Source organism: Physeter macrocephalus, chromosome 5, assembly GCF_002837175.3.
Source record: "Physeter macrocephalus isolate SW-GA chromosome 5, ASM283717v5, whole genome shotgun sequence".
NCBI lineage: Eukaryota > Metazoa > Chordata > Mammalia > Artiodactyla > Physeteridae > Physeter > Physeter macrocephalus.
The window spans coordinates 11,305,394-11,370,946 of NC_041218.1; the positions used below are offsets into that span (position 1 = coordinate 11,305,394).

At 46.6% G+C, this 65,553-nt stretch overlaps 2 protein-coding genes across 7 annotated transcripts; one reads left to right on the forward strand and one right to left on the reverse strand.

Moving 5' to 3' along the window:
* Nucleotides 1–9,957: 9,957 nt before the first annotated feature.
* NOBOX (NOBOX oogenesis homeobox) lies at nt 9,958–14,542 on the forward strand. The gene is made up of 6 exons (XM_024128657.1): nt 9,958–10,015; nt 10,572–11,123; nt 11,546–11,652; nt 11,977–12,089; nt 13,230–13,534; nt 14,232–14,542. The coding sequence occupies exons 1-6, from the start codon at nt 9,958–9,960 to the stop codon at nt 14,540–14,542; spliced, it is 1,446 nt and encodes a 481-aa protein (XP_023984425.1).
* Nucleotides 14,543–25,763: 11,221 nt separating this feature from the next.
* ARHGEF5 (Rho guanine nucleotide exchange factor 5) lies at nt 25,764–53,642 on the reverse strand. Of its 6 annotated transcripts, none has more exons than XM_055084783.1 (16): nt 53,193–53,636; nt 45,709–46,540; nt 43,417–45,273; nt 42,765–42,816; nt 42,281–42,345; nt 41,832–42,085; nt 36,863–37,023; nt 36,184–36,336; nt 35,591–35,720; nt 35,271–35,345; nt 34,750–34,839; nt 33,447–33,604; nt 32,667–32,828; nt 31,181–31,251; nt 29,501–29,605; nt 25,764–28,788 (listed from the first exon to the last, which is right to left on the reverse strand). In XM_055084783.1, the coding sequence occupies exons 1-16, from the start codon at nt 53,376–53,378 to the stop codon at nt 28,631–28,633; spliced, it is 4,509 nt and encodes a 1,502-aa protein (XP_054940758.1). In that variant the 5' UTR covers nt 53,379–53,636; the 3' UTR covers nt 25,764–28,630. The 6 variants fall into 6 exon arrangements, with proteins under 6 accessions (XP_054940758.1, XP_023982770.2, XP_054940755.1 ...); XM_055084780.1 differs by adding an exon at nt 28,942–29,069 and having other exon boundaries at nt 28,627–28,788; nt 43,417–46,540; nt 53,193–53,642; XM_055084779.1 differs by adding an exon at nt 28,942–29,072 and having other exon boundaries at nt 28,627–28,788; nt 43,417–46,540; nt 53,193–53,642.
* Nucleotides 53,643–65,553: the final 11,911 nt, after the last annotated feature.

The following is a 65,553-nucleotide window of genomic DNA, read 5'->3' on the forward strand; positions in this document are numbered from 1 at the left end:
CCGCAACGGGACAGGCCACAACAGTGAGAGGCCCGCGTACCGCAAAAATTAAAACAAAACAAAAAAACCAAGATCCACCTATATGCTGTCTACAAGAAACCCACTCTAAATATAAGGTTGTTTGTGCTCATCTCTGAAGACTGCACCAGCCCTAACAAGCTACAGCTCTGAAAAGTCATTCTTTTCCTCTGAAAAGTCATGGCCTCTGGTGAATATGGACTTTACCAAAGAGGCATGCCAAGTTTCACTGTGTTCTTTACAGCAAGCACCAAAATGCCACATTTTATCCCTGGCTTCTGGCTTCCTCAGTTCTCAAAACGGTCAACACTTTCAGGAAGCATTCCAACTTACAGCCTTATCAAATCCTGTTAGACATCAGGTTATGAATTACCAGAAACTGTAATTTGTGCCATGAATCTGATAATCCTTTTCTTCCCCCTTCCAACTAAAAAATCCATATTTTTATTCATTCATTCATCAGCCAAATAGTTAACATGTATAAAGGCAGCCACTTTGCCAGATCTGTATACACAGGTATATATTGGTGAAACAAACCACTGTAGTTTCAGTACCCATGGAGCTTAAAATAGAGTAGAGGAGACAGTCTGGAAATGAAAATATAAGTACATGTTGTGTTAAGAGTAGTAATAAAAACAAAGAGAAAATATTAGGAGGCGGGTGTTAAGTCGAAAATGTGGCCAGAGGACTCCTCCTTGAGAAATAACACTTAAACCAAGAGCTGGGTAGGAGCTAGCCATAAAAACCACCAAGAGAGAGGTTCCGGGCACAGCAGTAGCATATGTAAAGACCCTGAGGCAGAAGAACGGAATATGTTTAAGATGCTTGAAGGACAAGAACAGTCACCTGAGATGACGCAGAAATGGTAAACTGGAACCAGATCATGCAGGGCTACGGTAAGAGGTTTTCATTTTCCTCTAAGTACAATGGACAGTCATTAAAGCATATAAATAGCAGAGTGATACACATGACAATTTCCATTTTAAGACTCTCTCCCTAGCCAGCCTGTGGAGAATGAATTATAATGGGACAGGAGTGGAAACAGGGAGATAAGTTTAGGAAGCCGTCACTAAAGAACAGGCAGGAGAGGAGAGGGGCTTGGGCCAGAGTGGTGATGACCGAGAGAAGTTAAAGGATTTGAGATGTATTTCGGAGGTTGAACTGGCTGGAATATTCTGGCACCTTATATGTAAGCTGTGAGGGAGAGTGCAGAATCAAGGATGATTCCAACTGGGTGGCTGAAACAGAAAGAGGGAGGCCTGGGGGTGTTACAAGTTTTGGGGTGGGAATCAGAAGTTCAGTTTGAGAATGAGGTTAAGTTTTAAAAACTTTGAAAGCCATCAGTGCTTGTCCTTGCTCATGAGCCCAAACCAACTGGGCCCTGGAGCAGCACCTCTGAGAGTTCAGATCAGAAATTATATCTCCCAACTAAAGAAGATGGATCTAATATTGCCTGGTGCATCTCTAATTCCAAATATGGCTTTCCCCACCTCTGTTGCTGTTTCCTCCCTCTCCTTGGGACTGCTCTGAATGACAGCCTGACTGAATTCAGGTGGCCCAGGCAAGGCCCACACTTCCTTGGGTCAATTTAATAACACACACAGCACCCCAGTTATAAGACAGAGACAATCAAAAGCCTTTTGCAAGCTGAAGACTGGGTCTAGCAGCCCCTACGGTTGCTCCTTTGTCTTTCCAGCAAGCTGCATGACAGGTTTTGCCAGCCTAATTATTTCTCGGTTAATCAATCTAGTCTTCTATCATTTCATCTCTCTGCCCCATTTAAATGCATGCCTGATATTTCACCATCCCCTCCTGCGTGCGAAGGAAGTCGCTGCTAGCTTCTAACCTGCACTACTGATCTTGCCCTTGATTGACATCAGGACAAAGGAGACATTTCAAGACACGGGCAGCTCATCTTCAATTCCAAAGAGCTGGAACTGTCACTCTAATGTGGGTGGACTTTGAAGTTGGATGCCCCAAAGCACAGAGGAGCCTGCTGACCACGACACAGCCCCGCCTTTCACACTGTTCACTGGACCTGGAGGGGATGGTACCTGGGTCACAGGGTACCAGATGCACAGGCTCAAAGGCTTCAAAGCCCACGAGGACAGGAGTCCATGTCCTAAAAGCACCAATAGAACGGTGAGGTCCACACTCTGGCCAGAAGGCAGAGCTCTCTTCCTGCACGATGAGGGCTCCTGGCAGAGCACTTTCTCCTGGGAGCCACGACCCTACACCAGCAAAGTCAGTCAAGCCACTGGCAGAGGTGTAGCCCCAGGCCAGCAAAGGAGGAAAAACACCTTGTTCTGGGGATCTTCTAACTCTCACTAGACCTGCCCGGTTGGCCAGTCAAGCTTAGGACCTCAGAATTTCAGGCCCCCCCTTGATGAAGCACTTTAATTGTACACTTGCCAGCCTGGCTGCCTATTTCTGTACAATGAACAACTTTGTGGCTCCTCATGGGTTTGGGACTATCAAAAACCATAGGTCAGATCAATCACCAACTGGAAGAGATTTTTTTTTTTAAGTCTGTAAGAGGAAAAAAAAAGAATTAGAAGCTTTATTTCCAATTTGCTTTTTAATTAAAAAAAATGTAGACCTTCAAATTAAAAGTTTTTGCCAACAGGTGGAGAATAGTTAAATTACAGTATGGTCACGCAATAAGTTCCTAAGATGGAAAATAAAATAAAGGATTCTGCTTTTCACAGTACGTTTTGCAGGGAGGAATGCTCAAAATTATATATGGAGTATAATTACAATCATGTAGAACATATACGAAACACAGTAATAGCAGAAATACTGTAAGGAAGGGTACCAAACTGTCTACAACTGATACTGTTTGATGGAAAACTGTACTGTTTTCTAATCATTCTGTATTTACCAATATTTTCCTGATAAATTTGCATTCCTATTAAGAGAGACAGAGTTATTTTATTTTTAAAACAAATTAGACGTAAATTCTTCTGCTTGCCTGTCTACAGCCCGCTTAAAGAAATAGATATAATTTAAATCTAAATGTCTTAAAATCACGGTCAAAACAAAAGGTTAAGAGTGCTACGCTACATGAAATCTTATTTCTGTCAATTACACTTAACTGAATCCAGGAAAACTAAACTGTGGTCAAAACACTGGGATTAATATATATATATATATATATATATAATATATTATATCATATACATATTATATATGATATAATATATATAATTGTATATATATAATTATATATAAACATATATAATATGTATATATATGTATATAATATGTATATATAATTATATTATATATTATATAATATATATAATTATATATATAATATATATACATGTCTATATATATATGTACGTGTATGTATGTACAAATTTATATGTTTTTTACTTTTAATTTTGAGATAATTGTAGTTTCACGTGAAGTGTTAAGAAATCATACAGAGAGATCTCATATATACTTCCCCCAGTGGAAACATCTTGTATCACACCAGGAAACTGATATTGGCACAATCCACAGACCTTATTCAGATTTCACCAGTTTTACACACACTCATTTGTGTGTGTATACGTATATACCCTTGACCCTTGAACAACGCAGAGGTCAGGGGCACCAGCCCTCTGCACAGTCGAAAATCCATGCATAACTTACAGTTGGCCTCTGTATCTGTGGCTCTTCCCTATCTGAGGTTTCACCTCTGCGGATTCAACCAACTACGGATCATGTGGTTCTATGGTATTTACTATTTTAAAAAATCCGCACACATGTGGACCTGTGCAGTTCAAACCCGTGTTGTTCAAGGGTCAACTCTGTTTAGTCCTATGCAATTTTATCTTACGTGTAGACTCACGCGATCACCCCCACGGTCAAGGCTCAGAACGGCTCCATCACTGTTGCTCCCTTGTACAGCCATAGCCATAGCCACCTACCTCCGCACGCTGCCCTCTAACTCCTGGCAATGGTGATCAACTTCTGGTCAACGAACAATTGTTGATCCCCAAGTGCAAACCACCATGCCAAGCCCTGGAGGATCTTTTTTTTTTTTTTTTTTTTTTTTTACCTTTTAAAACTACTTTGTTGAGTTATGACTGACATTTGAAACACCATACGTATGGAATGTATACAACTCTATGAGTTTGGGGATAAATATATGACCATGAAACCATCACTATCATCAAGGCCATTAACATTTCCATCACCTCCCAAAGTTCCCTCGCACCCCTTTATCATTATTATTGTGTGTGGGATAAGAACACTTAATATAAGATCTACCCTGTAGCCAATTTTATATATACAATACATACTGTTAGCTCCAGGCACCATGCTGTACATTAGATCTCCAGAACTTATCCTGTATAACTGAAACTTTGTAGCTTTTGTTTTTTTTTTTCACGCGCACACACACACACACACACACACACACACACACACCGTATTTTATTCTTACAAGAGATAAATAGACTGATACCAAGCATTGTAAATGGATGACCACAACAAAAGCAACAATGATTGCAATTACCAAACACGAAACACACTCGTACTATGTCATAATATTGACATTCAGTTCCCTGGAGGATCTTGACCCAAATATAAATGACATAAACAGGAAAGCCTAGTGGTTAGGAGTATGGCCGGGAACCAGACCAACCGGGTTCAGATCTTGGGTGTGCCACCTACCAGCTGTGTGATCTTTGGCAAAGCACTTAAGCTCTCTGTGTCACAGCTTCTTCTTTGATAAAATGGGGCTAACAATAGAACCTTATAGGGTTGTCATGAGAATTCAATGAGTTGATATTTGTAGAGCAAGTAGAAAGTGCCTGGCGTGAACAGATGTATGTTATCACGTGTAAGAGCTCACCATCCGGCGGAGAACATACAGAGCTCTCATCAGGTCAGCCTGTGTTAGGTGATGTAATATCAAGGTAAACACGGCACAGTGGGAGGATACAGGAAGGAGCAGTTCCTCCTGGCAGTGGAAAGCTAAGATAGGTCTCACAGGAAAGAGGTTATTTGGGTTGGGCTTTCAAGTATGAGTAAGACTTTAGCAGAAATAAAGGGAAGGGACGATGTCCCAGGCCTATAAAACGATGTGCTCTGTGGTCCCGAGGCATGAGAAGGCGGGGGCCATTCTGAGAGAGGACCACAAGATTAGAACGAGAGGAGACTAGACGAGGGTGTGTGAGTGGGGTGAGAGGAGGAGGAAAAACAGCAGCCACAGGTGAAGAATGAGGGAAGGCCGGGGCTGGGTTTGGAGGGGGTCTTGAATGCCAGGCTATAGTTAGCATTACAGCTTTGCAATCCTGGAGAAGACCAGACAGAGCAGAAAGAAGACAGTCTGTCTCCAAAACATAGGTACATCAGGAGGGGATTAGACTGGAAGGGAAAGTACTTTGTAAATTACAAAACACAAGCGATAGTGATTTATTAGGAGGACGGCCTGATTAAAAACCAGCAGCGGCAACCACGTTGCTTAGACACGGTCACTCTTCTTGTTAGACGCATAGAATCTTGGGAGTCTGGGGTACGGGGATTAGAAGTGATCAGGCTCACTCATGCCGGAACCTGTTTTCTCCCCGCCAGGGCAGTTTCTGCTCTAGCCAGGTGTTCTCAATGCCAGTCAGCTCCAACCAGCCTTCCCCGGGGTTTCCAAAGGAAGCAGCTCTGCAGAGACTTTGGCAACTGCCAGTGTCTCCCCCGTCACTGGCACCCTCAGCTCTGTCACGGTGAGCCCATGGCGTTTATCTGATCAAGCCTTCTTAGACCAAATTCACTTGCAGCCATTAAATCAAATTTTCAGGTAAAGAAAGAAAACTATATCATTTGTAAAAAAAAAAAAAAAAAAAACACACAAAACAACAAGGCAAGAATATCAAGACTGAGGAAGGGAGGAAAGAAAGAGAGAGAGAAAGAAAGAGAAAGAAAGCTTTGATTTCCCTAATGTCATAGCCCACCCCCAACAAATTCAATTATTTATGTGTTTAGAAAATGCCAACATCTTCAGTTCCTTAAGTCTCAGAGCAAACCCTTTTATACAGTTAGACTCCGTATCTTTCAAAGTTTTATGTGAGGGTGGTGTCCAGTCTATGGGTGATTTGAGTCTTTGCTTTTCTGACCTTCACCCAGGCAGAGGGCAAAGAGACGGCGAGAGGAAATACAACGTAAGTGATGGCAGGGAAAGATGATTTATTCTTAATTTAATGAGATAGGATAACCTATTAAGAAATTAATTGTGACCCGCTTTCACTGCAGCAGACACCTCAGTAAAGGACAACAGATCATCTCCTTCCCCCACCATCCACTTTCCCTATTTCCATCCCCGGGGATGGTTTTAGTTGACTTTGTTTCTGCAGATCTACGAGTGTCTCAAACTCTAACGTGAATAAAAATCACCTGAGGGGCTTGTTACAGTTTCGGGATGCCTCTCTGGGCCTACCAATTAAAATTTCTGGGGATGGGGCCTGGTAGCCACATTTTGAACAAATTCCCTAGGAAATTCTGATCCAGGGGGTCAACACTCCTTGAAAAACACTAGGTCAAAAGAGACATTAAAACTGGAATACGTGGGTGTGGGAAGCAGGCGAGCTGAGGCTTCAGAGGAAAGGACCAGACCTCAGAAGGCTCCTCTCCTGGTTAGGGAGCTTGGTTTTTATCACACAGGCAGGCAAGCGCCACTTCAGGGTTTAAGCAGGGCTGTGACATGGTAAGAATGCCTCTCCCTTAAACTTCAGCTCAAAGCTCATGTGTCACCCTCTCCAAGAAGCCCTTTCCTGCCCCACCCCCAATCCGAGTCCAGCAGAGCTTCCTGCTCCTCTGTGCAGCCTTCTAACTCACCACCGACCTCCTTGTATGGACACTGTCCATTTACTTGTGTCACTGCTCTAATCCCCTCTCTGCCAGTAAGTTGCTGCAGGCAGGAAGTGACTTGCACACAGTGCCTGGCACACGGTAGGTGTCCTATAAATGTTTAATCAAGCAGACTATTGCATTCCATTTACCACCATGTCCCCACCAAATGATGTTTCACAAAGAAAGCGACTTCACTGCCCCCCCATTCCTTGCTCACATGGCCTAGAATGCTTCCTTTCTAGCTGAAACTGGGCCCTATTTTTATTTTATTTAAATTTTTTTTTAGGGGGGCGGTGGTACGCGGGCCTCTCACTGCTGTGGCCTCTCCCGCTGCGGAGCACAGGCTCCGGACGCGCAGGCTCAGCGGCCGTGGCTCACGGGCCCAGCCGCTCCGCGGCACGTGGGATCCTCCCATACCGGGGCGCGAACCCGGTTCCCCTGCATCGGCAGGCGGACGCGCAACCACTGCGCCACCAGGGAAGCCCTGGGCCCTATTTTTAAACCCCTCATTTATTAAAGGATATTAGTCTTACAGGAGTCAGAATGAAACACCAGATGCCTGGAATTTTGGTCATGTTGTCAGGGAGTTAACTCGTTCATAATTTTTATATTTCAGAAAGAACTCGTAATTCTCCAAAGTTCACGTGTGTAGGCCAAACCCCCGAAGGGAATTTAAGGCACACGAAAACGTACCAACAGGTGATTATAGCACGAAAGCACGTGGTGTCCAGAGTCTTTAAAATCCTAAAAGCAAAACACCTGATTTCTATTCTGGACCACCATCCCCACCCCCACCCCCACCCCCAAACCTCCAGCACCAAGCACCTGTTTCAATCTGGCCAGCACCTCCCACTCAAGGGCAGATGGAAGGAAGAGGCCATGAGGATTTTAAATCCTGAAATTATGTTATAAAGCAGACAAGAAACATTCCAGGAACTGGGAGTCGTAAAGATCACACCTGTGAGATCTCCCTTATGAGACGCTCCTTCATTCTCAGCCAGAAAAACCGATATCAAGTGGGTGGAAACATGAGACAAAACTGACGAGCTAGTACTTTCTCCCGGCTTACCTGCGGCCTCCCATCGCGTGCAACTGTGTCCCATTCAAGAGGTGTCCACTTCACCCTGCAGCCTGGGTTCTTCCAGCTCGCTTTCATTCTCGAAGACAGCTCCGTGCTCTACGGACCTTCCAATCAGCATGGGGTCCTGGGGGCTCATTAACCCTGAGGCTTGGGGAAACCTCAATGATGCAGCTGGGAGATGGGCAACCCTTGTTAAGGGTTTGGGGCTCCCTTGATATGTGGCTCCCCAAGTCGCCTTCCACAGTTCGCAAGGAAGGACTCTGTCTCCAAGGCCAAAGGCGCCACCAAGCCCGTTGCCAAGTCCGGCCCAGGGAGCTGGCCCCCCTCCCCCAGCCGAACGCCCTGGCCCTCTAGGGCGAGCCTCCTGACCATGACCCCGTAGGCGGGCTCTCGCCCACGCCCCGCCGTGCAGCCCCCACCCACCGGGGAGGGGCCGCAGCGGAGCCCGCACCTGCCCCGGCTCCGGCCTAGGCGGGGGCGGGAAGCGGCGTGGCCCCGGGCCTCGGCAGCCCGCAGCTGCCGCACGCACCGCCCTCCCGAGTAGGCCTCGCCGGCGGCGGGGTGGGGACGCGGGCCTCCCCGGCTCGCAGCTCCGCACACCTGCCCGCGCGCGAGGCTTCATTAGGCGGCGCGCAAAAGCAGCCCGGCGGCCGCGTGCTGGAGTCCAGGCCATGGAGCTCAGCCCAGAGCGCAGCCCGGAGCCGCGGGGTGAGTGCGCGGGGGGCCTGAGGGGCTGGGGCCCAGCGGCAGGCCGAGGGTAGGGGTTGGAGGGGAGTTGAGAGGGGCTGGAGGGGGCAGGGGGCCAGGGAGCCCACCACGCCGCGCCCCCCATCCTTGGCGTTCGGATCTCCAAGGATGAAGAGAAGAAAAGCAGGGCCGTGATTCTTCTGCTCTAGGTTCCCACACCCATCACCTTTCTTACCGGGGCCTATCACCCGGATACGTCGCATTTACTGAGCACCTACTGTGTACCAGGTTTGCTAGGCTACAAGCGCTCCTAAAATGCTGTAAAACCGGTCTGTCCCTCCTTCCCCATTTCACCATCCAGCCTCGGTACTTCGTGCCGCCATAAAGGCCTGCAGACCCCCTTCACCAGCTTGTACCCTAGGAAACAATCTGACAAAGCAAGCGCCTTAGCCCGTGACCTACATCTTTCTTACACATTGTTAGAAAGTCGTTCCTTAAGACAGCCTGTCTCATGCGACTTTCATTAAAAAACAAAAACAAAAAAACCCCCTCGCTCTTAGTAGTGAGCGTCCACTTAAAAATGTTCCAGTTTAGTTGGAAATGATAAAGCAGCTCCTTGAGCTGAGACGGTTTGGGATCTGGAGGTTGTGAATAAGTTGGGAGGGGAATGGGGGCAGGGTTGGTGACCCCAGGAAGGACTCTGTCTAGTGATCAAGAGTACTGCGGGGCTTCCCTGGTGGCGCAGTGGTTGAGAGTCCGCCTGCCGATGCAGGGGACACGGGTTCGTGCCCCGTTCCGGGAGGATCCCACGTGCCGCGGAGGTGGTTGCGCGTCCGCCTGCCGATGCAGGGGACCCGGGTTCGTGCCCCGTTCCGGGAGGATCCCACGTGCCGCGGAGCGGCTGGGCCCGTGAGCCATGGCCGCTGAGCCTGCGCGTCCGGAGCCTGTGCTCCACAACGGGAGAGGCCACAACAGTGAGAAGGCGGCGTACCACAAAAAAAAAAAAAAAAAAAAAAAAGAGTACTGCGCTGTGTGAGCTTGGGCAAGTCACTCAGCTTTGTCATCCACATTTCTTCATATTAGAATGAGCTATAAATATGCCTTCCTCACAAGGATTGAATGCATGCTGGACTGATCTCTGAAAGGTGCCTAGCACAATGCCTGGGACATGGTAAACTCCTGATGAATCAGTCATAGCTCCGAGAAGGACAGAGAAGCTTGGAGGATGAGTGACCGGAGCTTCCAGTGCCAGCCGGGTCACTCTTCCTTACCTGTAAAAGGAGGGCGCTCACCTGGGCCCTAGGCCCCCGAGTGAGGTTCTGCTTTGCAGGGAGGGGATGGGGGTGTGTATGAGGGAGAGGAGGGTGGCCGAGGACAGAGTGAGTTCTGTGGGAGGTCAGGGTGGACATGCCTGTTAGCTCCTTTGATGTCCTTGCCTGGAGACCCCTCAGTCCCACCGTGTCCCTGCTCTGAGCACTGATGCCTGTGTCTGCCGCAGGGACGAGATCCAGTCTGAGAAACAGCACTGTCTCCATCGATTTTTCTCTCTCTCTTCCCAGTCCTCTCCAACATTTGTCCCCTAGAAACCCCTGAATAGATGCCTGTCCCTCAGACTCACATTCCAGGTCTCGGGGAGAAAACAGGGAACTCACAGAGAGTAAGTTCCCCCCAAAGTAGGATTGCACCCCTACTGTCTAGGTACACGAGCTCAGGCCCCTCGTGGCTGCATCTCTTTGCTTTTGCTTTTCCAAGCTGTGGGATAATCTAATTTGATTCTCACAGTAGCCGAGTTAGGAAGGTACGCCTGCAATGATTACCCCATTTGATAAGTGGACAAATTAAAGCTTCACATCAAACAGAACACCAGTTGCAGACCAGGAAGCAGCACGCCCTCCTGGTCCAGGCTCTTCCTCCTCCCGAGCTAAGGTCAGGGTGTGCTGGCTCTCCACAGGTCAGGAGGGCGGAGACAAGCCCCCGGCTGCCAGACTGGAGGAGGAGGAGGAACCCCTGCAGAGTTCAGCCCCCCACACTCAGGAAGCCCCAAGTGAGGACGTGCCCTTCTCCTGCGCTGCTCCCGGGGAGAAGGAGCCATCAGAGGCCCCTGGAGAAGTAGCTGGGGCTGGTGCTGGGAGAGCCTGCCAGCGCCAGGGCTCGGGGGCTCTCCGCAAAGATAGAACCCTGGGCCCGCCTAGATCCCAGCCTCAGGGGGAAGGGCATCCTCTCCCGGTGAGAGAGGGGAAGCTGGGGAAGAGGCCCTACTCTCCAGCCGCCGGTAAGCAGAAAAAGCCTAACGCTGTGGGTCTGGACTCCACGGCATCTCCCAGTGTCGCTAACCCAGCCCGGGCCACGTACAACCCAGTGCCTTGTGGGTCAGGCCGGGGCTCCTGCCATCTGGCCAACCTCCTCAGCACGTTGGCCCAGAACAGCCAAAACACAGACCAGAAGAAGTCCCCGGAAGTGACCTGCCAAGGCCGGAAAAAGACGCGGACTCTGTACCGCTCGGGTAAGTCCCTGAAGGCGAGTGGAAACCTAGGGGACCTGGCATCATCTCCGGGAAAGCTGGGCTCAACAGAGAATGCAGCAGCCCCAGGAGAGAGGAGTGGGGTTTGTTTGTACATCACCTTGGCTGGGTCCTCTCTTGACCTGTGCAGGCCATGACCTCTGACCTCAGAGGGAAAGGTTGGGTTTTCTCATCAGAATACGAAATTGGGCCCAGGGTAGAAGGGGCAGGAAAGTAAACACCACGCAGCTCCCTGCCACAAAGCCTGAGGGAGAGGAGGCCCCAGCCCAATGGGGAACTTAGTCGCAGGGCTCTGGGGAGGCCCTCGGGTTGGGGACAGCGGTCCCATCTGGAGGGCATCTGTTTTTCTCCTCTGCTCTCGCATCACTGGTGTTCATCCTCAAGCCAGTGTTTTCTTCTTCCAGACCAGCTGGAGGAGCTAGAAAGGCTCTTCCAAGAAGACCACTATCCGGACAGCGATAAGCGCCGGGAAATTGCCCAGACGGTGGGAGTCACCCCCCAGCGCATCATGGTAAAGGGCACTGGGCCTCGGCCTCGGGGTGCAGGAGAACCCGCGCACCGTCACTCTGGGAGAGCCAAACAAGTACTCAGCACCTCCCGGACAGGGGCTGGGGTGAGGCCTCGGATGGGGCTGTGTTCTTGCCTGTTTCCACACGGCCGCAGCCTTAGAATGTGAGAAGAGGAAAGTGCCTCAGAGGCCATCTCGATGAACCTTTCCCTGCCAGTCTGAGTGGTGCAGTGACCTCCTACACTCACGGAGACATCATGGGACAGCAGGACTGAGCCTCAGGCTCTACCCTGTTTCTCAGGCTCTTCGGGTGTCTCTCCCCTACAGGTGTGGTTCCAGAATCGCCGGGCAAAGTGGCGAAAAGTGGAGAAAATGACTGGGAAGGAGAGCAAGGACGCCACTGCTGGCCCTGCCCTCAGCCCCACCAGCAACCAGTGCAGGTAAGACTTTCTCCTGTTCCTGGCCCATCCCCGGGGGCAGGAACTGGGGGCTAAGCTGGGATCCTGGGCTCTAGGGGGAGAAGGGACTGGAAGGCTGGGCATACAGGGAGTTGTTGGCTATTAGTTAGAGGGATTTTGACTGCCTGGGGCTGGGAAGTTGCCCAGTGCCTTGCAGGAGGCACAGTTTGGAAATCTGGGTCCCTTTCCCTACACTGAAGCCCCAGTCTGAATCCAGGGACTGCCCGAGCTACAGCCTTCACTCGTCCCCCTCCAGCTCTGCAGCCGGACCGCCACCCGCTGCGCCCGCGGACCGGGAGCCTGGGACCTTCGCTCAGGAGCCCCCGCGGGATCCCCTTCCAGGTGAGCTGACCACCTAACGAGGGTTGTCTGGGGAATACAGCGGCGCGGAAGACGGCGGAGTCAAAGGGCTGTTTCTTGAAAGACCTGGGAGTGGCCGGAGCTCCCCACGGTTTCGTTCAGGGGGACCCGGGCTTTGTGCACTTGGACCACGCCCAGCGCTGCCAAGGCTGCCCCCCACTTTCGTACTCTTAACAACCCCCCTTTGACCTCTGTTCCTAGAGTCCCCCATGCTGCTGACCTCTGACCAGACTCTGGCCCCGACCCAACAGAGCGAGGGTGCCCAGAGGGTGGAAGTGACCCCACCACTCTTCAGCCCCCCACCTGTCCGAAGAGCCAACCTTCCTATCCCCCTCGGCCCCGTGCACACCTCCCAGCTGATGTCTTTGCTGCTGGATACCCCAGGCAACGAGAGCAGCCGCAAGGATGGCCCCTGTGGGTCGTGGGGGACAAGGTACGCAACCTAATGGCGGTGGTACTTGACTTATCCTGGGGGAGGCACGGGAGGAGGAAAGATAGACGGAGCTTGGGAGGGGGGAGGGTAACTGAGAGAAGCAAGGAGGAGTAAATGTGATGAGGATTAAAAGGGTAGGTGGATTGGGGTGCGAAGGACCTAGGACATCACAGCAGTAGCGCAGGAACGAGGATGGGAGGCTAGAGCAGGAGGAGAAAGAATAGGAGGCGGCAGGTCTGGGGTCGTGGAGACGGGGAGGGGAGCCTCGCTGCACGGTAGCAATGGGGCCGCCCCCTGAGCCGCACAGAATACTCCTCTGTCTCTCTCAGCGTCACGCCACCCCCCGCCTGCTCGTACTTGGAGGAGCTGGAACCCCAGGAATATCAACCCAGCAGCCAGCCGGGACCGTTCCCCTTCTCCCAGGCTCCACAGACCCAGCTTTTCCAACACCCCCAGCCCCAGTTTCCATACCTGCACCCCTTCCCCTTCCACATGCCCAGCTCCCTGACCCCTCCGCTGCTGGAAGACTCTCTGTCTACACTGTCCTATGGCCCCAGCGGGGGCACATCCCAGGGCTACTTCGCAGGCCCTCCGTCAGGGCAGATCCTGCTGCAGCCACCTGCTGGGAACGTGGGTGAGTCGGGGCTGGAAGAGAAAGGGGCCTTTGGTGACTGAGGACGGTGAGAAGGGAGAGAGCCTCATGAGCTGGAGGGAAGGCACGGGGGGGGGGTGAGTGAATCACTGTTATTTAGAGAAAGCCCGCTTGTCTTTATGAAGCTCTTCTTCCTCAAGTTTCTTGGAGGTTTCAGGGCAGGGTAGGAATCAGCAGGAGAGCTTCGGAGTGAGGAAAAGCAAAGTTTAAAGTCCAGCTCGGCTCTTGGCTCTCCGGAGGTTCCTGGGCTCTGAAACGGGGATGATATTGCCCATATCTTAGAGGGCTTGCCGAGGATTAGGAACAACATGCGTGGAATGCTTGGCACGGGATAGATGGTAGCTGATGTGAGTATCCGATGGGCCACCTGGACCCTGAAATCCTGGAAGTGACCCTCGTAGGACTCAGTTCCAGCAGGAGGGGAGGAAAGATGCTGGTTCCCAGTCTCCTGCCTGCCTGCGAGGGCACTCACTAGGCCTGACCCACGGTCCGCTTTGTGTCACCGTTACCCAACCGTAGGCCCTCGGGACGGGAGCCTGCCTGGTCCTGAGGGGAGACTCGCTCCAGGGTCCTAACCTGTGTTTCTGTGGAGCAGGGAGGGGACGCTGTCACAGGACACGTTGAACGTGGTTGGTGCCCGTCATCCTACTTACTCTTTGTGTGCTCTTTGATCCCACAGGTACAGTCCCCTGGAATGACCCCTGCTTGCCAGACCTGCCCTTCCCCAGCTCCTTGTGTCCGCAAGCTCTGGGGGGCCCCCCGGGAGGGGACGGCTACTTCCTGGATCTGTTTGCAGCCCCTTGTGCTCAGGCTTCGAGCAGGCAGCCTTCTCCAGGCCTCGCCCGGCTTCCTGAAGGGACCGGGCCCGGAGCGGAGCCCCTACTCAGCAAGGCCCAAGAGGAGCTGCCTGCCGCCGCTGTGGAGCTGCCCTCGGCCCCTGAGGAGGGCCGAGAGGAAGCCATGGCCCCTAGTGCTGGGGCCGAGGAGTGAAGAGAGGCCACCCTAGTGCTGGGGAGGGTTGGGACGCCCCAGAGTAGACGGCGGTTGAAGTGTTAGGAAAGACTGGACTCTATGGATGGGGGTGGAAGTGGGGCGTTTCCCCCCTTTGTGGACTACATCTTGCTGGACGCTGATTGGAGAAGGAAGAGGCCTGGCCCTACCCTTGTCCCCACACCTCTGGATGGTGGCCCTGAAGAAAGAGGGTGGCCTATATCACCGCCGAAGTCTGTATCAGTTTGCGTTGTTTCCTTTCCTTGCTACACGGATGAGCCCCAGTGTCCACTGTAAGCAGTAAACTAGTCTACTCTTGGGCTTCTCTCTGTAGTGATGTGTCTCCCCTCTCACGCCCGTGAAGAGCCCCACGCTCGTCACTGCCTTCCACTCGGCTGGCCAGCTGTGTCCTGGGCGGCCCAGGCGAGGTCCCCGTGAGGCGGGATCACGTGGAGCCTGGCATCCTCCTGTCTCCTGCTGGAGGAGGAATCGCGCCTCTTGGACTTGGTCTTTGCTCCTGCCGTTAAACCATGTTCTCGTCCCGAACCCAGAACTGAGCCTGAGCAAACCTGAGCCCCGGCCCTTCTCTGGAATTAGGGCCCTGCAGGGATAGGATTACCGAGAGAAGCTCAAGGCTGTTTAGGTTAAGCCTCTAGAATTGTGAACCATGTCTTACATTCCCAGTGGTCTTTCCTTCTGGAGTGGGGGGTGGGGGGGTGGGGGAGGGAATGAGGGGGTGGGAGGGCCAAGAAGAGGATGCTCATATATATATATATAAATATATATATTTATATTTGTATATATTTATATACACAAATTTAGCACCCACATCTGATGACTCTGCAGTGCCCAAATAACTAGAATTTGAGGGCGATTGATTCAAACCACCTCACTGCATTTGACGAGTGTATATCGGGTGCCATTCTGGACCGCCAATGCTACGATCATCGGAAAATACACATTGTTTTTAAACACGTATTACAAGCAATTATTAACATAAATCCATCATACTAGTTCTAGCGTCATGGCTCATGAGAACTGAAAAGGAAAAATACTTAGATATGGAGAAGAAGTGCCTTAGCTACACAAACGCATGTCCGGGTATCTGTGTAGGGTTTTAAAGACCAACAGTATTTAGTAGCTTTGCACTAGTATTCTACTGCCACACAAGGATCCTAATAGCTGGGCTTCAGTAGCCTTAGTTTAGGGATTGCAACATAGACACTGAAGGTAGTAAATGTCTTATACTGTGATGTAGCTACTAGGTCTTCTTTTAAAATATACATCTCTCTTTTGTTTTCACATTTTGTCTCACGATGGCCATGAAATGAGCAGCCTAAAAACAGACGTAAGGGGAAAAGATTCTTCTATGTAAGGGGTGAAAAACAACAACTGTTCAATTCCGTGCTGTTCTTCCTCTCTTGCCATCAGTCACCACAACATACTGCTGCTTTCAAAGCCCTACAAGGAGGCTGGATATTTTCTCCTCCAGATCTTAACTGATTTAGGTTCCTGCCACTCAGATAAGTAACGCCTTGTATGGATAGCAAAGCAGTAGATATCTAAAGCCAAGAATTTAAGGGTGAGGGGCTTTAAGATCTGTGCTTATATGCAACAATTAGATTTAAAGTGTTAGACAACCTAATAGTATACTGAAAACAAAATGAGTTAATTGAGAATTGAGAATGAATGATAGACCAAACAAAGAGAAAATGGTGAAAACTTCTAAGAAGCATAGAATCCTAAGCTGACAAGTCCAACCACCTGGCAAATGCAGGAATGATCTCTATATCACCACTGATCGAGGATCATTCAGTCTTGTTTTTCTAGGGGGGCTGCAAAGGAGGGGGCGGCTAGCTCCTTTACACAAGAGCCTACAGAATGTTTGAAAGCTTTCATTATTATGAAGTTCTTTTTTCTACTAGGAGGAAGTCAATATTGTTTAACTGATCGGAGTTTTGCTTTCCACGTGCTACAAAGAATAAACCTAATATCACAAAATCTGGGGACTGTATGTCATTCCTCAGAGCCCTGGACTCAAGTGGCCCCGTCTCACTCTTTACCACCTTAAATTCCTCTCTTCAAATGAACATGAGTTTGTGGATGTTCCTTTTAAGAGTGGTGCCAATGGGACAGGATCGAAAACTCAGAGATAATCATGCACCTATAGTCAATTAACCTACGACAAAGGAGGCAAGAATATACAATGGAGAAAAGATAGTCTCTTCAATAAGTGGTGCTGGGAAAACTGGACAGCTACATGTAAAAGAATGAAATTAGAACATTCCCTAACACCATACACACTAATCTATGACAAAGGAGGCAAGGATATACAATGGAGAAAAGATAGTCTCTTCAATAAGTGGTGCTGGGAAAACTGGACAGCTACATGTAAAAGAATGAAATTAGAACATTCCCTAACACCATACACAAAAATAAACTCAAAATGGGGACTTCTCTAGTGGTCCAGTGGTTAAGAATCTAACTTCCAATGCAGGGGACGTGGGTTTGATCCCTGGTCAGGGAACTAAGATCCCACATGCCATGGGGCAACTAAGCCCACGTGCTCTAGAGCCTGTGCACCACAACTAGAGAGCCCTAGTGCCACAACTACTGAGCCCCTGTGCTCTGGAGCCCGCGTGCCACAACTAGAGAGAAGCTCCTGCTGTGCAAAAAAGATCCTGCATGCCGCAGCAAAGACCCAATGCAGCCAAATAAATAAATTTAAAAAAATAAACTCAAAATGGATTTAAGACCTAAATGTAAGGCCGAATACTGTAAAACTCTTAGAGGAAAACAGGCAGAACACTGAAATAAAAAGCAATATCTTTCTGAATCCACCTCCTAGAGTGATGAAAATGAAAACAAAAATAAAACGGAACCTAATTAAACTCAAAAGCTTTTGCACAGCAAAGGAAACCATAAACAAAACGAAAAGACAACCCACAGAATGGGAGAGAATATTTGCAAACAAAGCAACTGACAAGGGGCTAATCTCTAAAACATACAAACAGCTCATGCAGCTCTATATCAAAAACACAAACAACCCAATCAGAAAATGGGTGGTGGGAGTGTAAATGGATACAGCCACTATGGAGAACAGCAGGGAGGTTCCAGCAATCCCACTCCTGGGCAGATATCTGGAGAAAACCATAATGCGAAAAGATACACGCGCCCCAGCGTTCACTGCAGCACTATTTACAATAGCCAAGACATGGAAGCAACCTAAATGTCCATCAACAGAGGAATGGATAAAGATGTGGTACCTATATACAATGGAATATTACTCAGCTGTAAAAAAGAATGAAATAATGCCATTTGCAGCAACATGGATGGACCCAGAGATTGTCATACTGAGTGAAGTAAGTCAGACAGAGAAAGACAAATATATGATATCACTTACAGGTGGAATCTAAAAAAATGATACAAATGAACTTATTTACAAAACAGACTCACAGACTTTAAAAACAAACATAGTTATGAAAGGGGAAAGATGGGGGGAGTGATAAAATAGGAGTTTGGGATTAACGTATGCACACTACTATATATAAAATAGGTAATCAACAAGGACCTACTGTATAGCACAGGGAACTCTACTCAGTATTCTGTAATAACCTATATGGGAAAAGAATATGAAAAATAATGGATATATGTATATGTATAACTGAATCACGTAGCTGTACACCTGAAACTAACACAACATTGTAAATCAACCATACTCCAACATGATTAAAAAAAGAAAAAGAATGGAGCCAGAATTGAACCTTACTTGGAGTTCTGGTCAATTGCATTGTGCAGTATGACTGTTTACCTCCATCAAATAGGACTTTCTTTTCAATTAATGTTGTCTGGAGAGAAATTGGCCTCTATTTTTTTAGCCTGTTCATATTCTTGATCCAAGACAAACTTTTTGTCAACTATGACCCCCTAGGTCATTTTAATAGAAGCTGTTTTAAAGCCGTTCTCTCTCATTTTGTATTTGTAGAATTGACATTTTGAATCTAAATATACAAACATTTATATTGCTTGTTTAGTTTCATTTGGTTAATTTTAACCCATTATTGACACTGTTAAGAGGGTTTGGAGTCCTTATATAGATTAGCCACATTTTTTGCAATTTTTTTCTCCCTGTAAGTTTGCTCAGTATGTTTTATGAATTTTATGCGCAAGTCATTCAAAATTAGTAAACAGGATACAAGCAAGTACAGAACATTTTGACGTAACTCCTTGAAAATATTAATGAGCGCTTTTTTGAGTAGAGAGTTAAACTAGCTAAAATCCTCCTTCATTATATTATCACCCAGGGCCATCCTTTGCCTTTTACAGGATTTTGGAAAAGGATTTTGAGAAAAAAAAAAATACTTTGCTGTATGACTCACTAAAATCAAAACATATTCTCTTTATAGCACTCTAATAATTTAATGTTCTTGGAAACCTAACAACATAATAAATAAGATTAGTTTGGCATGGCTCATCCATGAGGAACACCTATTGTCTTTTATGATTATTTTAATCTAAATGTTCACAAACCATCTTTCAATAATCTCTTCCAGTAATTTATGAGAATTTTACATTAAATTTATTCTCCTTTAGTTTCTACAAATCATCTCTTTGAAAATTAGGACAATTGCCTCTTTTAAATCTTAGAGATAATCTTTTAAATCTTAGAGATCCTCTCCTGTTCTGCTCTAGAAGAAATATAGAATTAAATATAATCTATAATTAAATATAAATCAGCTATAAGAATCCTGTTTGGGTTTTGAGACCATCCGGTGTTTTTTGCCCAACGCTTTTAACTTCTAGAATGTTGTCCTTTCTGGAGAAGACAGACTAAAAACAAGAGTCGTATATTCTCGGTATTCTATGTTGACGTTATAATGTGTTCCTTGAGAAGTACATTTATCTTTTCCCTGTTCTTCCTGTTCCAAGTTCGGTTTTATTATTATCATTGCTAGTCTTGCTGTTAGTATTGGTCTTCTGCAGCACTGCGTTTCTGGGCTCCACACTTTGAGATATTACCCTTGAAATTCCAGGATGTGCCTCCTTTCAACTTGTACATCTTTTCAGCCCTTTTAAAATCTGAGCTTGTGCGCTTGTAGCCACAGTGTTACCTTTTGGATGACTTCTTCCATCGCTCATAATAATTACCTGGGATTAGACCCGCAGAATGTCATAGCTCCCCATGCCTCTGAGCCAACCCCATTTGGAAGTATCTTGAGCTAGAATTAGCTATAGCTTTTGCTTTGGATTTGCTGGGAGTGAGGGAGCAGACACCGCATGCTGGAGGGCCATGGTCAGGCGACTTCTCTCCTTAAATCACAGGGCACGCACATTTCAGCACTCCTCCTACATCACCCTCCCCCCGTGCCCCCTCCCCCCAGTCCCCATCCTCTTGATGTGCTCACCCTCCAACAGTGCAACAGTGTGCAGGCGGCGGGAGCAGAATCCTTCCTTGCAGACTCCAGAAAAAAACCCCTTCTACGCCTCCAACTTAGGCCTGCACTCTCACAATTTTTCCACTAGATGGCGGTCCACCACCACTTTACTTGTGGCCTTAAAGTATTCTGGTTGTTTACAGTAAGAAAGCCCCTAATAATTCTTTCTCTCAAACGCCCTAGAGCCACTGAGATCAGGTCCAAAGATATTAAAGTCCCTTGGGTTGCAGCTTAGTTTGCCAGATAAAATATAGAGCGTTCAGTTAAATTTGAACGGCAGATAAACAACAAATAATAATGTTTTTAGTATAAGTATGCTTCCTGCAGTATGGGGGTGCCCTGTATCTTTATTTGCTAACTTTGGCAGCCCTAGTTGCAGCACGTTGCTAGCGACAGCTACATCCACCATAGCTTCGCACTTCAAACAGATTGTCCAGGAGCCGGGAATTGGGCTCTGCAGCTCTACTCAACTTTCTTGCATTTCAGGCTCTGAACAGTCCTGTTCATTTAGTATTTTCCTCCTCCTGCCATTATAACCCTCCATTCAGGCTCCATACTTGTCTATAATAATGCTCTAAAATCTGTTGGAATCCTATTATGTTTTCTGTTCCTGTTAGCCACATTATTAATTCGTTACTTATATATTTCTGAGATAGTCCATTAGAATGTATTTTGAAATGCATATTTTAACGTCATTTGCTCTGACAGAACACAGGAAAAACAGGCTGCAAAAGACAATTTGGCTTTTGTTGATTCCACTCCAAGTCTTAAATGGTCTTGATCGATTAAGAATAAGCCTGATTTCCTGGAAGTGAAGAATCTCCTTCATTCACCCAGAAGTGGTGTCATTTTAGGGCCCAGGGGAAGTCTGGGTTATTTAGGGTTCTTATATTTGTAGTTTAGTTTATAATGTTCTTTCAAAAATACCCTCTCATTTGAGTTTCATAACAAAGTCCTGAGAAATGGAGGCAGACACTCATTCCATCATTCAGTGGGGATTTACAGGCAGCAACAGCGCCGGGTAAACACAAAGATAGATAAAATGTCTTTCCAGGTTTCAGGGAACTCACAGGATTGCTGCGGAGTCAGAAAACACAAATGACCAGTTACACTGCAGGAGGGTGATGGCGTGCAGGACCAGCCATGAGAACAAGGTGTGACATACGTCTAAAAGTTGCAGCAGCCATGTCTGCTGGGGCCAAGAAAGCTTCAGAGTCCAGGGCGTTACTCTTAAAGGAGAGTAGAATTTGGATAAGCAGAGAAAGGGAGGAAAAGGTATTTCAGGCAAAAGGCATAGTGAGTGGAAGGCCACTGAGACTGGAAAGATGACCAGGGAGAAGGTCGGAGTGGTTGGATTTGTACGTCGAGAGGCCAATGGAGGGACTGTCGTCATGGAGGCTACTAAGGGACAGAGGGAAAGGCCCCATATTCCGTGCTAAGATGCTTGAGCTGTATTCTTTGGGTGATTAGAGAGGCACTGGCATTTTTAACTCAAGCATATGACTTGCCCAAATTCAGGTTTCAGAAAGACAAATGGAGCACAAGGTTGGAGTGCCTAGAGAGGAGACGCAGGGAGACCAGACAAGGCTATTGAGTTAGTCTAAGTGAGAGATGACGAGAGGCTAGAGAAAAGTAAAGAATGAAGAGGGCCAGATCTGAGAAATATTTAAGAGTCAGAATCATTATGAGAAAAAAACTCCCTGAAAGGAATCAAAGAGTAAGGGAAGAGGACAAAGACTTCGGTAATTAAAAAATGCTGCTAATTGAGAAAGGAAATAATGGGGATGGAGCAAATACGGGGAAAGGGAGGCCGTTTCGTTTGTGTGTGTTGAGGCTTTCGTTCCTGTGTTCGTCTGGGTGGACATGTCTAGGGAGACAACTATGGAGCTAGGGTCTGTGAGAGAGGTGAGGGCTACAGGTTACTACTGGGCTTCTTCGGCATAGAAAATGCTAGTTGAGGTCAAGAGACCATACAAAATGGCTCAGACAGAGAGCACGTAGAACGAAGGAAGTGGTCTTAGGATGGACTCAGGGAAACACCAACAAAGGAAAGAAGTGGGAGGCAAAAGAAAAGGCGGCATTGAGATTGATAAGGAATGGCTGAGTAGAGGTGGAAAGAGCTGGAAGAGGCGCTGGATGGGGAAAGATCAACAGTCCCGTTGGGTCAGTAGGGCCTGGAGAGGAGGTTGGACAAATCCCTGTGCACATTAGATCTCATTATCCGACTTTATGAGGTTTCAATGATTTCCTAAGAATGCCCTAACCGAGAGGTCTTTGGAGTTTAGTTTCCACTTCACCAAAGGCAGATAGAGGAGCCTTGCTTCCTGAATGTCAATATATCACGTAAAAAGCTGAAAGATCCTTAATAGGTAAGAGGCTATCAATGATAGCCAGTTCTGTGTATGTTTTATGAGACCACAGGAGGAACTGAAATAGCTTACTTACTTGACTCAGAAATTGGTCCTCAGACAAAATCTTAATGATGGTGATAACCATTTATTTAGCATTTATTGTGTATCTAGCTCTTTAATAGGGAATTTCATTTCACAACAACCCTATAAGGTATTATTCATTTGACAGGTGGAAATCTGAGACGCGAGAGAGGTTTACGAATTCGCCCGAAGTTGCAAAATAAATAAATTTTGGACAGGATGTCAACTATGTCAGGAGGTGCCAACTTCAAGAAGCAAAGTATTTTGCTTTAGAGGGAGATAAGAAAGAAGGTCAGAAGGAGGCGTAAGTGTGATAAAACAACGGGCGTGATCTAGATTAGATTTAGAATAAAATCCCTCCAGAGACCCTCAGTCTGTGTTTAAATAACTTCAACACTCAGTACTGTTTGATTCAAAAAGGAGGGACATCGTTGTGAGACGTAAGAGGGAGAAGAGAACACTGGTAAAAGGGAAGAGGAAGCTGCATATTCCAAAGATGGAAAGGGAATTGGAATGCATGAAAGGAACAGGCCTGGAGGGGAGTAAAGTGTCTACAAGGGGCCACGTGAGAAGAGGGAGGCTGGATGGCTAGGGTGGGTCCAGGCTTATTACCTGGTAGCTAATGAGAGGGGTAAAGAGAATACGGTCAAATCTGAGATCGTTATAATGCACTCTTCCAAAAAGATGCAGGTGAAAAGACTGGGAGTACAGAGACCAGTGGGGACATCATGCCAGTGTCCCCGAATGAGGTGTTGAGACTAAAATAGTGGTAGGGGAACAAGAGGGAAACCATCAATGAGAGTGATGCTAGGTGAAAAACAACAGAATGTGACTGTCTGGGTAGGAAGGAGAGAATGTCAAATTAACTTCAGGTTATAGAGCCCAGGCATCTAGGAGAATGATTTATAAAATATGGAGCTGGCTTCTGCCTCAGTCTTATAGCTTCTGCATCTTCATGTGTAGCTTTCACATTTTGTTTCTTAGTCTCATTACTCCGGTCAGGTTGCCTCAGATACATTCATCCATGCACAGTTTTATTGTCTGAGAATGGAATTTCCAACCACACAGATTCCATGGTCCTTTCTGGCGTACTTTCGCCCTGTTGCTGCTGTGTCATCCTTTCCGTCTAATTCTATCCAGGGCACCCTTCTCTCCAGCTTGGCACCCTTGTCCCAATCCATATTCCTGTAGCCACCAGGGGTGCAATCTGTTATTCAGAGCCCCCCTCCGAGCCACAACAAGGATTGAATCTTCCCAAGTGTCCCGATTTGCCCACTTCTTTATTTTACCTTCTTGCCCGTTATTCATTTCGGTTTGACTCTTCTGTCACTTACTATAACTCTTTGTTATTTGGATCAGTGAAATCAGGTACATTTTCATACCCAGTGAATTAAAATGTCTCCTCAGAATCAATTTAAAGGACTTACTGTCAAATGTTTGAAAAATATTTTATACATCATTTTCTTTGATTTCCAACTGGAAACTCCTTCATCTTTTTTTCCCCTTTTATTTGTTAATGCCAGTACCATTTGATTTCAAGGAGGAAGCCCAGTCTCTGCATAGATTCCATCTTCTATTAAAGATCCTCTTGTCCTTTCCTCCCCTAAAGCTGAACACACAGATACACACACACACACACACACACACACACACACACACACACACACACACACACACACACCACACACTCCTGAGACTCTCCGGTTCTTAGGGCCCTGCTGTGTAAGGATGATGAATGGCTGCAAAAACCACTCCTTATCTTTCCTTCCAGTCTGTTGCCTGGCCAAGCTCAATCCAATCACTAAAACCTGCTTCTTAATCATTCCACAAGTCTGACCACCAGCTCCTCTCACTTCTCAAAAATCATCTGCCTCCACATGTTCTGTTTACTCAATCTCTGCATTTTATGGCAAGTCACCCTCAGCCCTTTGTGAGCAGCAGAAACTCAGCAGATCATGTGCTTAAATCCTAGAGGTAAAGAGCAGGCAGTTCTGATTTGCAGTTTACAACTCACGGGCTGTGTGGCCTTCTGCAAATCACGTCCCCTCACCAGGCTCCACTGTGACAGTGAAGGGGTTAGACACAAAGATCTTTAGGGCTCTTTCCACTCCAACAGTGGATGACGGTCTCATCCCCACGGGTTGACCTCAATAAGGAAACGCTCTAGAACTGGCTGGATGAGGCTCACCCACGGATCCCTCTTTTCCTTCTGCATTTTCCTTTTCTCCCTGAGACTGCTTCTGTGATGGCTGAAGTCTCTTGCCGGATTCGTGACTCTTGTGTGGACTCTCCCATGGTCTCCTGGGGTCAGTCGCCCTCAGCCACTTTTCCCAGCAGAGTCAGAACTTTCTCCCTGGAGCCCAGTGGCCCGTGAGCAGGTTCAGAGCCTCCATCTCACTCAGTGCAAACTGACCCAGCTCCTGCTCTACTTCTGGCTCTCCATCTGCATTGTTCAGAGATAATTGCCTCTCTGAATCGCTCAGGTAAACTGCCAGGAAAATATCTGTCTGCCCATTGGTGCTCCTGGGGAACTCTGTGGGCCAGACTCAGGCCCCTCCCTGGAGCAGGCTCTAGCCCTCAGGGCCGTGACTCATGCACCAAGCAGCTGGGATCTGTAGTCACCCCCTCTGAGCTCCCTCACCAGCTTGGAAAAGGCTTACAGCTCACACCAACCCAGCTCCTTTCCTTCACAAGCTCCCACTCACCTGTACTCCCCGAGTCTTCTTTGTGCCGTAGCCTCGCTTTGGGGACCTTCCCTGAGAATTCTGCAGACTGAAGGCATGCTTTGCTTCTTCCTCTTCCAAAAAAGAGGATAGTGAAATTTCCACTCCGTAATTGTCATTGAAAATGGGTGGGTTGGAGGAAATGCGTCAAAAGCCATTAAGTATAGAGAATGTTCTCAGTCTATTTGAATCATGACTAACTCTGGCACCTGTTTCCCTTTAGCTCATTTGCTTGTAACCTTTGGCCCCCTGGCACACCTGATTTCAGAGTTAGAAGATTACACTAAACAACAGGCTTTGAGCTGCTGTAATCATGAGCTGCAGCTCCTGAGTCATGTTAATAGCAAACGCGGCTCTAAGGTAACTGAACTATGTGAGTGATAGGGCCAAGTCACCACCACGGAAAGGTATTTACACAGAGGTTTGGAAAACCATGTACAAACACGCACAAGTCTCAGTGATGTGTCTCGGGGTAGGTGGGTGAGGAACGATTGTGTCTATAAAGGGCTACCGTACCAAAATATTGCATTTCTAATTTGACCTCATTAACAAGAAGAGGACGTGATAAGGGCACTAAATACCTTAAAGCACGCAGACAATTATGGGTAGAGCAACATGGGGTCCAAAAGGATATTGGGTTTATTTCAGGGGGATAAATATGTATGTAAAAGAAGGAGAGCCAGTGAATGTAATTTCTTTACATTTTCAAAGACTTTTAAACAACTTCTATCCCAAAAGCTAATTAAAAAAAAAAAAAAAATCAGTCATCCTAGGACCAAAATCCATTTTACCTCATGTCGTGGATATAGAAGTTGTTTAAGAGAAAACAAAATTAGGGAGAATAAACACATCTCAAACTGTGAGCCTTCCGGACACTAACATGCAAGCTGATCTTATTAAAGTCATTATAAATGACTGACAGAGCAAGTACTGCACAATAAAAATCTTAAGATCACAGTTAACTCTAAGTGAAAAGTTGATGGTGAAAATAAACTTTACAAAGTAGTACTCTAAGTTGTGAGTAGGTAAAAGTAACAGATGGAAATTCAGTATGGTCAAGGGCCCAAAGGAAGTGATTCAGCATATATCTATAGGATTTTAAGCTCCAAGCTTGTTACAATTCAGCAAAGGAGCAATAAAAAGGACTGTGGTTTACGTCTCCTGAAGACATTATTCCTACCTGGTTTAGCTCAAAAAAACCAACAAAATACTGTATATTCATATATGCCTCAAATACAGTCTGTCCAAAAAGTGTTAGTTAATTGTTGTTCTCACAATTTCTCATAAGAAATTGCTCAGTTTCTAACACACTGATGCCAAGCAGGGTTAAAGAAAAAATTGAGGTAAATTCTGGAAATCTGAAGAAGGAAGGGACAATAAGTAGAACTGTGCCCAACTTTCTGAAACCTGAAGTATAAAAAAATTAGTAATTCAATTCAGGAAAGATTACTCATACCTAAGCTTTTGTTGTTGTTGTTTTTTGCTTTTAAAACCAAGGATCTAAAGACAAGTTGAAGCCAATTGTCTCTTAATTTGCCAGATTAGGTGAGAATAACCTGATTAAACAAACATATTAAATTCCTAACGACAGTTTCGGTCTCATAGAAGTCAGCTCTAAAGGTGCTCAGAAAGTCCTAGCAACTTCAAGCAAGGAAGCAGTCATTCAACTAAAAAATTTTTTTTACATGTGTATCATTCAGACGTTGATATTTTACCTCTCTGGGAAAATAAGGGAGAGTTTGCCTGGAAAATATAAGGTTGGATATGGCTCTGTTTGAGCCATATGGCCAGTGTTCAAATACTGGTGTGAACAAAAAATTTGGATTATAATGACTGTTATTGCTATTAAGAAGAATCAGTTGTTAGTTTACTTATAATACATACATATTAATATATCATATATTAATAATAAAAAGCTAGCTTTATGAAAAGAGTGAAAAATCTCAATCGAACTTCTCTAAAGTCATCCCTATTTTTGATTTTTTTAGCAGTGTCAGCCCGTTTAGGATAAATTAATATTAACCCAAACTTGATTACTATAGTGATAACTTTTCTAAGGATTAAACAAGCTAACTTACATTTGAGGATGGATTAAAAACAAAATGTCTTATCAGAAGTGATACTATTGTGTCATATCATCATTAATTGGGTATAGGACAAAGTTTACCGTATTATTCTTACCTTCGTACAAAGCTGCACTGCACTGCTACTTTCGAGGCCCCCTAAAGATAAACCAGAGTGGTGGAATGTCCAGGGAAGAAACACAATAAGCCCACTGAAAAGATGATGTACGAGGGCTCAATACGAGAAAGAAAGGTAAAGGGTGATGTTCTTCAACTGAGAAAGGCAACCTGAGGGGGAGACAGAGAATCGGATATCATAGAGTTGGATGGGAGTCTGGAGGCTACTTGGTTCGATCCTGCATTTTACATTTAAGGAAACTGAGACGTGGACAAGCTGCATCGTGGCCGGGCGGTGACTGGAGTTTGGGTCTCGTGACTTGGATTCTCAGACGCTTTCCTAGAATCTAGGATTCTAGGATTCTACCCCATGCTGCGTCTCACAAAGAGGATGAAACAGCGGTAATGATACCTTCACAATAACTCAAGTCAAAATATAAACTCATGAATGGCCAGAGTAGGATTTCCAAATCTACCTAAACTAGCTTAGACCTTAACTTGTGGGTTCAGTAAAAAAGAAGGTTTGAATAGGGTATTCATCACCCATCAATTCATTTTAATTCCTTATACAACCTCTGAGGCCATAACAAGCAGAAAAACTGCCCAAACTCTGAGGAGTCAAAGAAAGAGTCGATTGCTACCATAATCCAGGCACCATCGTGGTCTTTCATGACACCTAAATCAAATAGCCTGGAATCCTCATAGGATTCTGCGTTCTGAACCTTGTTCAGGGGTCTGGGGAGAAAACACTGGGAGAAGTGCCAATTTTATTAGAGTGAGAGAGTATCACCCTCACATAGCCACCGATGGATCCCAGAGACGCAGGCACTGACCTCGCCCTGATAATTATGGGATATCTCTAGGGTTGGAAGATACCTTAAAAGGTCACCAGGTTAACCCTCCCAACTGACGTGTTCATCCCCCTTAAACAGCTCCCTCCAGTGGGCTGAGGTCAGATTCTCTTTAACACACGGCCATGATGGAAACTCTGGTCACTGGAATTGGTACTCTGGAAGCAAAGAACGTTTAAGTACTGCAGGGTAGTAGAAGTAAAGTTCCTTGGCTTAGGCCCCATTGGTCCCTTTTCCTATGAGAAAAGGTTCCCAGAGTCCAGTGCAAAGTCCCTGAAAATCCCCCCACCAAGCACAAAGCACAGAAAAAGGAGGCCTGGGACTAGCGACTGGCAGCTCGGTGTTGTCCTTGGGTTTCAGAAGGTCTAGTTCCTGGTGCACAGAAGTCCTCTGTTGCCAGATTCTGGGGCCAGCCCTGTCCAGGAACATCTTGTCCTTAAGCTCAAGGGATTCCTCCCAGAAAACAGCTAGGTCTGCTGTTCCACCAGCTGTAGTTTGGCAGTCTTGACTCGGTGGGCTTCCTTCAGGTTCCGTGCACGGACCTCTGGGTTGGAAATGAACTCCACTTGCTGTACAGGGAACCAGCCTTGCTCCCCATCAGAGAGTCTCACGCCCTCCAGCCAGCCTATGGACACAGGGTGGGTGGGAAGAAGAATTACCTGGAAAAGACCCACAATAATTTCCCCCAGACCTCCTTCCCAGAAATTCTTCTGAACTGGAAGGCTGAAAGGACTGGAGAGGCCGCAGCATGGGAAATCCAGCCGCCCCGTGAACTCACCCTGGCTGCTGTAGGTCTGGCACAGTCTACAGCTGCCTGCTCCTGAACCTTCTCCACTCTTACCGGTTGCATTGTATTCTCCCCAAATATATGTTGACGTTCTAAGCCCAAGTAACTCAGAATGTGGTCTTCTTTGGGAATAAGGTTGTTGCAGATGTAATTGGTAAAGTTAAGATGAGGTCATACTTGAGTAAAGTGTGCCATTAATCCAATATAATGGGTATCTTTATGAAAAGAAGGAAATTTGGACACATACACACACACAGAAGGAAGAGATAGAGCTTGGAGTGATGCTGCCACAAGCCAAGGAAGCTGGGGCCACCAGAAGCTGGAGGAAGCAAGGAAGGACCTTCCCCTAGGGTCTTCAGAGGGAGCATGGCCCTGCCAACACTTTGATTTGGGACGTCTAGTCTCCAGAACTATGAGAGAATACATTTCTATTGTTTTAAGCCACCCAACTGGTGCTACTTTGTTAGAGCAGCCCTAGGAAATGAAGACATCCACCCTTAGTGTCCCACCTTCAATGCCCAGCCCGCTCCTCACGGATTCTTCCTCTTACCATCACTGCTTTGCTGAGTCACCATCACCACGTCTGCCTTCTCTAGTGCCAACTCATCATTCTCTCGGGGTTTGTAGGCTCGAAGGCACTGTACTTGTGGGGACTCTTTGGAAGAGAAGAGTGTGAAGAGGTTAGGAAAGGCAGACGACTAGAGCATGAGAAAGGACTTGCGGGGGCAGCTTGGGAGGACTTGGGAGAGAGAAAGTTTGGGCTGTTGAAAGTTACACACAAGAAAGACGATTGGAAAAGTCTTCGTCTTCTACCAGGGAACAAAATGGTTATAAGGAAATAGAAATGCCAGGCTTGAAATGAATCAAAAATTCTATTTCCCCAGCAAAGATGGACAAATAGGTTGTGACCACCTTTTAGTGACTCATTATTACAAATAATTGATATTCTGCTAAAGACCCATCTTCCCACTGAAACCTTCCCTGATTCTTTAGTCCTCAATGGATTCTAAACTCCTTTAAAACTGACTGTCTATGGCAAACCATTTATCTTTCACCTAGTCGTTTCATGTTTGTGTTCTGCCTCTCCAACTGATTTGCAAATGCTGAGTCTGTGACTCATTCTTCATTCTCTTCATGGTACAAGATGTGGGACTAGAAGAGGCTTATCCAGTGGGGTTCCAGGTATGATCTAAGCAAGGCACTGAACACCCTTCCTCATCTATAAATGACTGAGTTGATCAAGGAAATTCTAGATTTTTTGTATTTCTATAACTTCGTGAACGAGGAGAAATTTCCACAGTTTTGAAGCTCCAAATAAGATGCCCCAGAGTACGCCTGACCCACAGTCTTCTATCGTACATGGGTTTATGGCTCTTTCTCCTCTACCACGCTGCACTGGCTCTCTTAGAAAAAAAACAGAACACTGCATTGTTATCTGTACTTGTATTTCCAAAGCTCATGCATATCTGCCATTCACAAGATCACAGTAAAGGAGGAAGAATTATCTTGCCTTCCTTACCTACTGGGGAACTGAAGCCCAGCAGACGGATTGAACACTGAGCAGAACTCCGTTTACAGCCTGGTTCTCCTACTTCCCTTTACAAAGTTCCTTTTGTATTTGTTTGTTCTTCTGGGTCACTAAAGGCTCAGTGTTCCTTTGAATTCAGTTCCTCTCGGATATGAATTAGAGAATCCTTGCTGGAGGACAACTGTGGGGCTTACGTGAGACCGAGAAGTCCATTCTTAGCATGAATGCAGACACTTCCTAATGTGTGTGCCTGTGGTTGCCCATGAGTACCTGGAAGCCTGGGGTAAAGGCAGTGTCTCAGGTCATCCTGTACAGGAGGGGTTGTGGTCAGGACAAATCTACTGTGTTGCTATCCTCCCCAACCCCTACTCCAGATGGACTCTCTCCCCCTATTTCCCCAAGACCTTCAAGTCAGTCAAATCTAAATATCTATCTAATCTACAGATATTTTAAAAGAGCAAACTATTGCCCAAGGCAAGGAATGTATGGTGCTGGGGAGGAGGCACCGCCATGGTGATGGGCAACTTTAAGCAGATGCATCTCAGGTGTTTAAGTTCCAGTGACCAGCCCTCCACTCTGAAATTCTGGACAAAAGTAATAAATGAAAGCCTCCCTGAGTTACTACCCAGCGTCCTAAACTCCTGCATCTAAAGGAGACTTCTGACCCCACCATTTTTCTCTCCCTCTTAGACCTTCACTCACCATAACACTCCAGAAGGTCCAACTCCTCTCTTGGCATGGCCAAGGCTGAGATCCAGCGAAGCTTTTCACTTCTAGAAAACAAAGCAGGGTCATTGCTTCAGCTGCAGCTCTGGGGGGTATAGGACAGGGGCCAATGATAGGGAAGGGAAGGGAGCGTGGGAAAGGCTTGTCTAGTTCAAAAAGTTGTCTAGTTCAATGATATCCAGGACAAAAGTCAATGGGACTCCACTTGGATGGAAATTTGACAGGATCATGAACTATATGTTCATGTGTCTTGTCATCCTTTATCTTTGCCCCTCTCTTTCCAAGCTTATCTTCTTAACGGCATCTTGTATCTTTCAAGTAGGAGCATAAAGTCAACTGTCAATTATGTACATGTAGATTTTTCCATTTTGGGAAGTGTACTAAGCAAAATGTTCATCGCAGCTTAGATTCCCGCTATCACTTTGCATACTTGTTGACACTCTTCTGCCTACCTTCCTTCAATCAAATATCTCAGAGATGAAAATTATTCTGTAATCTTGATTAGATCAGGGAGATATATCTACTATTGTTTTGGTCATGTAATATAATCCAAGCCTAATTTTGTAATTATCTGTGGGTTTTTGTATTATCTTAGCCTCTGCTTCCAAACATCCTGGAGTAATTGAGAGCTGACACTATTACTGTTCCAGGAAGATGCTGCCCCAAGTGCTAGACAAAGAACATGAGTCTGTATCTGATTACTTGACTTAGGTGACGTTTTGCACCTGTACCAGCCCCTCTGTTCCATAAGTCAGGGCAGGTATTATTGATCCTACCCTGAAGTGTCTTCTAAGGGACAAAAATGCAAAGTGTCTACAACACGAGGATGTTCAGACCACTAAGTATCTTGTCAAATTTTTTAGAGAAGAGATTTCTTATATCTTCTATAACAGCAATAATAGCTACAATTGTTCATTAAGGTAGATACTGTGTACCAGATTTATAGGTATTATGTTTAATACTCTTCACAGTGTGTATATGTGTGAATGTATTTTATTATTATTAATATCAAAAAGATGAGCAAATCAAAATTCTCAACACTACGGATTTCTGGGTTGGAAAGTGGGAGCAAAGAAAGCTGAAGGCACCCCAGTGCTTATCTTTTTCATGTCTTATTCACATATATGCCCCACCAGCCTTGGTCACTGAGGAATTTCTGGCTTATGCACATTCAATTGTGGACGTCAGTAATCCAATTACACAGACTTTGTCCTTCTTAGCATAATAGACGCTAAGCCTTGGTAGTGACAGCGACTTTACACCCTCTCCCACCCAGTCTCCTGTAAGTCATGTATTAGCTCTAGGAGTCTGGGTTCAGGATGCGCTATAGATGCTCCCCAGTCCAGAATGGACTAAGCAGTACTGTGGCTGTTTTCTGGACACATTTTCTGCCTTGGTCCCACTTCCTTGCCAGGCTGTCCTCCCTCCCTTCCCCCAGCTCCCCTGCCCAGCCCCATCTCACTGAGTCTCGGTGCGGAAGAGGAACTCAGCCTGGGAGCCCTGTGCGTTGTCCCGCAGGAAGAGTCGGAAGAGGTTTTTGTGAGGTCCATGCAGCTTCATTTCACACTTTTCCCCTCGGACGGAGGAGAAGGGAGCGTGGTCAAATACCAGGAAGCGGCTACCCCTGCAAAATACGAGGCTTTTCAGCCTGACTCTAGGGTTATCATGCTTCCTCCACCCTCATATCTTGTCAATTCAAAATCCCTGGCCTTAGCATCTGCAGCCTGCAAACTCTCATAAAAACCATAAGATGGTGTCAACTTGCTCCTAGGAGAGATTTGTCAATGGCTTGGCAAAGCACCTATCCAGTGCAACAGACGCTTTACCACTTTAAAGAGTTGAAGAAACCGAGCCAATATAAAGTTTCTAAGGCCCTCAGGACAAAAGAATTAGGATCTGGAAGTGGCTAAGTATCGATGCTAGGCTAGTAGGCTGAGCCCAGCCCAAAGAAAGCACAAATAGACTAATGTGAAAATGTGCTAAGCGAATTTGCTGCATTTTGCTCTGTGTCTATAACATGGTCCAGGTGCTACCAGGTGATCTCGGGATATAATTGGGTGGGATCCCCTTTTTTGCTTTGGACCATTTTCCTCCTCTCTGGGTCATGACCTGGACTCCATGGGGTGAGCCACTGAGAAGCGCTCCTCTATAGGAACATGACCCTTCCCTGTCCCTTTGGTCCTTTCCTCCCGCCTCCTCCCATTTGCCCCTTGTGCTCTGGCCTCCCATTCCAGTCACTGACTCTCGGGGCCGAGACAGCAGCAGACAGTCATTGAAGAGGTGCAGGTGGACTGGGCGTGCGTTCAGCTTCTTCCGCAGCCCTGGGGAGATGCTGAACTCCAGGGCCGTCAGCTCCCCACTCTTCACCAGCCAGCGTGACTGTGAAATGAGCGGGAATATCTACAGAGCAGGGGAGAGAAAGAAGATGGTGTCACAGACGGCAAGCATGAGGCTTTCTCCCAGGCTGCCCTCCTCACCATGCCTCTTCCTCGTAAGTCTCACCCATGACAATCATCTCTTTCACAGCTTCCTTCTTGCTCATAACCCCTCCACTTAAACTCTGTTTCTCTTGGAACCGTCTAACTACCACTGTCTACTGCTGCGTGGCTCCCACGTCCCCAGCTCAGGCAAAGGGAAGGTGCCTATGGTCCATCCCAGGAGAGTGACTACATGAGAAAGCTCAGCCCTAGAAGCTGGAACTGAAGAAGAGATGGGAGAACCCAACTGGGGCATGTGAACAAACAAAGCAGAGAACAGTAAGATATGCCTCTTAGAAGTTAAAAGTTTAGGGTGGTTCTGACATCCGTTCTTCCTTCGATTATAACCAGAGACAGGAGAGGAGCATTCGGAATCAGATGTGGGGATGAGAATAAAGAGAACCAGGTGGGGTCTGCCTAGAGCTGGAGTTTGGGTAGTGATAAGGGTATTGAACAATGATTAATACGTAGATAAGGGATTTTCCCTCTCTTCTTGGGAGGTAAGGATGGTACCTGTTCTGAGTTGAAATTTGAACGTGGAATGTCTATTTTAAATTTGTATTTGGATGAGAGATTTTGGCCCTATATTTGGATTCAATTTTATCTTGCTTTGGTTAGACTAGACGGAGACATAATAAAATACTGAATAATTCAAGTACCAAAAATGTATCTTTATAAAGGCTTACATTGATAAGTTCTCTCTCATCTGCCCAGTTCCCAAAGGCACTCTCTCCCCCCTCAGGTAACCACTGTCCTTTATTTCTTATGTACCTTTCCAGAGTTTCTTTCTGTATACACAAGCAAATGCATATACAGATTTTTACCCTACTTTTTCACCAAAGGTAAGATACTATATAATACACATAGTGCTGCATTTCCCCTTTTTCACTTAACAATATATCATGGAGACTGAGGTAGGCATTTGGGTATCCCAGAAACAGGGCAGAACAGAAGGTGTGCAGACATGAGGTTAGAGACTGGGATAGCGTGAGCAAGATGGTTCTGTGATAGAAGGTGACCTGTGGGATCTGCTTGCCGGCAGGGTGGGGACCCAAGGGACTAACTTACTCTGCACTCAAACTCGATCTTCTGGCTCAGGTAGATCAGCTCCTCCGTCCGTCGCATCCGCTGGACGTTATTATTGCAGTCTCGGATCAGCTGCGTGTTCAGCAGGGGGAAGAGAGAGGAAGAGCTCCCCGTTAGAGGCTTTGGCTTTGTGTCCCCTGCAAGAAATCTGGAAACTGGTTGTGATAGCTTTAGTCTTTCCACCAGCCCGGAAATAAGCCAATACAGCAAGACGCTGAAGCTCTAGGACTATGGTATACTTTATGGAGACCTGACAGAACATTCCTGGGCTGCGTGAAAGTAAGACTGAATCTGGGGATTGTGGTAGGAGAGCATAGTCCCTTGGCATGGAGTGTCCTTGAGGCTGTGGGGTGTGAATGCTTGGAGGTTTGGTGGGTGCAGTGAGGTAGCTGAACAATCCCATCACCAGGGGCCTGTACTTTCTGGAGTCATGGGCTGGGGCAGGGGGAGCGTTCTCTGTGAAGGACAATCACGGGGTCCGAGTAGGGGTGGTAGCTGCCTACCTCCTCCAGGGCGTGGTGTGCCTTCGTGGCCTCTGCTTCCTCTGAGGAGCCAGGCTGTGTTCTCTTCAGAATGTTCTACAGAACAAACCGTAGGCGGGAGCCAGATGGAAAGAAGGGATGGGCAAACAGGAAGAGGTGATTGAGGGTGGGTGACTGGAGAAGTTCAGGAACAAAATTTTAGCAGCAAATATTTCTGAGAAAGGAGAGTGGGGGTGGTGATACGGGAGACTGCTCACGCTGTCCACAGGGGGTGGGAGAGTGGCAGGAGAAAGGACAGTCCTTTGGATGAAGGGGGTGGGCTGAGGTGGGATCTGCTCTACCTGGAGCAGCAGCTTGAGACGGGTGATGCGCTGGAAGGGCAGAATGAGAAAGGACTTGAGGGAAAGGCGTTGGCAGATGGGGTCACTCTCCAGCTTCTCCAGGACCTCTCGGAAACTGCTGTTGCTATTCCTGTGTGGGCAGGGAGCCTTGGGTGAGGAGGGGTTGGTGAGTATTGGGGGACACAGTGAAGGCGTGGGGAGTGGGGGCTCGGTGGAACGCCTGTAGATTGGGAAAGAATGGTGGGGTCCAATGTACAGGAGCCCCAGATGTGATGGCCGAGGGCGTCTGATCTGGAAGCGGGGTGGGGCTTGAGATCACAGAGCAGGCACAAGAACATGTGCTCTCGGGGTAGTCCTCTGGGCTGGGTATTGGGGGTCTGGTGCAAGGTCATTGCGGGGCCCACGTGGGGATGGGATGGGGATCAGGTCTCACAGCAGGCTTGCGTCTGATCTGGAAGCGGGGTGGGGCTTGAGATCACAGAGAAGGCACAAGAACATGTGCTCTCGGGGTAGCCCTCTGGGCTGGGTATTGGGGGTCTGGTGCAAGGTCATTGCGGGGCCCACGTGGGGACGGGATGGGGATCAGGTCTCACAGCAGGCTTTGGAAGGTGCGTTCCTGGTAGGTCTGGTTGGTGACATAAGGCAGGTAGACCCGGCGGAAGTTGGGGGCATGGCTCAGGACCACATCACACACTTGGAAGGTGAAGATGTTGCCCTCAAAGTTCTCTTCCAGGTCTGAGAGGAACCTGTACAGGATTAAAACACGTCTCATCAGACTTGTGGGTCTCAAGTGAGGAGTCGGCTGACCCCTGCTATAGCTTGAGCTTGTTACTTCTTCCCTCCATTAGTCAATAACTTCTATTGACTGTCCTTAGCTCTGTGCTGCTTGCCACGCACTAGAGTTCTCTCCAAGGCTGCCGCTCATTTGCCCCTGATCTAACTCTCTGGTCCTAATATCCCATTTCTTGTTCTTCTTTTCATCCTGTTCTGGTTTTCTGATCTTCAGATGTTTCCCACGTCATCTCCAATGCTCTGCATGCCCACAGCACATCCAAAACCTCAACCCAGGAAGCATTTCTCATTCGTTTACCCATTACTGTTCCCAACCACCCACTCACATTCTCCTCTCTTTGCTCTCTCTATCCCTGTAGCCACTGGGAATCATGGAGGGAGCAATGAGAGGGTTCTGAAAAAGGAAAAAGCCAATGAGAGGTTTACAGACTAAAGAGAGTGAGGCTGAGTGAGTGGTATTTGGGAGAAGGGGAAGCTCACATGGTGCTGACGTCACGCACGTCCTGTAAACGAGAGAAGAGCCACTGATGATCCTGGTTGGAAAGGGTGGCCCGGAGCTGCTCTGAATGTTGGAAATGATCCACAGCTATGTGTAGACTGCGCAGGTAGGAGGCCTCTGACACAATCAGCTCAAATTTGGCCTAGGAGATTCGGGAGGAGGAAGAGTAATTAAAAACATTGATTGAATCCCTGGCGTATGTTAGCCACTGTGTAATATTTCAGGGGTAGAGCGGTTAACAAGACGGACCCTTTTAGAGCTTACAGTCAACACCAGAATCCAACCTGATATCAGGGAGGAGAGAGAAAGAACCTTTGAAGCTGAGGGACAAACATGTGCAAACCCTCAAAGGTGGAAGAGAAAAAGATACTTTCAAGAAACTCAAATAAACTGAGTATCCTTGGAACCAAGTGTTACCAAAGTAGTGGCCGGAGATAAGCTGGAGAGGCAGAGAGGAGGGTTATGTAAAGAAGGTAAAATAGCTTAGACTTAAGACAGTGGGGAAATGAAAAGAGGCTTTATGTATGGGACTAACTTGATCTAATTTGTTTTCTATTGTATAAAGATATTTCTGAGCACAGTACGAAGAAAAGATTAGAGGGGGCAAGAGAGCCATGTTAGGGAACCGTCATAGTAATTCCAGAGGAGAGATGAAAGTCTAAATAGCCATGGGGATGGGGAGAGGTAAGCCAATTTCATAATTATATAGGAGAGAGATTTGGAAGGGCTTGTTTATTTGCTAGAAATAGGGGCTGAAAGAACAGGAAGAGTCACAGCTAATGCCTCAGTTTTTGAGTTTGGTAACTGGGTGAATGACAAGAGTTCCTTACTGAACTAGAGAACTCTGGAAGAGGAACAGATTTAGGGGATGAAGGTAGTTTGAGGTTTGAGGAGCAATGGAAGGAAGCAGGATGTTTGAGAAGGAGATGGTGCAATTGTGGTTTAATGGAAAAAGCCCAGTTACTGGGAAGTTCCAGCAGGAGACACAGTGACTCACAGCCCTCTTCTCTAGCTGGCCTGGTCATGCTCTTCATCCAAGTATGCAGCTTCAAGACAGATGCATGGACAGGAAAGAGAAAGAACACACACACACTGTGGTGGTGACTTGGATAACTAATGAAATGGCTGGAGGCTGCTCACACACAACAACACTGAACCAGGACACTGAAGGTTCATTTGCGTCCTGGCTCTAACATTCGCTGAGTATATCACTTTGGGTGGCTCATGTAACCTCTCTGAACCTCAGTTTTCTTATCTGTATAGATATAGTGACCCTCTCCTCACAAAGATGTTGTGACAGTCAAAAGAAATGGAGTCAGTGAAAGCACTTTTTCCCAGAAGTGCTAATTCAGGAAAGGAACATATGTGTATAAGTATAGAGGCTTTTCTTCTCAGAAACGTGAGACCAGGGCTGGCCTAGGAGCCCTGGTGGACTTCCTTGAATTCTGGAGTTGGTGAAAGAGAGCTAGGGTTCAAATCATCTGCCCACTGTTTGGTCCATAAATATGGGCAGAACAGTGATTTTCTAAATATCTTCCATATGCTTTAAAAGTTGAGGTCAGCACAAAGCCCCCAAGTGTGAGCTTCAAAAAACCTAAAAATATATACCTGTTTGGCTTGGTAAAAGTACTGTTTATCCATAAGTCCTTACGGCCAAAATTTTACTCCTTCCCACTTCTGAAAGAGGGAGGATATGGCACTAATGTGTATCAAACTATATACCAGATACCATGCTAAAAGCTAAATATGTGTTGTTTCATTTAAACCACACAGCAACCCTGAAAAGTAGTCATTATTATCCTTGAGTTTTAGATGAGTAAACTGAGATTTAGTGAAGTTATATACCTTGCTTAATGTTACACAGCTAGCAAATGGTGATCCAGGATTTAAACACAGGTCAGCCTGATTTGAAATTAAAGTAGTAAATGTTTTGTACACAGTGTTAGGAAATGTTCTAATCTCATTATTTTACAAGTAGCTGTCCAGTTTTCCCAGACTTATGAAGAGACGATCTTTTCTCCATTGTATATGCTTTCCTCCTTTGTCATAGATTAATGGACCATAAGTTTGTGGGTTTATTTCTGGGCTCTCTACTCTGTTACATTGATCTATGTGTCTGTTTTTGTGCCAATACCATACCACTTTGATTAGTGTAACTTCGTCGTATAGTCTGAAATCAGGGCGCATGATACCTCCAGCTTTGTTTTTTTTTCCTCAGGATTCCTTTGCAATTTGGGGTCTTTTGTGGTTCTGTATAAATGTTAGGGTTATTTGTTCTAGTTCTATGAAAAATATAATGGGTATTTTGACACGGGTTGCATTAAATATAAACTCAAAATGACTTAAAGGCCTAAATGTAAGACAGAAACCATAAAACTCCTAGAAAACATAGGCAGAACACTCTTTGACATAAATTGTAGCAGTATTTTTTTTTGATCTGTCTCCTAAGGCAAAATAAATAAAGGCAAAACTTTTAAAAATGGGACTTGATTAAACTTCAAAGCTTTTGCATAGCAAAGGAAACCATCGACGAACAAAAAGACAACCTATTGCAAATGATATGACTGATGACGGTTTAATACCTAAAGTATATAAACAGCTCATAAAACTCAATATCAAAAAAGCAAACAACCTGATTAAAAAACGGACAGAAGAACTGAATAGACATTTTTCCAAAGAAGATATACTGATAGCAAACAGGCACATGAAAAAATGCTCAACATTGCTAGTCATCAGAGATATGGAAACCAAAACTATAATAAGTTATCACCTCACACCTGGCAAAATGGCTATCATCAAAAGATCTACAAATAACAAACACTGGCAAGGATGTGGAGAAAGAAAAGGGAACCCTAGTACACCATTGGTGGGATTATAAATTAGTGTAGCCACTATGGAAAACAGTATGGCAGTTCCTCAAAAAACTAAAAATAGAACTACCATATGATTCAGGAATTCCACCCCTGGGTATATATCAAAGAAAATGAAAACACTAATTCAAAAAGACTCATGCACCCCAACGTTCATACCAGCATTATTTACAAGAGCCAAGATACTGAAGCATTATTTACAAGAGCCAAGATATTGAAGCAACCTAAGTGTCCATCAACAGAGGAATGGATAAAGAAGATGTGGTATATATATATATATATATATATACACACACACACACCCTGGAATATTACTTGGCCACAAAAATAATGAAATTATGCCATTTTCAACAACATGGATGGACCTAGAGAGTATTATGCTTAGTGAAATAAGTCAGAAAGAGAAAGACAAATATTCTATGTTATCACTTGTATGTGGAATCTAAAAATAAAACAAACAAGTGTACATAACAAAACAGAAACAGACTCGCAGATATAAGAACAAACTAGGGTCACCAGTGGGGACAGAGAAGAGGGGAGGGGCGAGATAGGGGTATGGGATTAAGAAGTACAAACTACTACGTATAAAATAAATAAGCAACCAGGATATACTGTACAGTACAAGGAAATATAGCCATTATTTTATAATAACTTTAAATAAAAAATATAAAAATATTGAACCACTACGTTGCACATCTGAAACTAATATAATATGGTAAATCAACTATACTTCGGTAAAAAAAATAATAAAGTTCTTTTTGATTGATTACTATGTACTAGGAACTTACCGTTTAAAACACTTTTTTAATTGAAGTGTAGTTGATTTACAGTGTTTCAAGTGTACAGCAGTGATTCAGTTGTACATATATATATACATGCACATACAGGTATATACACATATATATGCATACACACACATATACATATATTCTCTTACAGATTCTTTTCCGTTATAGGTTATTACAAGATATTGAATATAGTTCCCTGTACTATACAGTAGGTCCTTGTTGTTTATTTTATATATATAGTAGTGTGCATCTGTTAATCACAAGCTCCTAATTTATCCTCTCTCCCACCCCGGGTAACCATAAATTTGTTTTCTATGTCCGCGAGTCTATTTGTATACATGTACCACATCTTCTTTAGCCATTCATCTGTCGATGGACAGTTAGGCTGCTTCCATGTCTTGGCTATTATAAATAGTACTGCTATGAACAAGAACTTACCTTTTTTTGATTCTCCCAGTAGCTCTTTGCAACCCAGTTTTACACATGAGGACACAGAAACTTAGAAAGATCAAGTAATTTGGCCAAAGTTAAATAGCTAGCAAACATTAAAGTGGGCTTCACATCCAGGTCATTTAAGCCGGAACCTAAATATTTAAACATTGTTCCATAATGCCTTTCCATTGTGCCATATTGTCTTCCCAGGAAGAAAGTTTTAACCCATATTTTAGATTGATTATTAAGAGAAGATCTCCATGTAAAACATATTAATGGTAGTAACTTAACATCAGACCAACAGCCTTTCCTATAGTCTTGCTATTGGAAGTAAGGACCAAGCAGAGACTGATGGTCATTCAAAAGCCTCTAGAAGACCAAAATCACAGGACAGCTGCAAGGGCCACTCTTCAAGGGACCCAACAAAAAGGCCCTGCATGCTCCTTGGTTGAAGAGGAAAACTTTAGTGTAGACTGAAACCCTGGCTGAAGAAGGAAATTTTAGTCTAGCCTGAAGCTAGACTAACTAGATTAACTAGATTAACTCCACACTCCTCCCGACAAATTCAGGGGCACGGTCACTTTGTACGAGCTCAAACCAGTAACAGGGAGGAGTTAATGGGCAATGGCATAAGGAGGTAGAGAGGAGGGAGAGTGGTGACGTTCAGAAAGCAGTTCAATGGGGATGACTCACTGTCACGGTGTGCACGTGTGCGTGTTGAATACGTGTGTGTGGCGAGTAGGTGGCAGGGACAGCCCGCTCGCGGTGGTGGTGGGGATAGGAGGTCAGGACGAGAGCAGTGAGACTTTGCTTTCCCTCCTGTAGCCTCTCGCCCTGCCCTGCCCTGCCCCGCTAGGTACCTCCTGGAGTTTTTGGTCTTCGTGGGTCATGGAGAGCAGCACGGTGCTATTGCGCACCACGGGGATCTCCTGCCAGAGGGAGCCACTGGAGGCCATGGAGAGGCGCTGCAGGTAAGACTCGGAGGACACCAAGGCCTTTCGGGGCTGCCGGGGGGAGGCGGGCCCCGGTGCCTCTGCCAGGCTGTCCAGCCGCTGCTGGCTCTGGATCTCCTTGTTCAGAAACACATCGCTGTACTCCTGGTAAAGCAGCTGAGCTACAGGGGTGAAGAAGTATGGGAGAGGGAGAGAATTAGGGAGCTGCGGAGTTGAGGAACAGAAACAGAAGCCACCAAGCTGCTTCTGGCTCTCCCTACAGATATCCCCGCCCCACTGCTGATAGCCAGGAACCCCTCTCCAGTCTTGGGCAGAACACTCACCGTGGGTCCACAGTTCTGTTTCAAGGTACTCACAGGAATTGATGAGCTTGGAGCAACGTCTTGAAAAGCCTGCCATCACCTCCTTTGGCTTTTTCTCCCTGTGGAGTCAAGAAGGGCTCCGTGGTGCTTGCTGGCCTTCAGACACGGAGAAGCCCCAGGTGACTACAGATAAGACGGTCTCTAACCACTGAATGTCAGGGCCAAATCCCCTGGAGAGGCGAGTTGTAGCCTGACCCACTTTGGGGTAGTCTGAAGCTTTTCTGGATGTCAAGCTTTTTTTACGGGGGTGGGGTGTAGTTCATGGGGCCAAATGGCCTATAGGGATGGGAGATCTGGACTCAGTTGACGGAAGCAGATAGATAAAAAATCTCCCTACCCTGGAAACCCGGTGTCTGTCTCTTCCCCTCCTTAACCCCGGAAAAGACAGGGTCCCAGAACCTTTGTCAACTAATGAAAATCTCAGTATCCTAAGAAAAAAGAGTAAAACTTGTATCCATTAGGAGAGAGGGTGACTCACCGAAAAACAATGGCGTCTGAAAGGCTAGGGGATTTTTCCACGGCTGGACCTCCTGTGTCGGAAAATGGAAATGGGTAAAGTAACTGAGACTTCAGAAGGGGCATTCAGAGAGAGCCAAAGAACATAAGATCTAGAGTGGGAGACGCAGGCATCGGTGTGGGGCGTGGGGGGTGGTAGGTGGGTAAAAGGGCTCAACTGGGAACCTGTGAGAGAGGAAAGTGCCAAAGTCGAAAGCATTTGAGGACTATAGTACCAGGTCTGTCCCCGTCCCTCGTGTCAGAATATGAACTGGACAGGTAGAAGATGCCTTCTCTTCTACTGCCAGGACATCAAGCAGGTGTTTGTAACTGGAAAGTAGTGGCGGAGCGAGGGGGGGGAGGTCCAGAACAATCTTGGGAAAAAGAGATACACAATAAAAGCACACCATGGTTGGGTGATGGATGGAGATAGAGGGGAAGGAGAAGAAAGGGAAGCACCATGAACTCAGAGAGGGTCTCAGGACTTTCCTCTGCACCGGGGTTGTGTATGTGGGTGAGCGAAGCCGGCAGAGGGGTCACCAGGGGCCTGGGCGACAGAAGATGGATGAGGAAGGAAGAGCTGGGGAGAGCTCGGTCTGACACGAATGTCACCGTGGGCCTTGCTCCTCACTCACCTGAAGGGCCCTCGGGTAGGATGGAGGGTCTGCGCAGGCCCTGCCGGTGCCAGTCCTTGAGCTTACTCGACCCCTCACTAGGGACCACCACCTGTCCACTGCTGCCCTCCGCTGGTCTCCCTGGGTCCCGTCTGTGAGGCCAGCTGGACGCCTTCTCCAGATGGGGATGGCTGGGCTTTTCCGGCTGCCTCGCTCGGCCTATATCCGACCTCCTCAGGCCACTGGCTCCTTCCTGGGGGGCTGTTCTTCTCAAAGATCTTCTGCCAGGGACCTCAGACTCTTCTGAGGTGGGTCCCTGGACCTCCAGAGTCCAGGGGTTGGTCAGGAAAGAGGGACTTACAAGAGCTGTCATGTTACTGAAAGCCATGCCAGGGGGCACCTCACTCTTACTCCTACTGGCGGGAGCCGAAGAGTCTGTCGATCTGCCCGTGGCCGGAGGCCAGGAGACACGTCCCGCAGAATGGGCAGTGGAGATGGTCCACTCTTGACAAACTGGCCTGGTCCTGGCCTGACCCCCTGAATTTCCGAGCCCCCCCTGCGTGTGCCTGCTCCTGTCCCTGGACTTTGGGGGTAACGGTGGTGGTTCAGTAGGAGGACTCACGATAGGGACCGGGGGGAGAGGCTTGTAGATCCTTGAGCTCCTCGAAGAAGAAACAGGAGGAGGGTGTGGCTGAGACGCATCCGGAGTTGGGGGTAATGGCTTGTTGTATCTTTGCCTGGGAGAGAAGGAGGTCTGAGGATGGTGGGGGGTGTCCGGGGTGGAGGGCGGGGGCTGCTGCTGCCTTGCCACAAGGGGGTCAGGAACTCGGGGCAGTGGGCCTCTGGGGTGGCCGTGTAGCCCTAAACCCAGGGCCTGCGTTGGAGGATGGCTGTACCGTCTCAGCGTGGGGACCACGGCAGAGCGCTGGCGGCCTCCCTCCCCCACAGAGTGGACGCGCCTCTTCTCTCGGGGAGGAGGGGGTGGAGGCCCACGGATCCTCTTCTCTGCGGAGCCGGCGGGTGGGGAAGAGGCACCCAGGGCGGGGGATCCTGGGGCAGACGCTGAGGGATGCGTGGAGGCCCGCGGCTGACTGCTTTGGGGGCTGCCGGGCCTTGCCGGATTGGAGGCAAATTCTTGAGCGTCCTGCCCTGGAGCGGGGAGTGAACTTGGCGATTCCGGAACGATGGCGCAGTCCCTTCCGCCTTTCCCGCCCCTTCTTGGGATCACAGAGCCGTAGGCGGCAGGTTTGGGGGGTCTCTGGGGCAACTCTGAGCGGGAGAAGGAGAGCGGCGCTCCCGTCACGTCCGGGGTCGGTTCTGTCCCGTGAGAGCCCGGGAAGGAGCTGTTCCTCGGGCGCCGGGCCGCCCCGGTGCGGTCGTCCGGGGGGCCGCGAGGGCTGGCCTGGCCTGCTGAGGGGGAGCCGTGGAGGGCAGCTGCAGGGCTCTCGGAGGCCCCACAGGGAGCTGGGCTGTCGGTTGGTCGAGGGGCTCTGGAGGTTTCTGGAGAACGTGCAGCGACCGAGGGCTCCCTCCTGGGGCAGGCGACTTGGGGCCCGGCAGAGGATGAGGCAGTCAGGCCGGGGGAGACTTCAGGAGGGCTGGGAGGGGCTGGCGCGGCTGTCCTTGGAGGGGTCACGGAGACCCCCTCCTCTGCCCGGCTGGATGCTGTCCCCTTCCCCAGCTCAGAGCCCACCTGCCGGTTGTACTGAGCTGTTTCTCGGTCAGGCGACTGGGAGGCAGGAAAGGAATGAGGTAAAGAAGGGAGCTGCTGGGACCATCCTACGAGCTCCAGGGTAGGAGTCGGAGCTACAGGGGACGGTTCCTCAGCCCGAGGCTCTGTCTGAGTCCCGGGGATCCTGGCTGTGGGACGCCAGGCATCTGGAAACAAGTCATGGGGAGAAGAGACCTCAGGGCCCAGCAGAGCCAGTGCGGCAGGAGCGTCATGCTCTCCCCCTCCCCCTGTAGGCCTCTCCTCGCCCCCTCCCCCCAGGGGGTCCCCACGCCCACTGCCAGGCCCCTGCTCGCTGGACCCCGCCTTCTCCTCCCGCCCCTCCACCGGCATCACTCTCCCCTGTGGGCCCTGACCTTCCTGCTTTCCAGTGACTTTCACTGATTTGCCCCCTAAGCGTTGATTCTCCTCGTACTGAACACCCACCTTACTCTCCTCTGGGCCCGTCAACGCCCCGCCCTTCTGTGCCCCTTGTTCTACATCCCTGTGGCCCTGAGCCCTCCGGTCCCACCCACCGGGACCCAGAGCTCCCAATTCCTCACTACGGCCCTTGCTTTCCCCTTGTTCGGCCAGCACCGCATCACCTTGAATCCGCTGCTGTTTTTGCCTCTGTTCTTCCTCTGTACCGTTAACCCGCCCCCCCACCTGCTCCGGCTCCCCCGAAAGCCCATCGGAACAAACGTCCTCCCGCAGAGTTCCCTCCCCCTGAAGTCCGTCCTCCCCTCGTCCCTGTCCCTCCGGCTCCTCGGCCTTCTGGAGACACACGGCCCCTTCTCTCTCTGCACTCTCCCGCCTGGCAGGTCCACTTTCTGAGTCCTGTGGCTGGTTGGTCTCTGCAGGGTGCCCTTCACAGCAAGGCCCACATCTGGTCTGGGCAGAGGTGTCCGGGGGAGTTTCCTCCTCTTCTTCGGCTTGTCCGGTTTCCAATATCAAAGAAGTGAGTTCCGGTCTAAATTCCACCTCCATGCTGCTACCCAGTTCACTGGATATTGAGGCCGTGTCTAGATATTCACCCTGGTGGGGGCAGGCCCAGAGCTCTGGGGGAGCTGGCGGCCTTGCCTGTCTATCTGCTGGGCGCTGGGGCCCTGCCTCCTGGGGCTCTGGGGTGCCACGGGCCTCAGCCATCAGGTTTTCGTGGTTGGTCTCCACATCTGCAGAGGCTTCGATGGGAAAAGAGGTCACGCTCTCAGTTGCACAGGCATTCACGTCCCTTACATCTCTCTGCTGGGGCTCCAAGAGCCCGTGTCTCTCTGCCCACTGATAGGACGGGTCCTCGCCCTCTTCAGCTTCAGGCTCCAAGGCAGGGGTCTGCCTGCTTCTCATGGGAGCTGCCAGGATAACACTGAATTCCACTCTGGCAGGAATGGGGGTCGCCGCTCCGTGTTGGGGCTCCTCAGCCTCCATCAGGGCTGAGTCCTAAAGAGGAATAAGAGACAAACTTTCTATCCCCTCTTCCGCTTTTATTTATCAGAGGGACAGACCATAAAGAACAAGCGTGTGATGATTTCTTTGGTTCCATTTACTGTCATTCTTTGAGACAAAAAGTACTTCACAAAATAAGCAATAGCCTCTATAAAACTTGTCACTGATTTATTCCTTTAATAAATATTTACCAAGTGACCCTCTCAGTAGTGAACAAGGCAAACAAAGACTGTGTCCTCATGGAGCCTGCAGTCTTGTGGGAGAGACAGATGATAAACAATTAAATTAGAGCACAAGACCGTTGTCAAAGAGCACCAAGCATTCCCAGTGGTCATTACCCTCTAGATTGTGCTATGTCATAGTGTCTCCCTGTCTGCTCTCTGGGCACCAAGAGTGGCTCAGTTCCATATAACTCCCAGACACTGTGAGTGACACACCCTAGATCTAAGAGCCCAGAGAAGCAGTGTCTGCAGGGGTATGCTCCACCTAAGCTGCTGAGGGGATTAAAACAGGTCTGGCCATTACGGCCAGTGTCTGAGGTACTACAGCGTCGTGTAATCTCCATTACAGAGAGTCTGGATGTCACTCATCTTATTTTCCAGAGTGTCTGGCAGAGCCTGTAACTAACTAACAAAAAAATTGTTTTTCAATTATAGAGGCAGATGTTGTAAAGCGGAATGATAACTAGACTTATTAGATGAGAACCAGAGCAGACACAATGGGTACCCACTTCAATGAGGTCCATCAAACTGTGTACCCCTATCTTACTCTCCCCTTCTCTCCACCAACCGTGTGAACTCTTCTCATTACTGCCCACGTTATTGGCCTTCCACCTCTCTTTCCCACTTTGCAAAGAATTTACAAACCAGCGGAGAGGAACTGCTTCAGTTTCTTGCAATTCAGAGAGACCCACACTTCACTGTGTCCACCTTTCCCCTCTGACAATGCAAGAGCATCCCTCCCCTCTAAATGCCACCTTCTTTAGCCTGCCTTCTCAGGACCTGATGCTATGGATTATCTCATTCTTTCATACCTTCACCTTCTTTGTTGGAAGCATCCCACCAGAATTTAAGCATGTTCATGTCTTTCACGTCTTTGCAGTGTGTCAATGGAATTCTTCACATCTGCCGTCTTCATACCCTCACATCTCACCTACCTCGGGCTGAGCTTCAATAGCACCACGCTGCCCATCTCTCCTACAACCTTAACTTGTTAACTAACTCCAAACAAGACTCTATGGACGCTTATTTTGGTGGTTCTTGCCAGCATTTGACACTACGTTGGACACAGATTTGACATTAGAAATACTCTTTCTTGTTATTTGTGAGACTACATTTTCCTGATGTAACCCCTTAAGTGTTCCCCAATCCTCTGACTGGGTTGCTGTGCGCCTCTTTGTAGCACTTATCAACCGGAGTTCACTTTACTTCTCCTCTGTAGCATTTATACAATTATAATTATATAGTTACGTGCGTATTTTGATTTATCATCTATCTCAAACAAGAGGCGGTAAGCTTCACGAGATCGAGAACAGTATCTGTCTTGCTCAACTGTCTACACCTAATACACAATACCTGGCCCATACTAAGCACTCAATAAATATTTTTCCATCACAGAATAAAATTCTTATTTCCCTCCTGGCCCGCATTCCCCATATCTAATCGGTCACCAAGTCCTATGGACCCTGCCTCCTAAGTACCCCTCAAGTCTGTCCATTTCTCTCCATCTCTGCTGCTACAGCCTGGTCCACCCTGCTGCCCTTTCATACCCAGGCCACTGCACGTGGGGCACAGCTGGCCGCTGGCCTCCACACGGCTTCTCTTCCCCTATTTCCAAGGCATTCTCTCCCCAGCACCTGAGTGATCCTTAAAAGCCCCACTTCTAGTTTAAATTCTTCAGTAGCCTCTTACTGCCATTGGGATGAGACCCAAATATCCATTGTGGGTTACATGCCCTCCACAACCTGGCCTCTGCCTTCCTCTCCAGCGGACTCATCACCTGTCAACACCTGTCGGTTTTCAGTCCCCTCGGCTCACCTCCCTCTCTCACCGGTAGGCCTTCACATGTGCTGCTTCTCTACTTGGAATCCTACTCTCCTGCCCAGAGAACCCTTTACTTCTTCTCACACTCACTGCACTTGTAGTTACAAATTTAGTGTCTATTTTCTAGGTTAAACCATGAACTTCATGAGAACACAGACACTGCCGTATTTATCTGCTCAATCTCCTCTGCCTGGGGCTTACCTGTCCCTCAACAAAGATTCACTGCATGGCTAAATGAAGAAAGGAAGAACACAGAGTTAAAAGAGTGTTGTCCAACTTTTAGTTCTACTTTTTTTCGCATCCTGATAATTTTCACACAGTTGTAGAAATCATGGAATTTATTTGAACACTCATTTTCTTATCTTTAGAAAGGGGATAATACACTCACTTTCCAAGGACTTCTAATAAAGATTAAACATGACAACGTAAAAAATTAAAAAGTGCATTATTAACACTGATGGTAATAGAAATGTTAGGGATTGTAAGTATTGTTGGAGACAGAGGAAGAGAGAAAGTGTAGGAGAGAAATATAGGATTTCTGAGCTGGAAGCACGTTTAGAGACACATAGAAAACTTCGCCTAATTTACAGATGAGGAAACAACTCAGATAACCTACACACTTGCTCAAGTTTCCTAAGCAAATGCACAGGTGAACTCAAACCAGGGCCTCCTGACTTCAGTCTACCATAAGCAATCAGAAGTCCAGCTGTAAGAAAGCTGGCCAGTCACTAGTCCAGAGAAGACCCTGGGGGCTTACAGAACTCACAGCTGCACCTGGACTCACAGCGTCCCTGTCTGGTCTAGGCTTAAAGCAGAAAGCCACTGCCCCAAATGCCTGCTGTCCTGTGACAGTGCACGTGCATACACACTTGCATAAACATACATACATACACAAGCACAGTAAACCACCCTTGCAGGGACTTCCCTGGTGGTGCAGTAGTTGGGAGTCCACCTGCCAATACAGGGGACACGGGTTTGAGCCCTGGTCCAGGAGGATCCCACATGCTGCGGAGCAACTAAGCCCATGTGCTGCAACTGCTGAGCCTGCGCTCTACAGCCCACGAGCCACAACTACTGAGCTCACGTGCCACAACTACTGAAGCCCACACGCCGCAATTACTGAAGCCTACATGCCTAGAGCCCGTGCTTCACAACAAGAGAAGCCACCGCAATGAGAAGCCTGTGCACCGCAGCGAAGAGCGGCCCCTGCTCACTGCAACTGGAGAAAGCCTGCGCGCAGCAGCGAAGACCCAACGCGGCCAAAATAAATAAAAATAAATAAATAAAACAAAAATAAACCACTCTTGCAGGTTCTACGCAGGAGAGCCTGACATCACCACATGGGTACTTCCCTAGTCACCCTGCAGCTGTAGTATGTGACAAGCTCCTGGTCACCTCATAGACCCAGATACCCATCTCTATGGGGTAAAGGGCCATGTCTAACACAAGCGTAATGTGTAGAAGGGCTTTTACGTCCTTTTCCAGTTAATTGACACAGTGTGTGATTTGGCCCCTACATCCAGCCCTAAGTACAAAACACTATAATCACTACAGATGATACTGTTGTGACGTGACCCCGTTTTCCCAACCGCACGTTAAATAATATACTTGCTCACCGTAAACACGTTCTGAAACTTGACTCCCACCTGCCTAAGGAGACCTTGTGATTAAACCTGTAGCCTCCCCTCACTGGCACGTGTACTGTCCCGGCCCTATACTCATAGGCACTCTCATGTCCTCAAAACGAGCAGCCTCTAAACACACAAGCGTATTTCTGCTATATTCAGGTTACATCTACAGACAGCATGTGCTACACGAACATCTCCAGTTCCACTCTAGTGACACAATGTGTGTCTGTCTCCGGCAACCCCACTGACACTATTTCTAACATTATCTTTACCCCTTTGGAAATACTGGTGGTCACCGGCTCAGCCCCCATGTCCCTATACTTGGTCCTGTCCTATAATCCTATGACAATCAGGCATTACAAGTCTAGAACGTGACAAAGCTAAAAGAAATCTGTAAAACAGGGTTTTGCTCACATAAGGGCATCAGGAGAGAGATCTGTTTTGCACTTCCCACTTTGTATGAGTCACCTCCTCATCGCCCTCTGCACTGGGGGTGAATAATCATTTTTATCTGAGCACAGGCAAAGACAGAGCACGGCACCACGGGGATCTGGCCTCCCTCCAGACTAGGGTCATTTTTGCATCTGCTGCCCCTGTTCACGTGCGACTCCTTTCAAGACAAAGCTCCAAGTCACCCCGTTGACACAGCGTGTGATAGAATTCAATAGTCCCCTTAGAGCCCCCGGTACCTTAGCTCTTGTCCATTTCAAGTCACCAGACATCAATTTGTATTTCAAAGATATCCCTCCTCCTTATCTCCCACCCCCATTACACTGCTTCTTCTTCAATCCAGCGTCAAGTGCCATGTGTACTTTTGAGGAACGTGCTTCCTGGTTTGCCTAGCAGCGTCAGTTTCAAATATTCTGACTTACACCACAAATCACCGAGATACTCCTGAGGTTACGATACTTCTGCATTTACACTGTATCGCCTACCTGCTATTTTAGGAAAATACCCACCAAATCAAAAGAAATGTTCTCGTTTTGATTTCAAAAATAAGATCACCACATAGATGGATGCCGCTATTCACTGTTTCACATTATTGCCCTCCGTGCTACAAAGACATCAAAATAAGAGTAGCTTTCTGGACCACTAACTGCTAAGACCTGTGTTCTACGCATTTTAGGAAAGCCCCATCATCCAAGTGAAAACTGTAATAAACACCTCTATCTACCCCTAATGTCTGAAAAGATCACATCATCCACTGCCTTGTAGCCCTGATGGGCTCACACAGACCGTCATTAGCGGCAATGCTGAAATATACCCCACAAGCCCACCTGTGGCCCTGGTGTCATCCACACAGATGTGAGTGTGAGTGACCTGTTTGTGTCCTTAACATAGACCCTGACGATCACCTTGTTCTGGTCCACCCTGTAGACACTATACATGACCAGCTCCTGTTCACTCCACAGACATGGTGAGTGACTCACCCCTGTCTACACCAGATTCTGTAAATCATCTGTTTGGGTTTACACCACTTGAGTGACACTGGAGTAACGACACTGGAGTAACACTGATCCTGTTCTTGTCATACCACATAGTGACTGACCACACCAGACACGATGAATGACATGGTCCTGTCTACCCCACAGACACTGTGCTTAATGCAGCCACAGGCAACCCCAGAGAGACCACGTTGTGGACAGCCATACGCTCTAGGGACCCCTAATCTATAAAGACTCTTGACTGTATTTAGAATCACTGCATCCTTTTGATAGAGGGATTCCTTCCCCTACACCCTGACTTCTCTCTCTTCCCCACCAAGACAATGACAGACCTTCCTCCTGCCGGACAGTCTCGCTCAGAATTGACACCCCACATCCTTTCCCCTCCCCAGCCCCCCAAGAATCCCTTCAATGGACATGGCTCCAGTTTCAGGCCCACAGATCGGTTAACAAATGACCCCCATTTTGCCAGGGCCCAGGTGGAGATAAACCAGGAAGTCTGAACAAGGGGCCACATCAGGAGCTGTTTAGCCAGGAGCTGAGATTTCTGGGGTAGCCAAGGATGCAAGACCCAGGACTGCAGTGGGGGAGGAAGCTAGAAAAGAAAGTCACTCTCCCTCCCTTGTCTGTCGGACACACCTTTCCCCCTCAATCTGACAAGAGGCCCAACCAGAGTTCACTCCTCACTCCCTGGGAGACAGGAGGGCCCATCTGTCTTGGGAATCCCAGATCCAGGAAGGAGAGCAGGGGCTGAGATCTGAGAATCCAGTGGCACCCCCGGGATGGGCTCTCCTAGGACAGTCTTGCTGGAGGGAGGTTATGAATGACCTTCAATACTAGACCTCAGCAGGGTGTTCTAGCACCCCAACTCTGAGTAGCTCTCTTCCTGCTTCCCCAAGTTCTGAGTGCAACGTTGTGATCAACGTGAAGCTGTGGAAGCACTCCCCATACGTGGGGAAACCGGGTGGAGGGCAGGGCAGGAGCCGTTGTTTACAGGTTAAAGCACCTCGGCTAACAGGAAAGAGCTATGTCCTTAGACATACACAGTATGCGAACCCAGAGGAAGATAAGGGAAGGAAGGCCCAGGCCTGGTTAAGAAAAAAGGAGACGACAAAATATCCCCAGGGAGGGAGTACGTCCACCAAGGGAATCTCAGTTATTCCTTATTATAGGGGTTAGCTTTCCCCAGGGCCTACACTTTGAAGAAAGAGCCCTCATTACCGGCCCGCGGAACACCTAGGGGCAGGGTGCCCATTTGCAAGGCGGGGACCAGGCCGGAAGCAAATTTTTCCAGGCAAGAACCTTTCGTCCAGCTGCCCTCCTCTTCCAGACCAAGGTACTCGGTCCTACACCCCGAGCTCTGCCTATCCGCCCAGCCCCGCCTTTCCGGAGCCCGCGTCCCCGGACCCAGCCGGGGCTGGCCCCAAGGTGAAGGCCTCGATTCCGGCGCTTCCCGCCACTCCCTGACCTCCGCCGGGGCTCGACAGCCGCCCGCCCGGAGACGGGAGCTGCGGGGGAGGAGGGCACCCACCTGGCAAGTGTCACATGCTGTCCTGGCCCAAGAGTCCCCTCGGGTCCCCGGCGCCGGCCCCGGCCGCGCAGCCGCCCCGCCCGGCCGGGAGGGAGGGATCTGGTTCTCTTCGGAAGTTTCAGGTGAGGAAACCAGGGACACACCTTCCTGGAGGAGGGCCGGGGCCCGTCCGCGCCGCAGCCTCATTGGCGTGAAGGGAGCGCCCGCGTCAGAGCTGGGAAGTGCCGGCCGGGCCGGGAGGGGAGCCCGGGGCTGGCGGGACAGCGGCCGGCGGGGGGCCCCCCGAGGGCGTGGGACTAGGAGAGCGGAGAGCGGGGCCTCTCCTGGGCCCGGCTAGGTCTCTCAGACCTGCCTGGGTGTTTCTTCTCCCCCGGATTTCTTCAGGTCTTTACCTGAGCCGGACCCATGCCGATCTGTTTGCGGTTGACGTTCATCTCTTGGCCAGTCTGTGTCTCTGAACTTCTGAGCTTCTGTGTCCGTCTGTATTTGCCTGCGTATCATCAGGCCTCCATGTTCATTTCTCCTCCTTGATGGCTACCTGTCTCTCCCTTTATGGAAGGGTGTATCCTGCTCCCTTCTCCCTGCCCCGCCCCTCCCTCTTCTCCTTCCTCTCCCTCTGACTCCCTAAGAGGGCGGCTCTTAGGGCCTGGCAACGTGCATCTCTAAAACAGCATGTCCAGGTCTTTCCTCCATGCATTATCTGAGTTCATGTCTCCCAAGGTGTGTGTTCCTCCTGCATTCTTCCCAGGACTTGTGTGTGTTTGTACGTAAGTATCTAAGCCTATGTCTCAGGCCTGTGTGTTTTCTCACGCCTATATATGTATATTTTTCTGATATTTTCAGGGAAACCTTGTGCTCTCTTGGTCTCTGAGTCCAAGACTGAGTGGGTCAATGTTTATGCCTCTCTGTAGACTTCAAAGAATGCCAAAACATTCTACGCTGCAGACACACACACACACGCGCGCGCGCACACACACACACACACACACACACACACACACACGGTAAGAATCCCTCACGTAGGGGACAGAGATTTTTGGTATGTTCATTTCAGTTAGATCAGCTCCCAACCTCACTCGTTACTCCAGTCAAGTAGACTCTTAATGGGCTTTCTGGCTGTTTTGCTCTTAGGACTGCCGTGATCTATAAGCCCAAACAGCTATTCGGTGAGACCACTTCCAGATGACTGTGCCCATTGGCTGCTGCACTGATCCCAGCTGAGTAGGCCTAACAGTACTTGGAAGGGGGCTTTAGGATAGAATGGCATTAAGGCAGAATGGTTTCTTTTCCAGTAGGGTCCTGAAGCAACTCTATATTCAAAGAATGCACTACTTTGGCTATAGTACTCCAAGGAGTTAAGCCCTAAATAGTCCAGCAGCCTTTAGCCTACTCCGAGCTGCTATGTAAGGTGTGGGAAGCCATGGGGAAAACCAGAACTAGGAGTTCAGGTATGTAAGGGCAGGCCTCACACATGCCATTAGCTCAGCAAGAGGAGAAGAAGGGGCAGGGCAGTAAGTCAAAAATGTAAGCTAGAACTGTCTGTTTCTCAGCTGGGAGAGAGAATTCAGTCCAGGGTGTGAGAGAGCCCTTGGCTTCTAATGGCTGAGCAAAGTAAGCAAACTCCTGATCCTTGGGCAGAAGTGACCGACCTCTGCTGTTTCATACTGCCTTCTGGGAGCGGCCACTGTAGTCAGAGGTGCTGGAACTGCCTTCTAAACCATCCTGGCTATTCTTTCTGCTCCACTGTGGCTTCCCTTGGTTCTCCCTCTAGCCCTTTGTTTTCTCTGAATGTGAAGTCTCATAGACTTGACCTCCTCTTGTTCTGCTAGCTCTGACCTATCAGCGTTTTTGTTTTTTTAAGTCACCGCCCTTGATTCAGTGATCTTGGGGTCATTGAGAGTTAGGCATACAAGGCTTGACCTGACTTTTCAGCTAGTAGTGACATGTAGGAAAGTTAAAACTTACCGCTCAGGGAGTTGATCCTTCCCACGGAGCGCCCCTGTCTGCAGGGTGTTTGCACGTGCGAATCATCTAGCGCCCCAGCCTTCTCTTGCCTTCACTTTGCACACTGGCGTTCTCTTTTTTCTTCTTTGCCATTTCTTGATGCTTGCTCTTGGTGAGTGGGCTTCTTAATCAGGCCTGTCATCCTATACCAAGATCTTGATATCTTATTTGGGCCATTTCCTCTATAAAGACCAGAGAGGAGAGAGAATGATACGGTAGGAAGAGGATGGGATTTAGAGGCAGATGGGGTGCTTTGGGTCAATTTGAATCCCACCCTCACCACTTACTTAATGCAAAAATCTGGCATATTAACTTCCTGTGCTTCATCTTCATCTTTCTAGGCTTCATTATCCTACTGTCTTAAGTGGGGATGATATTTAATAATCCCTGCCTCACTGGGTTGTTGTGGTGAGTCAGCAAGGTAATATACAGAATCACCTTAGTACAAGTGTAGAAGGTGATTGATATGGTTTCCTTTCGTAACAGTGCCTGATAGTTCTGTATGTTGAATGAATAAATTTACAATATCAAGGTGATAAGAGATGGGAAAGGTAAACCAATTCAAAGTAAAGTTATTTTAAAATGAGAGCTGTATTCAGTGGGGGAAAAAAGTAAAAGGTTCTCGTTTGGGGGGACATGTTAATTGCAGACAGTGCCTTTGAGATCCAGCCATGATGGAGGAAGGACAGAGAACTGTCCTCTGTAGTTCTAGGTATTGGGAGCAAAGGGATTACAGTGACCTTCTTTGAAGCAGGAATTCATCAGAGTTCTCCCTGGGGCTGTCACTGCCCTGACCAGATGTCACCGTCCCATGTTATTGGCTGTGTGGCCTCCCACTTGGTTAACTGACCCTCAGCGGATCCAGCACTAGTTCTTTGAATAGTGCTCTGGACTATTAAGTTAAGAAAAGAACTCAGTTCTTTTCTTAACTTGGCCAACCATGGTCTGTCTATCTTTCTCCTTTAAATCCACCCTGACTTGACCAGTGTGGTTCTTAACTATCCTGTTCTATTCTGATGAACATATTTTTCTTTCTCATCCTTGGTTTCCCTTTATGTATTTCTTTTCTCAACCTCTGTACATTGGCGCTAGCCTAAATGTAATGCTGTTCAAGGTATAAATAGTAATTGCCTCATTCTTTTTTTCATTTGTTTACTTAATATTCATTTTTAGAAGTCAATATACAAAAACCAACTCTCTGCCCCCAAAGAGCTCTCAATCCTATTGAGGAGAGAAACAAGTAGCAAATAATGATAGCAGAGTGTGATGAGTATTACGCTGACATCTACACAAAGTGTGATGCATAAAAGAGAGAGCACTGCTTGGGGAGCAAGAGAAGGCTTCAAGGATAAGGTGATGTTGGAGTTGACTTGTCCTTAAGAAGTACACTGTTACGTGGTGGAGAGGAGGCTAGAGTTAAGGCATACCAACAGTGGGAATGGTATATGCAAAAATAGAAGCATAAGCACATTCTGTTCAGGGAAGAACAAATAGTGGGCTTAACATGAAGTATGGTAAAGAAATGGCCGAGAAAAACAAAGAAAAAAGAAGTGGTAACTATGTAAGGTGATGGATGTTAATTAGCTTGATTGTGGTGATCATTTCATAATGTATATGTATATTGAAACATCAAGTTGTACACCTTAAATATATACAATTTTTATTTGTCAATTATCCTCAATAAAACTGAACAAAATCCTTTAGAGGAGACGCATCTCTGGAAGCATAAAGTCCAAACTCAATAGCATGTATGGCCTTCAAGACATTTCATAGCCTGACTTCACACTCTCCCCAGGTCTCTGGACGCTCATAGTTCTTAAAATTTCTCCTATAGGTATATATATTTTTTCTTTTTTAAAAATTTATTTATTTATTTATTTATGGCTGTGTTGGGTCTTCGTTTCTGTGAGAGGGCTTTCTCCAGTTGTGACAAGCAGGGGCCACTCTTCATTGCGGTGCGCGGGCCTCTCACTATCGCGGCCTCTCTTGTTGCGGAGCACAGGCCCCAGAAGCGCAGGCTCAGTAGTTGTGGCTCACGGGCCCAGTTGCTCCGCGGCATGTGGGATCTTCCCAGACCAGGGCTCGAACCCGTGTCCCCTGCAGCTGTGGCTCACGGGCCCAGTTGCCCCGCGGCATGTGGGATCTTCCCAGACCAGGGCTCGAACCCGTGTCCCCTGCATTGGCAGGCAGATTCTCAACCACCGCGCCACCAGGGAAGCCCCTATAGGTATATTTTTTAACTTGGGCACATATATCATAGGAAAATATATATGCCTCTGCATCTCATTCAATTAAACCTCTTCAAAATGTCTGGGAGATAGTGTCTGAGAATGACCACATCTTTCCACAGAATGGTTACAGCCATGGAGAGTGCCAACAGTTGTAAAGCGACAGCAGGATCCTATCCCGTATTGCAGTAAGCAATCCCTGGAAGTGCTGTTATTCGTATTGTCTTACTTTTTTTGAGTGTTTCATTTGGGGATGTTTCAGAAGTTCTCCCATCCCCAAATCTTGGAAGATAAGGATGGAGATAAAGATGGTGATGATCCCTGTTGGCAAAGAGACTAAAACCAATGAAGCCCATTTAGTGGAGTTCTGGCTCTATCGCAGTGGTTCCCAAACCTGGCAAATCAGCAAAATATTTAGGGAAGAATTTTTTTCTTTGTTATTATTCGTTGGTTTGTTTTTAAGTGTCCCATGTGATTATGATGAGAAGCCAGATTTGGGACTCTTGATATAAAAGCAATGGTTCTTTACGAGAGGCTTTTATCATATCACCTGATAAGTTTTATGAATTGACTGTTGCCCCAAATCTATGGAGTTTCAATGGCATGGGGTCAAGCAGAACTATTGGAAACTGGCTCCTTGCTGGTTTGGATGCATGATGATAATGGAGACTCTCTGATCTACAGCAATGGTTTTAAAACAGTTTTTATCTCACTTTCTATCAATAAAAATATTTCAAGAAGTATCCCCAATATGTGTTTTATTCATTTGTAAACAATATACGTGTACTTCTTTATATTAATGCGAAACAGACATTTACAATAATGAGATGAAAACAAATATAATGAAAAGTTCTAATATTTTCATCCCATTCTCCCAATAGATCCACTGAGCATCCTGTTGTGTGGACCCCTGATAGAAAGAACGGGATCAGTGTTTCCTTAACTGGACCTCAACTCTTATTTAGATTTTATCATCGCCTGTAGCTGTCGAGAAGCAGAATCACCCCTGCCCAACCCAAGTAAGGCACTCTCACTCAATTATTTCATTCATTCAGTCATCCAACATATATTTCTTGTGTTCCCATTATGTGAAAGGCATTGAATGAGAGGCTGGGGATATCGTGGTCCACGTGGTCCTTATAATGTCATCTTATATTACGACAACACATAAACATTAAACAAGTGATTACTTAATAATTATGTTATTATAATTTTAATGGGTACAAAAAGTATATATGTTTAACCTAAGAGAATAACTTTATCTGGAGAGTTGGAGAAATCAATAGTTTGGAAGTAATATTTCAGCTGAACTCTGAAGGATGAATACAAATGAACTAGGAAAAGAGGTTGGGAAATAGGGTTTCAGGAGGAGGTAAAGGATTTGAAAACCCTGAGGCAGGAAGGTCATGGGCTCATTTCAGGAACTGAACGAAAGCTAGAGTGTTTCAGATCTAGGGGTCAGGGTGGAGGGAGGGACGTAGGCACAAAATGAAACTGATGATGTGAGCGGAGACCAGAAATTACGGGGGCCTAGGTGACCACATTAAGGATTTGAGTCTTTATCCTGAGGGCAAGGGAAGCCATTGAAGGATCTAAAGCAAGGAGGTGACAGGGCTAGATGTGCATCTCAAAATGATCACCTAAGAATATAATAAATTATCTGTAATCTTTCCCTTCTTATCTTTTGATTGTATTTAGAAACCTCTGCTTTTCCATTGCCCTTAGCTTACACTTTCCCTATTCCTACTTTCTGCAAACTTTTACACAGCCTTCAAGATCCAACAGTGAGGTTACTTCCTTGGTGAAGCCTTCCCGCTTCTGTAGTCCAAACTTCCTCACCATTTGGAGCTAGTCTCCATAACGGCACTTCCTAGGTTTTATTATAATTTACCTGCTTAATTTTTATTTGGGGAGGGCAGGTGCAGAAAGTTGGATTGATTACAATCTTCATGGCACACTGTCGTCTCTGGTTCCTTTGGTTTGTTCAAGTTTCCTCCTTTGTTTTGCTCATTTACTCCTTTTGTACTATTAAAACAAAAAGTCTGTATTGTTTGCATGGGCATATTTTTAATTTAATTTACATAAATGTTGCTGTGCCATCAATCTTATGATTTTCACTTTTTCCAATCAGAATACATTTTGAAGGTCTAGTCATTTTTTTGTGTGAACCCTTATCCCTTCTATTTTTATTCTCCTTTTGCCCTATTTTCTTCTTCTATCCTCCTTTAATTTTATCTTATGTGTGAATATGTATGTGCAAATATATATTTATGAGCCATATTATATTCTTTTTGGTATGAGAAGTACACACACAGAGATACATACTGATATATACATAAATGTTTATACCAGCTCTTACATTAGCAGAAAGAGGGAGTTAGGGTCCCAAGAATTCCTCTGATGGGGGCTTAAGGTCAAATATTTCTTCTATCATTTATATATGTATTTTATTTTTTTCTCTTATTTAGGAGAAGCTGGAAAAGTGCATTACGTCTTTTGTGTGTGTGTGTATTTTGTCTTTTTTAGACTAAAATCTCGTCATATTATTGAAAGAAAAAGTTGGGTCTTTGTGTATTGCCTCTCCTTCTGATGGCCACGATAAAAGGCAAAAACTGATAACCACGTGCTGGTTATTTTGAACACTGAGATGATCTTAGTTCTGAACTTATTAGTTAAACACTGTCTTTCCCTTGTGCTGGTAGAAAGTCATTGGCCTTATTCCTAATCTCAAGCCCTTGATGTCTAATTCTGGAAGTATCTTGTTCTACCTCTCAAAGTCCCCAGGGATTGTCCTTAGGTTCAAGTGTACCTCTTCCACCCTAATCCATATTATCCCATTCTTCTTCCAAATGCAGCCACAACTCCCACAGCTGCACAGCAGGTTTTCTGTCCTACTCCTAAGAGCAGGCCCATAGTACCCTGGTGTCACCGTGCCCCGAGAGGTCGTGGCGGCAAAGGGAGAGGGAGTGACCAGTCATGTATTGCCGTGTCACGGTTTTGATTGCACGGAATAGGAGACAGAAAAACGGAGACAGGAATAAAGATGAACACAGAGAGAGAGAGAGAGAGAGAGAGATGCCATTCAATTCAGCAGAAACATCGTTCTAGTTCCTTATGATACAGATATTCCTGCTTCCGTGGCTCCCTCAAGACAGGGATACTGGAGCCATTAAAGACAGAGAAGCAAAATATTTAAAAGAGTTAGGAGGACAGTTCAACCCTATCCTTTTTTGATGTTCAGCGAGTTCCAGAGACGTTGTGATTTAAAAGATCAGACCCCTAGCTCCTAGGTAGTGGCCAGGTGAGATTAGCATCCTCCCGATTGCTTAGGCTACCAAGGTTACCGAGCACTTACTTTAGTCTAGTCTGTGTTCGTGATACACTTACTTTAGTCTAGTCTGTGTTCGTGATATCATGACTGCATAAATTCAAGGTAGTGTGCTCATTGTTGGGGGGATGTACAATGGCAATGACGACATGGACTCTGTCCCTGAGGAATTTGGAAAATGTAGATGCAAATGATAACATTCTAAAGCAGGCTCTGATAAGCCTAAAGAGAGGTAAACATCAATGCCAGGGAAAGTTAAAGGAAAGTGTGATTAAAGTGGTAAGGAAAGGCTCCCCTGAAGAGGTGAGTCTTGAGCTGCCCCTGGGTAGAAAGTGTGGGCGGGTGTGGGAGACACATCCCCATGATGGCTGACACACTGCGCCACTCCTTAGTACCCAGGTTCCATTCCTGACACGTGCCTGACAGTGGTAAGAGCAACATTTTGGAGAAGGAGTGGGCAGCAAGGAGAACATGAAGCCTTGAGACATCAACTCGGGTATGTGTGGAGGTGGTGGAACCATTATCACCTGAAATAACCTTCACCCTCATGGCCCATATCAACCTCCACCAGAACGTTTTTGCACAAAGCGCTTCTTTGAAAAAATTTTCATCCACAAATTTGGTCCCCAATCAAAACGTATTTTGGATTTCTAGTTTCTGAAGGAAATGTGAGTTTTCTGCTTGGCAGAAGCTATAGCACCATCTTGTGGAAATAAATGCTTTAGGTCACAAGCCTTTTTGTTCTGAAAAGAGTAGTCATCTTTGCAAAAATCAAGCTTGAAATGTGTTCTTGGCTCTAAAGCATGCTTGGAACACACAATTTACAATTCACAAAAGGTTTCTCATAGATTGTAAATCTTGATGGCTGAGTTAGCAGCTCTCAATCAGTGGCAGCTTTCTTATTTTCAGAATAATCCCGTACACTTAGGATCCAATATTCTCTCACTTTAGGATTATTTCTTTTAGGCTCTGTGTCCACAGGTTTGGGTTTTAACCATGTCCCAAGGGATCCCGTCTTCTTTGAAGTAGCAAAGCAACTCTAAATCCCCAATGAAAATAAAGGAAAATAAAGGAAGAAACACTGGCTGTCATGGCTCTTTTCAGAGGAGTTGAGAAAACGAGGTCCTTTATATTTAAGGAGCTAAAACACTGTAATGGGGAGCTCAGGGAAAAATTCATACCTTCCAGGAACTTGCAGAATCATTTTCTAGAAATTTCATTGGGTCCGCTAAAAAAAATCCCTGGGAATATAGATTGTTTTATTAGATTTTGTTAAATTAGATTTTGATTAGTTAAAAATGGCTCAGATGTCTAACATTCAAGTTTTCATTCACATTCTCTTTCCCCTGCTTGTCCCGAGAGGTAGATTTACCACAATGTTGGTGAAGCTTAAGCTTCAGAGCCCCTACCGAGGGCCCCTTCCAAGGCCAGTACTATTTTATAGTCATAAATTCACATGCTTTTTCTTAAAGAAGCTGCCCAAAGTTTCATACGCTTCGGCCTAGTTTTGCTGTTGCCTGTCACCATCATCCCAGTTTCCAGCCTCTCTCTTTGGTTTCTTAGGTAACCCTCCAGAATTATTTTATGTACATATGAGCACATACAGATATAGACTATCCACACCTCCTTCCATTACACTCGCTTTTCTCAATGTAACTCGGAAACTTTCTATGTAAGATATAGAAGAACATCCATATTGTTTTTTGTTTGTTTTTTGCTAACTTCATGACATTCCATTGCACAGAGGTACCGCTCTTTACTCAATCAGCCCCCGCTGGTGGAACTTAGTGTGTATTTATCTTATTTGGTATAGTTTTTGTCATTTTCTTGTCTCCTGGAGGGTTTCAGAGACTTAGATGGTAGCTAAAAATCTTCAGTGGCCACCGGTTTCAGAAGAGGTAAGGATTAAAATAGGTGAAATTGGCAGAGGTAGGGCCAGCCTTGTTAGGTATCTAGGACTGTAACTCTTACCAAAACAGGTCCCCTAGTACCTACTATTCACAACCTAGCATGAATATGTGCATCTGCATGCTTATTTATGATTGTGAAACAAAGGATGGTTTTGCTAATGAAATTCTGAGTATCTGAAGACAAGAGGAAGAGATCATTGTAAGCCTAGGGTGCCTCTAAAATCATACTGGGTAGGCGTTGACTTCGCAAAAAGACAAATAGTCCATGAGGTCAGTAATACTCTATCAGTAACACTGCTGCAGCCCACAGAAAGATTCCCATTGCGCACACAATAACCATTTGTTCTGCTAGATCTGATGGAGAAGGGTCAAATAACCCAGGCATGGAGCGCTGGATGTCTGCTGCACACCGGAAGATTCAACCACTTACTATCTTGACTCTTTACTGACTTCAGCCACTACTTCCTTTCTGCTCTTCCAGTTCAATACAAACAACATGGGAATATCACTCTGGATAACTGGAAATCCAGCCTTTTTACCCTCTCCACCATCTTAAAGTATCAGCTGTCCAATCTCCTATTACATCCTACTTTCTGGGAAGAAAGGATCACTAACAGGTTACCCCAAATCTAACCCTTTGCCCAGTTATAACTTTTGTTCAGACAATCTTCTTTGGCTCTTCCCTAATATCTGTCTTCCTTAGAACTGAATTGTAGTGGGTTTTAGTTAAAGAGAGCACGTTTCAAATCCTCTATCTGTTTTATAAGGAGTCAGGTAAAATATACATAGAGAAAGTAGGGGAGGAGTAAAGAAAGAAGGTGAGAGAGGAGAAATGATGAATCTCTATGCTGTAGTATTAAAAATAATGTTCAGTACTTTTCAGCTTAAAAATTGTTGACATGTATATTACCATTTTGAAACTCCCAGCACCCCTTTGGAACAGATAGGGTGGGTGGCATCTTATCATCATCTTATAGATGGGGAAGCAAAACAAAGCAAAAAGACTGATCATGATATACCTGAACTCAGGTCCCCGGGATCCCCTCCTATCTAGAGATGTGATGATCAGGGCTGACACTGGCTGGGTCCCTCAGGAAGTGATCTGGGGAGTGTTAGCAGTTCAGAATATCTCTGCTGTAGTGGGGCCTAAAGGATTTGTCTTGAAGCTTTATTTGGATTGTATTTCACATAAAATTGAACACAAATCCATCATATGTATCAGTGGGAATGATGCTGCTGAGGGTCTGGGAGGGGGGCTCAAGTCTCTCTATTCCACCCCTTAGTACCACCAGTTCTCTCGAGTTTCACTGTTGTCCTGAAGAGCCAGAGAGCTAGGGAACTCAGAGCCTCTGATTACTTGTGGCAGAGACTGCTAGATGTTTAACAAAACTGTTTCCTATTATTCCTGGGAAATAACATATATAGGCCACACATCCCAGATTTCCTTGTGGTTTTGTATGACCATGTGACCAAGTTTTAGCCAATGAGATGTGAGCAGAAGTGCCAATCACTTTTAGGCCAGGCCCACTAAAGCCTCCATGCTTTTCCTCCTTCCAACACACATGACAACTTTGGGAACCACATGAACATGGTGACAGATCCACAAGGTGTGAGGACCCTGTGTCTCTGAATCACCAGGTGATGGCTAATTGCTTACTGGTTGGGAACTCCTTCTCTGAACAAGAAAAAAAAATTGTATTATGTTGAAAAAAATACCTTGGTGCAATTTAAAACAGTCTAACAAAATCCTAAATGATATTAATCTTTGCTTATTTTGTCCGGGGTTTAACTATAGTGTGTGAGCAAATGTGTGCTGATATGTATTTAAGAGCCAGAAGGTCAAGAGGAGATCAGAACAAGGTAACCTAAATGAACTTTTTCTTTTCCTTTTTTAAATGGCAATACTGACCCTTGTTTAGTTTAAAATTTTCTTAAAATGCAGTATTATTTTTTGCAGTACACTTTCCATTTTGAGAGTCATCTTTTTAAGCCTTTAATGTTTATCATTTTGAATATTTTCCTGTACCTTAATATATGTCTGCACACACACACAAACACATGCACACACACACATAGGCTTTTCTCTATAGGAATGAGAAAGTACTATATCAATATGACTTTTTTTCCCTCACTTTCTAGAATCTTCCAAATATTACAGAGATAAAACTTGTTTATTATAATAGTTGCATAATATTCCAGAATACAGATTTATAATGTTGTATTTAACAACCCCACTATTGAAGGATATTAGGTTATTAGTGACATTTTGCTATTGCAAATGTTTCAATTTAAAATAAATTTACACATACGTATTTTTTATATATATATGTGAATATTTCTATAGGATGTGTTCCTAGAATTGGAATTGCTGCATCAAAGGTATGCACATTTTAATTTTGGACGAGATATTCCCAAATAACCATGAAATCAATTTATATTTCCACCAAGACTGTGAGGAAATTCCTATTTGCCCACATGCTCAGCCATGCTAGAAAGTATCAATCTTTTTATTTTTGTCCACTTGAGGGGCAAAAAATGGTATCTCATGCTTTAAAATTAATTTCTCTAATCACTAGAGAGTCTGTACATCTCTCATCATGTTCATTTGTGGCTTTTACTTGTTCTACTGTGTGGGGTTCATTTGTCTCTACTATATCTAGGAATTTTTGCTCAGTTAAAAAACTGGTTTTTGTATTACTATTTTTTTCATTATACATCTATTGAAACTCTGTTAGCTATATTTTTATCTTTTTCTTAAAATGGATTTTCAGAATATTCAGGCTGATTTTTTTTTTTTTTTTTTTTTTTTTTTGTGGTACGCGGCCCTCCCTCTGTTGTGGCCTCTCCCGTTGCGGAGCACAGGCTCCGGACGCGCAGGCTCAGCGGCCATG

Bases quoted from the DNA above. Each gene is read 5' to 3' on its own strand.
- NOBOX (XM_024128657.1), top strand. From the start codon at position 9,958: ATGGGGGTGTGTATGAGGGAGAGGAGGGTGGCCGAGGACAGAGTGAGT. The intron at 11,653-11,976 runs GTAAAGGGCACT...TCTCCCCTACAG, and splicing joins TCACCCCCCAGCGCATCATG to GTGTGGTTCCAGAATCGCCG. The intron at 12,090-13,229 runs GTAAGACTTTCT...TGTCTCTCTCAG, and splicing joins CCCACCAGCAACCAGTGCAG to CGTCACGCCACCCCCCGCCT.
- ARHGEF5 (XM_024127002.2), bottom strand. From the start codon at position 53,378: ATGAGGCTGCGGCGCGGACGGGCCCCGGCCCTCCTCCAGGAAGGTGTG. The intron at 42,346-42,764 runs GTGAGTCACCCT...TTGACTCCACAG, and splicing joins TCAGACGCCATTGTTTTTCG to GGAGAAAAAGCCAAAGGAGG. The intron at 31,252-32,666 runs GTGAGATGGGGC...TTTGTTTTCTAG, and splicing joins CTCTTCCGCACCGAGACTCA to AAGTGAAAAGCTTCGCTGGA.